The sequence below is a fragment of the Mauremys mutica genome, chromosome 14 (assembly GCF_020497125.1).
Source record: "Mauremys mutica isolate MM-2020 ecotype Southern chromosome 14, ASM2049712v1, whole genome shotgun sequence".
In the NCBI taxonomy this organism is placed as follows: Eukaryota; Metazoa; Chordata; order Testudines; family Geoemydidae; genus Mauremys; species Mauremys mutica.
Genome location: NC_059085.1, coordinates 1,979,186 through 2,049,895, shown reverse-complemented (window position 1 = coordinate 2,049,895; position 70,710 = coordinate 1,979,186). Strand labels below are relative to the sequence as shown.

Here is a 70,710-nt window from a genome sequence, read left to right as displayed (position 1 = left end):
AGGAGTGTGTGTGTGTGTGTGTGTACAGTGCTAAAGCTAAATCTGAAGCTGTCTCTCAGCTGTTGCCTGAGGATAAACTTAAAGATTGGTACAGCAGAGAAACTATTGCAAACTGGGTCTGTTGTACAAGAGGGGAAACTGACCCGCGAGTGGGGTAATTCACTATCTGACTATAGAACAAAATAAAGACAGCCTGGAGGTAATTCTTCTGTTTTTCCTGCAATTAGCAAGCAAATTTGTAAAAGGAAGTGGTATTATTATTATTAAGCACTAATCTGTCCCCACCGGGGGTGTGTGTGGAAATTGTTTCTTTTGTTTTTCAGACACTCTACAAGCAAGCTGGTGCCAGCAAAAGACTAACCCAGAATACCATGAATCTATGTTTTGCGTTGTTTGTCTGTGGTGTTTGTCTTGTTGTTAGCATTGTTGTGTTTCAGTGAACAGAAAACCTCATGACATGAGTGGGGATGGCTTCAAAAGGCTGACCTGGGGGAAGATGTGTATGGAAATTAAAAATGCTCGACTAGGAGGCCAGCACCTGTATAACAGCTACTGTGGTATCTGGAAGTGAATCGGCAGCTAAGGTGGCCCCACAAGCCCTATGGGAATAATGAGAAGGGGATTTGCTCACTGGGAATCAATGGAGGGGTGTGTAAAATGATGTAAATCCAGAGAAGATGTTTGAATGTGCCCTTCCCTGATGGCCGTGGAGGAGCACACCCAATGGCCCGTGGCAAGGGGTGGACAATTGGGTGTACTGTGTATGAGGTGTTTTGCTGGAAATGTACATATTACTGGGGGCACAATTACACCAGCCCCTAACCAAATTCCACACTACACACTGCTCTCTGGGCTTTGGCGCACAGATAGATCTGTGACTCTTACTGCTGTGAATAATCGAACCAGCGCATACAGCCTGATTCCACACCACGTGGTTAAGTTGGTTTGAACAATAACCCATTTCTCTGTGGACATTCAATGGACTTATGATATGGACAAAAGCACAAAAACCTGCAGCTGCAGCGTATTGCAACTGCCAGCAACTGGACATGTTAAGAGCTTGACCCCGTTGAAGGAGGAGAGGAGGTGTTTCGGTGGTGGCCAGGATGTTGGACCATGCTGGAGTGCTCAGGTCTCTCGGTGTTGCTGTGGATTATTACAGCGGCTGGTGTATTGCTAAGTATACTTGTGTTACGTTGCCTAAGGAAATAACCTAGAAGTAATGGAGTAAGCCCCTCCCCCCTGTACTAGACAACCTGGACCCAACCTTCCCAGGCCCACTATAGTGGGAAGTCTGGAACACTAATTGGAACCGGTGTGGCACGCCCGTACGAGAGAAGGTGCAGGGCACTGCACTACGCAAGGGGCAGTGGGACAAATGGAATATCAACACCTTCCACCTTGATGCCTGGCCCTATCAGGAAATGTGTCACCATATGTCCTATGTCTTGCTAAGAGGGTGAATGGGAACAGGGACACAGGCAAGGCTCTGTGGCGTCAGGGCTGGGATGGGGACACTGAGGAAGGAAACTGGAATCATTGCTTGCTGGAAGTTCAATCCAATAAACATCTAATTGTTTGCACCTTTGGGTATTGCTGCGCTGTGTGTACGCAAGAAGGACCCAGTAATGGGAGGGTGAAGGGATAAACCCTCTAACACTAACTAACATTTCAACCTCTTCTTTTCACACCGTTGCTCATTCTCAGGGGCTGCTTTGTCTCCAGACAGATCCATTCTCTTTCAGAACAGCCTTGCTCTTTCCATCTGTTTCACTCACTGAGGTGTGGTAGTAAACACTCCCCTTCCCTCTAGTCTCAGACAAACACTAGCATTAATTGTTTGCTACTGAGGGGTTTAGAAAGCATTTGTCAAGGTGCCATTTCTGGGGCATTTTTCCCAAGATCCAATATTTTGTGTTCAAACATCTCCCAGCTTCCTTGGTGAAAATAAGGCCAAGGCTTCCTTGCAATATAGAGGCAGTTTTTCACCCCAGATGGGACTTGAACCCACAATCTCTGACTTAGAAAGCCATTGCCTTGCCCATTAGGCCACTGGGGCCCTGTGAAAGAAGGGAAATTCAATCTCCTAAATGCATATTTCTCATATTAACTTGGAAGCCAAATACCCTCTTTCTGCACCTTACAGAAATGTCTGCATCCCCTGGCAGCAAGGCTACTGGGCAGGTCGCTTACAGAGCTGAGCACCACCTTTCTGCCAGCCATCTTTAGAGAAGAAGGGTCTTTTCCCTGACAGCCACCCAGGGCTACCTAGTGCCCCGAGAGCCTCCCTTGTGTTCTCCCGCAGCAGCCGCCTGCCGGTGTGGGTGGGAAAAGGGGACCAGGAAGCACTGCAGCCTCATTCCGGGACAGGAGGCCCTCGCCACGCCCAGGCCTGCCTCTTGCCTTCAGCCCAGGCAGCCAGAGGTGCCGGGGAGCTCCCTGGCAGGCCGCCGCCTCACCCAGGAAAAAAGGAAAAGGGGATGAATGAAGAAGTCAGGAAATAACAAGGAAATGAAGAGGTTTGTTGAACGGGTTTCTGCCCGATTTACCATCTTCTCAGCTACCGCTCAAAGTTAAAGACCTAAAGTCGACCTATCGGCATAAGTACAGATGGTTAGGTGGGAATTAAAAGGAGCTGCTGTCACAAGTGTTAGGTGCCTGCAAGCAGCATGCAGACCGTTTAAAAACACTGCAATTAGAGGCTCAGATGAAACATTTGCCCTAAATCAGAAACGACAATAGGAGGACCAGCAGAACGCCACTCTAGGTACATGGCAGAGTAATGGAGGCCGTTAGAGGCAAAAAGTCATTCCTCAAAATTTGGAAATCAGATGCTAGTGAGGATAATAGGAAGGTGCACAAACTCTGGCCTGTTAAGTGTCAAAGTGTAACAAGTCAGGCTAAGAAAGAATCTGAGAAGCAACATGCTAAAGACACAAAAGCTAAGCATAAATCCAGTCAATGCGAGTCCTGGTCTGTCCCCGCAGAAAGGTGAACCCCCTCTGTGGCTGGAGTGAGCTCCTCTAAGCCGACCTCACTACAGACCCTGCGCCAGGTAGTGCTCATTGTAAAAACGTTTCCTCTGACGGTTGGGAAAACGGAACCAGCGGTCCTCAGGCCGGCTGACACAATTAAAATCCCCCCCAACAACAAACATCATGCAGTCCAGAGCAAGGGAGCCTTTGATCTTCCCTCTCATGCCTTAACTGGGGACCATACACACTAATATAGCAGTAACCAGTGCCACAGAGCACAAAGCCCACCAGTAATGCCCTCCCTGGTCGGAGCTCCACCACCTTCTGTACTCGCACCGCGAATGTGAAAAACAAAACTCCAACCCCATCATTCTTCCCTGGCCAGGAGGCCCTTCCACCAATCACCCTCTGCCTATTGAGCTACCCTAGAGTTGTTAATGTGCATTTCCTGAACACCCACCATGGCCAAGTCCAGCTGCTCCAAGGCACTGAACATCAAGCACCTCCTCCTGGGCCCTGAATTCCTTCCACCTTCCACACGGCCACTTTTACAGACACCCCTTCCCTGGTACTGCCCTCGCTTAGCTGCACAGAGGAGTTTTCACCCCCAGTCTCTGCCTGTCACTGCCCAGCAGCCCTCTGGCACCATTCCTGAGGGTCACCGTGCCTCACTCTCTTCCTGCCATGTTGGGAAAGACAGCTCCCATCTCTCCTTGGTAAAAGTCAGGTGGGCCAACTAGGGGCAGAAGCCCATTTTATGTTTTCCTACTGCAGAGCCCAAGCTCAGGGACTCACCTTCAGTGCCACCCAGAGGGGAGGCAAGCAGGGCAATTTGTCCCAGGCCCCACAGGGGCCCCATGAGACTACAGCATTGCAACTTTTTTTTAATGGAAGGGGCTCCCAAAATTGCTTTGCTCCAGACCCCCTAAATCCTCTAGGGCAGCCCTGCTCATCTTGGGTGCAGACACCACTGTGCTCCCAGAGAACAAGCTGCCCCTGCACAAAGAGGGATGAAAAGACCTGCTAAAGTCTGGGATTAAACCAGGGACCTTTAGATCTTCAGTCTAACGCTCTCCCAACTGAGCTACTTTGGCAGCTGCATGGGAGTATTTTGGCCTGTTGCTTCTCTGTCGGGAATGTTTTTGCAGCAGTTGCACACAAAAAGGACGTCATTGGGAGCGGCCCATGAAGACAAGACTCACTTTTGCCTGCCTTGCTCAGCTTGACTTGCTGCTTCACCCCGTTCCTGCTCTAGTGCCCGGGTTGACCTGGCGGTGGAAGGGGACTGGGGGCCAGTGGCACGGGGAGGAGGTTGAGCTGGACCCTGAGCTAGACTAGACCCTGGCAGTGAGACTCTGGCCACCACTTGCCACCCCCCCCCGTTGTCCTGGCTTCCCCCACTGGGCGTCATGTCGGGAGGGACGTGGGGCTTCTGCCTCCCCTCCCCGATTTTCACACTGCAGAGGAGTGTGAACAGGAAAACGAACGGCTGCTCCACACCCCCACCGGAGGAACCCGACATAACCTCAGGATTAAGACCCAAGGACTCAGGCTGAGAACTGATATAACTCCACTCATCTGGGATTTAACAACCTTTCTTCCACGGAGCAGGGCCAGATCCAGTGTTATTCCTGCCCCAAGCGGCAAAAAAAAAAAATTAAAAAAAAAAAATCCACAATTGATGGCAGCTCTACCGTTTTTGGCAGCAAGTTCTTCCCTTCGAGAGGGACTGAGTGGGTCAAATTGCCGCTGAAGAGCTGGACGTGCCTCCCCTCTCCGTTGGCTGCCCCAAGCACCTCCTTGCTGCGCTGGCAGCACCAGATGATGTAGCAGGCGATAGCTAACCCAGGTGGGGCACATGACCCCACACGCCCTCTGCAAGTCTTGCCTCTGAAATTAGGAGAATTGGTGAGTTCAGGGCACAGCTGCACACCCAGGAGAAAGCCCAGCATGACACGCCCAGGGTGAGGGGGGTGCTAAAGCCTGGCATCAAACCAGAAACATTTAGATCTTCAATCTAATGCACTCCCAGCTGAGCTACTTTGGCAACAACCAGGCCCACCAGGAAGGCTTAATACACGAGCCGCAGCACATGCTGGGAAGATTTAAACCTGGATGTCACAACACAGGAGACAAACAGTGGACTTGGCCCCGGGGGGGCAGGCTGGGGCTCCCTATATCCCAGTCACTCAAGCCAGCACCTGCCCCCTCAAGCTGTCACTGGCGCCCCCAGGTCTGGGAGACAAGAGCAGCAGTTCTCACTGGAACAACTCCACCCACAGCTCGCAGGCTCCTCCCAAGCCTAAACCGGGAAACCATCTTGCCAGAAAGCCGCCCACTAGGACTCACCATTGCTCCTTTTCCTTCCACCCAGAACCCCACTTCTTCTTCTCCTGGGCTGCAAGTAGCCACCCCTGGGAAGCCAAGAGGCAGGCACAGGATTCTACCTCCCAGCAGCCAACCGCACCTCCCCAGGCTTTGTAGAACAAATGGTGGCGCTCTACTAACCCCACACGTAGGCCAACCTCCCAGGGCAGAGGAGGCCAAGCCACAAGCATTCAAAAGGCGACTGGCCTAATTCCTCGAGCTTCCCCAGGCTGACGCCAAGGTACTTTGTCCACTGATGTCCCCACCCTCCATCGTGCGGGGGTTGGGGTTATCCCAGGGACAGGCCTGTGGCAGAAGGAGGAGCGCCTTGCTGGACAGCATGGGGAGCTGGGAAAAGGAAGCCAGCATGTTGCTGCCCAGTTTTGGGCTGAGGCCCTTCTGCATGTCAGGCAAACGTGAGAACCACTACACTACAGAAACTCCATCACCGTGCGCTGCCCTGCCCCGCCCTCAAATTCCCTGCACTTTGGTGGTGCTCACCCTGGCACACACCGAGGGGCGAACCTGGAGAACATGGCCGCAGCTCTTCAATGGGTCAGCTGGAAGAGCAGAGGACTGGAGCCGGGGCTCAGGAAGTCGTCCTTACGTCACCCTTGTGACTCCAGCTTGAGGGAGAGCTGCTTTTTCTTCCCTTGCTGAGAAAGAGCAAGAGAAGAAAGAACAGTCAGGTGGGCCAACTGGGTGCAGAAGCCAATGCTGCCTTTTCCTGCAGCTAAGCCTGAAATGAGGGACTTGCATTGGGTAAAGGAACTGCTGTGTTTCCAGGAAACAGCCCACTGCTGCAGAAAAAGGGATGAAAGAGTCCGCTAAAGCCTGGAATTGAACCAGGGACCTTTAGCTCTTCAGTCTAATGCTCTCCCAACTGAACTACTTCAGCACCTGCAGGGGCCCTTTTTGGGCTGCTGCTTCTCACCTTGAAGCTTATTCTCAATAAACCATCACTCCAGTCAATAATGGCCAATGCAAGACGGACATCGCTTGCTATTTTAGCACTCGGAAATGTCATTAACTAGTCTTTGGATCTCCCGAATGCTGCGCTTCAGTTCATGGGGGAAAGGCGAGAGAAGCGACCTTTGAACAAAAGGCCTGGGGTTAACATCCTAACGCTGTCTCTGACTGTAACACTATTTAATAGCGGCCCACCCTGTGCTGGTGACAGTTCCATTGCTAGGTGTTAGTACATTTCAGTTACTGTTAAAATTAAAAGTTTCTATGTGCTTAAAGGAAATGATTTTTTTTATTTGCTTATATATGGCATGAATAAATACAGGTTTACACATCCTAGCATGAAAATGTATTTTATATGACAGAGAAAATCATGCATCCAAACTGTGCATCAAAATCATGCGATGAGCTACAAATGCAATAAGAAATAAGGTATTCAATGGTTTAACATATGGAGCGGGGGTGGGGGGGCACCGAAGACACTTCTTGCCTGGGACGTCACTTGGTCTAGGGGAGGCCCTGTCAGGGAGAGCAGGAGTTAGTCTCACACGCCTATTTCCAGGCTGTTATCTGTGGGCGCCCTGCTCTGGGGGAGGGATCGCGGCAGCCCAGACTCAGGGCTGGAACAGACCCTGGATTGAGGGGGTGGCTGCAGGGTTTGCAGCGCTCTGATGTCTCAGACAATGTGTCTCCCCAAAGCCTCGGATCTGCGTCCCCAGACGGCTCCTGCGCTGCCTCCGCTCCTCTCACAGTCTATAGCAAGGAGCAGCAGCAAGGGTCAGGGATGAGCCTTAGGGCACTAGGTGGGGGGCAGAGGCTTCAGGACTAAACCCAGCACCCAGAGCAGACGGGGATATGAGGCTTTTTCTCTCTCCTTAGCCATGTGCTATAGCTCCGAGAGCTCTTTGAAATGCCTCCACGCCCACAGCCTGGGGAAGGGGAAGGAGTCTCAGGTTCTAGCTCGATTTGGATGAGGATCGCTGGACCCTAGAACCATTCACTGCCCTTTCCCAGAGAAACCTGTGATGCACAGAATGGGGCTGAGATAAATGCTGACAGGAGCCAGGAATTGCTCCCCTGGAATAGCAGCAGGATTGGGCAGCTGGAAATCTCCCCAAAGGAGCTGAAGCCTTGGTGGGTCAGACATAGCTGCCCCAGGTACTGCATGGGAGGTTTAGGTTTGTTTCTGGACAATAGCAGTGAGAGTTTTATTGCCTCAACATTTCAGTAGAAAAATTCAGACCCAAACTGTGTGTGGCGGGGAGGTCGATAGCGGTTTCTTTGGGTTTGATTTAGTTTGTTTTCTCCTTCTCATTGTAAAAGACTTTGATGATTTTGATGGGAACAATGTTGGCACAAGGCCAAGGAAAAATAAGAAAAGTTAAAAATCTGCATTGGGGTGAGGGGGTCTGTGTGTGCCAGGGCAGGGGTGGAGATTTTCATGGGGAGGGGGTTAAGGGATGAATGAGAGGCTTTTGTGGGAACACAGGGGGATGTTTTGCAGTTTAATTTTTCCAAAGGGAAACCTCCCCCCTTTCCCTGTGCTGCTGCCCAGCTCAGACCCCACTGACACCCCTGTGACGAAGTGGGAATTTTCGGAATGTTTTGCATATTGTCTATGCCTCAGTTTCCCCTAGTTGTTGCATGATTATCTAGGTCAGAGGTTCAAAACGCAGGGTGCATCCCACCAGGTGGAATGAAGTAACATTCAGGGGAATGGACCTGGGGCCCAGGCCAGCCCCCAGAATGTGTGGGGAGGGAGCACCCTCCAGCTCCGCTCCTGGCTGTAGCCCCAGCTGCTGGCCCTGGCTGCTGGCCTGGCTCCCAGAGCTCCACTCCCAGCCCTACACCTGTGGCTCTGCTGCTGGTCTCTGCCCCCACCCCCAGCTCTGGCCCCTGCCTCAGCCCCCTGACCCCTGGCTGCGTCCCTTCCCCCACAGCTGTGGCCCCATTCCCAGGTGTGGCTCATGGGGGCACGGAGAAGGGTAAGGGGGGGCGTGACCCTCAAAAAGTTTTGGGACAACTGATCTCAGTGCTGCAACAAGGGTGTTTACTCTGCGGAGACCCCCAAAGGGCAGGTGTGGCTGCTGTCTGGCTGCCTGGGCCCAGACAATGGCCACTAATTCTGTCTCCTAGCAACCGCTGGCCGGGGCGCACCTGCTGCAAGACACCAGCTGGCTGGGACGAGTTGGAGAACAAAGAACGCGGTGGAGGCCAGGTGAGCAAGTTGCCAGGGAAACAGAACAAAGGACAGAAGAGGGGCAAACGGGCCTGGCTGAGCTGGGCTGTTGGGAGCAAGGAGTCTGCTGGTTTGGGGACTCGACGGGACAGCCCAGGCTCTGAGTTCGGGGTCTCCCCAAGATGGACGTTGCTGAATCTTCCTGCTTCCTGTGCGAACACAGAACTTTCCCAGGCTGGATCCCAGACCCCTAATAAACCTTCTGTTGTACAGCGCTCACTGAGAGTCACTGGTGACTATGGAAGTTGGGGGTGCAGGACTCCCCTTCGGGGGGGGGGGGGTTAGGGCTTTCCCAGGTGTCCTATTCAGATGGACTCACAACAGGAAGGTTTTGGGGTGGGACAGGGGGGCTGAAAGGTCCAAGGTCGGTCTGAGGACTTGCTGAAGCCGAGGAGGCTTCCCCCAGTGACAGCATGTGGGAGGAAAGACTTGGACCTGCCAACTTTGTGACCCTGTGAATGTGAAGTGACCAAGTGGTGAGTTAACAATGATACTGTTGCACAGGATCTGACTGGAACTAGGAAACAAAAAGCCCTTACAGTGGAACTCTTGGGTGACTAGAAAGATCTGATTTGTGTTCAACCTTGGAAGGCAATAGATTGTTACATCGGTCAGAACAGCCTGGTTTGGTTTGGTTGGTTGGTTCATGGGTTGGCTGCTTTCCCTGGTAAATTGCAGAGGGTTCAGAGAAGAGCCACGGGAATGATTAAAGGCTTGAGCAGGAAAAGGAGTTTAAAAAAATCCTGCAGCCCAGGAGAACCTCCCACTGCTGGCAATGGGAATTGAGCCTTTTTAACTAGCTGCTGGTACCTGCGGTCTCAGCTATGGATTAAACTGGTGGCAAACACAGCTTCAGCCAAAGAAGTGAAGGATGTAAGTGAAAGAGCAAAGCCGGCCATCCGGGGAGCTGCTGCAGTCCCATCACCACAGCTGGAAGGGAGAAAAGGAAAAACTCCCTGAAGTGCTGGGAGCAGCACCGAGAAAAGGAAGTTTGGCCATGAGATCAGTAGCAATAACTATGAAATGAAGGAGTGCTTTCTCCTCTGTGCCGACAGGTTTGAATTGTGTCACTTTACTACAGGACAAAACTTTAAAATATCCTGCTCTAATTTCAGGATGGGTCTGTAAACATAATCGGTCTCTGTGGGAAGTGGGACATTCAAAATTCCCAAGGAATTTAAGGGGTGGGGTTCACGGTTGGTCACCTGAGGGCAGTGCAGTTCAAACTGATGACCAGAGAGGAGAGAGCAGGGATTGTGGGACACCTACCCGAGGCCAGTTGCAGCGCTGTAATCGACCAGGGTGTCTACACTGGTACCGCGGCGCTGTAGCCCCGGTGCAGAAAGCTGTACACCTCTCGTCAGGGTGTTTTTTTTACAGCGCTGCAACTGTGCAGTTTCTGTGCATTAAGTGGCTTAGCAGTGTGCACACCTCAGGAGTTACACCGCAGAAAGCTGCTTTACTGTGCAGAAACTTGCCAGTGTAGACAAGGCCGTAGATGGCTTAACTAAGAACCCAAGACTGGTCATACTGGGTCAGACCAATGGTCAATCCAGCCCAGTGTGCTGCTGAGAGTGACCAGTGCCAGATGCTTCAGAGGGAATGAACAGAACAGGCTTGTTGACCAGCAAGATGAGGGTTTTTCACCATTGCCTTTAACTTCATTGTTGTTGATTCCTACTTATCCTATCTCACCACACCTCCCCCGAGGCCTCTGGGCAAATCAGGTGTGAACCACTCCTGTGATACAGGCCTGTCCCAATCCAGCTGAATTGAGACAGACTTTGGGCCAATGTCCGTTTGGAAAAGGCCCACTTAACCCAGCGGGTTTCTCAAAGTATCTGTTGCTGTGAACAGCATGTGGTGTGGACGTGTGCAGGGGCAGCAGGTTATATGGGCTCGTGGTGCCCGAGCACCAGGAATATTCAAGGCTGGGGGCTGTGCTCCACCAATATTTGGAGCTGGGTTTCTCCCCTGATCCTGCCTGGAGCGGGCCCTGCCAGCACCCCCCCTTCCCCATCCCGGAGCATCCCCCCCCCGCCTCAGAGCTTCCCTGCCCGAAAAAAAACAGCCGGTGCCTCCATCCCTTGCTTGTGCTGCCGGCTGCCTGCTGCTGCTTCTGCCTAAGGCTATAGAGAGCAGTGACCGGCAGACTGTTGGAGCAGCTCAGGAGGCGAAGGGGAAGGGGGAGAGAGGAGTGGGGAGGAGGCACAGAGGTGCTTGGGAGCCCTCTCTCCCGTCCCCAGCACCCACTGGAGGAGACGCCAAGGGCACTTCCGGCCAGGAGATGGACATCTGGAGTGGACCTCACTCACCGGAGCAGCTGCTGGGGCTTTGGTGAGGCTTGACCCTGTGATCCGCCCCCTCCCCCCGCAGCCCCCACTCCTGTCCAATGCTGGGCAAGGGGCAGCCCCATCCCCAGTGAGGCTATGGTGAGGGGCAGCAGCAGGGGAGGGCACATGTGATGGCAACAACCCCCCCCACCCCCCGGTACCCACCGTAGGGGAGGCGAGTGGGCTTTCTGGACCTAAGAGAGGCCCTAGGAGCATGTGCAGTGACCGTGGTGCAGAGTGAGTGTGCTGCCGGGGGGGGGGTCCTCTCTGGCCCTAGCCCTGGGGTAGCCTGTCTGCACCCCAAGTTCCTTATCCCCAGCCCTTCCCTACCCCAGAGCCTGCACCCCAGCACCCCAACCCTGAGCACCCTCTTGCACTGTGAACCCCTCATCCCCAGCCCCATCCCAGAGCCCTCACCTGAGGGGAAAACCGTGCAACTTAAATTTGGTGGTCAGTTTGGTGTATCATTGTGTTTAGCACAATACTTGATTATTTTACACCCTTTAAAGTGTATAACTAGTTGTATACAGGTGTTACTAAGTGAGAATGTTCTTAATGTTTTCTCTGAATCCTGTGTGGGAGCCTCAGTTTCCCCTATGCATTTCTCAAGGATCTAGATGGTGGGATAAGAGGGTGTGACTGTTGTAGAGGCCTAGAGGGCCAGTGTGATGCCATCTGCACAGAGAATGGCCGATACCCTGTCTCCGGGCAACTGATGGTCTGGGCCGCTCTCCTGCAAGGTGCCAACTGAAGGTGTTGGAGAACAAAGAGATCAGGTGGCCTCCTAATGCCTGGAAAAGAGACAAAGGCCAGAGGAGGGAGTGTCAGTGCCTGTGCGGACTTCCAAGAAGCGCATGGTGTGGAAGGGGACGCTGGGATGCTTTGGAACAACTCCATACAAAGCCAGTCAGGACTCTGGGGGAGCCTCCTCTCTCTGAGCAGACTGTCTCCAGGGCAAGAAGCTTACACCTTCCTGGGTCTGACCTCGGAGCATTCAGCCTTCCACACCGTGCGCTTTCCGCAGCGAGTGTGCCCAGGCAGGTCCTGGGGCAACCAGAGGTCCCTGCACCCCAACTCTGCAGTCAGACGTGACCCTCAGCCAGCCAGTAAAACAGAAAGTTTATTAGACGACAGGAACACAGTCTAAAACAGAGCATGTAGGTACAGAAAACAGGACCCCTCAGTCAGGTCCATCTTCTGGGGGTGGGGAGCCCAGAACCAAGTTCTGGGCCTCTCCCCATTTCCCCATCCAGCTCCTTGTCTCTTCTGGACAAGGAGGCCACCTGATCTCTTTGTCCCCAACACCTTCAGTTGGCACCTTGCAGGGGAAACTGAGGCACCCACACAGTATTCAGAGAAAACATTAAGAACATTCCCACTTTGTCACAACAGGTGCAACAAAATTTAATAACGTATATTGAAGCAGGCAAGTGCTGCTTCTGACTTTCCACTTTTAATTGACCCTTGTAATCTTGTGGTGCCGACGTGTTGTAGCTTCATTTTATATCGGCTTCCAGGGCGGGAGTGCGGGGGCACCACCAAAAGTTACACAAACCTGCTGCCTATGCTCCCAGAGAACAAGCCCCCTCCTGCACAAAGGGGATGAAAGGACCTGCCAAAGCCCGGGATTGAACCAGGGACCTTTAGATTTTCAATCTAATGCTCTCCCAACTGAGCTACTTTGGCAGCTGTATGATAGCACTTTGACCTGTTGCTTCTCTGTCTGGGATGTTGTTGTCAGCAGTTGCACACAAAAAGGACAGGAAAACGAACGGCTGCTCCACACCCCCACCGGAGGAACCCGACACCCTTAGCTGTGGGGAGTAAGAAGTGGCTGTTGGCTGACAGGGCCTGTCCCCGAGCAGCTGGAACAGCAGCTGCCACCTCCCCCTCAGCTCCAGGCTGTGGGAAATGCTCATTGCCTGGCTGCATGGGCGGATGCTGCTCCCTGCTCTGGAGAGCGTCTGTATTGCTCTGTCAACCCCCCGTCTTCACTGAGCCAGTCTGGTAAGGTCCCAAGTGCCCCCTCCGGCCTGGCAGCTGAGAGTCTGTGCAGACATCGGCCCCCCTGCCAGCCCCACAGGCAGCAGCAGCGCCAGCCCCCCAGCACCACAGGGGCACTCAATGCACTTCCTGTGGGGAAATGGCTCCTTGGCATCCAGCTGCTAGAGTGAGAGCCAGGAGAGAGCAGTGTCTGGCTCACCTTGGGGGAGAGAAGAGACCTGGTGAGTGCGGATCTCCCTCAGCCTCCCCCGCAAGGCTGGTCAGTTGTATTGTCACTGTGATAGTCGGTGCTTCCCTTCAGGGCCACCCGCAACAACTCCTCCCCTTCCTTCCAAGGCCCTGCCCCCACTCCACCCCTTCCCCCAAGCTCCCACCCTTGTCCCCTCCTGCCCCATTCCTCTCCCTCCCCCACCTCTTCCTGTCTCTAGCTCCTCCCTCTCCCCGCCCAGCACCTCCTGCACCCCACTGAACAGCTGATCACTGGCAGGTGGGAGGTGCTGAAGGGGAAGAGGAGGAGCTTGTCGGCAAGGCCTGTAGTGGGGCGGGGGGAGCTGGCTGCCAGTGGGCCCTGAGCACCTATTTTTCCTCTGTTGGTTCTGCAGCCCCGTAGCTCCTATGGATTTGCTGACTCAGCTCCTTTCGCACCCTAGAGAGAGGAGCAGAACCAGGGCTATGGCTCATCTATGGGGCACCAGGTGAGTGGCAGAGGCTTCAGGCGCTAAGAGTTTGCCTGACCCCTCAGGGACACAGTGTGAGGTGGTGTCCCAGGGATCTCTAGGAAAGGAGCAGAACAGGATTTACTTGGGCTGGGGAGAGAATTGAGAGTGTCTCAGGGGGTTGTACAGAGGTATTGCCTGGGTGAGCGACTGGCTAAAACACAGGCCTCGCTGTGAGCAGGATTTGATCCTGTGCAGGGGAACCCTATTGGATTTCAACTCCAACAGCTTAACCACTCGGCCATCACAGCTGTGAGCACAAAGCTGCCCCCATGCCAGAGAAACTGGTAAAGAATCCCACTGTCCAGGCTTGAAGTCATCTAACTACAGAATTCCCACCACAAACCTGGCTCCCAAAGCACAGGGGGGATTGGGGGTTTGTTCTGTTTGCTTAGCCATGTGCAGTAGCTCATGCTCCAATACGTCTGTTAGTCTATAAGGTGCCACAGGACTCTTTGCTGCTTTTACAGATCCAGACTAACACGGCTACCCCTCTGATACTCTTAGTGACACTCTCCGATGGATCCCCATCCTCCAGTCACCGTGAGGTAGGTAGGAGTGGATCATTATTATCCCTACTTGAAAGAGGGAGAAGCTAAGGCTGAGAAAGGAGAATTGACTTGTCTTAGGTCACACAGCCAGCCAGTGGCAGAGTTGGGAATAGGACCCAAGAGCCCTGATTTTCAAACTAACCATCAGATCTTGAATTTCAGACACTGAATGACTTGAGTAAAGTGCTCTCAGATGAGCTCCAGACCAACAACAGTGCACAGTAATTATTCAGCAAACCTTGAGGAGGCTCTTACCTTCTAAACAGGGATGGTTGTTTTCTAGTAAAATCAGGAAAAGGGAAGGAGGAAAACTCAAAAGAGGTTCCTCCTGGCGCTCACGTCCGTGAACCCGAATACTCTCTCAGTCCTCAAAGAGAGACCTCGAGAAGGAGACTTGCTGAAGCAAAGCCGCAGGGGTCTCTGAGGTTTCCCTGGCCCCTTGCCCCTGTCCTGGCTGCCTGGCTGATGTCAGCATCTCTCTGTGAGGTCACCACCTCCCCACCACCTTTGACCAATAGTCTGAGGTCCTGCAAAAGGCCTTTGTGATGTCACTGCCACACCCCTCCCTTGCTGTGCTAATGTCCTGCCCCGGGCCAGGCACTTTGGAGGTTTGAGCTACTCCCTGTGGATCACCCCATTCAAGGAGCATTCGTTCTAGGAAGCAAGCCGGCTAGACAGGAAAACATCAGATGCTGCTCCCAATGCTACACTCAGTTTTTCAGAAATTAGTCAACTTTATGGCCAGAAGAGACCATTAGAGCATCTAACCTGACCCCCTGCATATCACAGGCCTCCTGTATGACACAAGATCTACTTTTGGGGCAAACACATTCCAGAAAGTCATCTAGTCTTCATTAAATGACATCAGGAGATGATGAATCCACCACTTTCCTTGGTAGCTTCTTCCTGTGGTGAATCATCCTCGCTGTTGAATATTTGCGTCTTATTTGTAATATGAATTTGTCTTTTTTCACCTTCCAGCCACTGGGTCTTGTTATGCCTTTCTCTGCTAGATTCAAGAGCCCTTTCATACCCAATCTTTTCTCTCCATTAAGGCCCTTCAACACTTCAATGAAGTCACCTTTCAATCTTCTTTTGATAAGCTAAACAGGTTGAGCTTGTTCAATAGCTCACTAGAAGGCATTTTTCTCCAGCCCTCAGAACATTTATTGGATCTTTGGTTATCAGACTCCTGAACTGCAGCTGGATGTGGTTCTTGTTCTTCTGCACAGCACAGCTCCTGGAGAAGAGGGATCTGCAAATGTACATTCATATGATACCTTTGTTTAATTGATGAAAACATAAATTGACACTTAGAGGATTGGAACTGATTTCAGCTGATGAACAGCTTTGCTAGGTTTTTATGCATTTGGACAGTGAAATGTTGAGTGTTTACATACATATCAAGGACCCCAGTATAGCGGAGCTCCTGAACATAATGGAGAATGGAAATGTACCCTTAGAGTCCATCTCTCCTGGGATAAAGATGGCAGCAGGGCTGGCCTGGGTCATCTGACTTGGGCTCATGGAGTTAAAGCTGAGGGGCTAAAAACTGTGGGGCAGATATTTGTGTTCACACTGAAGCCTGGGTTCAGAAACCCTCATGGGGCCTCAGAGGTTGGGTTCAAGCCCATATGTCTGCACTGTAATTTTATAGAGGTTGGGAGGGAGTTTAGTAAGTGGAAATGGTAAAACCGCATTGAGGGAAGTGGACCACTGACCTATCAGCTCTTAACACCCAAACTTTCAGTAACTCTCTTATCAGTGCCTGTGAGTGTAATTTAAACCATAGGTCCATCTAGCTCTGAATCTTGTCTTCTGACAGTAGCCAATACCAGGTGCCCCAAAAGCCACTAACCACAGCACCACTGGGAGTTGAACCCAGAATCTCCTGTTTACAGGACAGGTGTTTTAATTAGCTAAGCCACAATGCTTGTTGTTACTTAAAGCATCGTGTCTGCCCACACCTGACTCTCTGCCAATCCCCACTGGGCCCTGACAAGTGTTTCTCGTGTTTGGATTCTGTAAAGCAGAGGAGCAGGTGACGTTTTGCTCCCCAGGTGTGTGTGTGATTCTTTGGACAGGTCTGCACTACGAAATTAGATTGGAGTAATTACATTACTTAGGCTGACAATGCAGTTATATGAACCTAATCCTGGTGTACATAGCAACTCAGCTGTCAGAACTTTCTGGAGCTATGAAAGGGGAGGGACCCAACCTCTGTAACAGGAATGCAAGGCAGATGAGTTCATGGCAGGCATGGTGGGATACTGGTGGAGGCCCGTTATGGTGATATAATGACCAGCAGCATTTAAACTGACAATTTGTCACTTTAAGTTTGCTGAACAAAGCTCTAGGCCTCTCATCAAGGTGGTTTTATTTTGTCACCAAAACAGGGCAGTTTTGTCACCAGACGTGGCATTGCAGTGTGTACACCAGCCACAAGCTGCCGACCGAGGGAGTGTTGTGTGTTTTTCACACACCTGAGCAATATAATGATGCTGAAATAACTTTGCAGTGCAGACCTGGCCAAAGATTCTCTCTCTCTCTCTCTCTCTCTCTCTCTCTCTCTCTCTCTCTCACACACACACACACACACACACACACACACACACACACACACACACACACACACACACACACACACACACACACACACACACACACACACACACACACACACACGCCCCTACCTTGCAAGGAAAACCTCACCTGCTCCTCTGCTTTGCAGAATCCAAACACAAGCAAAGCTTTTCAGGCCCCAGTGGGGATGGCAGGGAGTCAGGTGTGGGCAGACACTGTATTTTAGCTACTCATAGGCACCATGGCTTAGCTGACTAAAGCACCTGCTTTGTAAACAGAAGATCCTGGGTTCAACTCCTCGTTGTGCCTTGTTGAGTAACTGTTGGGGTACCTGGTATTGGCTACTGTGGGAGGACAAAACACAGAGCTAGATGGGCCTTTGGTTCAGCCCAGTATGGCTGTTTAAATTATACTCACAAGGCACTGATAACAGAATTACTGAAATGTTGAGAATTAAGAGCTGATAGGTCAGTGGCCCAGCCTGTCACAGACGACTCCCCCTCCTCTGGGACAGGGGCAGGTCTGGGCTCTCACACCAAATGGCTCATTGTGGCTGCCAGAACCTGTGGGCAGCTCATCCAGTTTACACGGAGGGTTGAGTTCTGCTTTGTGCACCGTGTGTGAGAATGAAAATCCTAAACCGCCCTTTGAAATAACGAAAACAGCAGGACGTGTTATTGTCCCTGCCCCAAAGCAGACAGACCAATGGAGAAATGCCATTGAGTCCAGGGTAATACTCCACTGCCATTTTACCTTGTTTGCTTGCTAAACTCCCTGCCAACCTTGAGGGGTCCCAGAGCCCGATATTGAACTTGAGCTGAGATGTCTACACTGCAAATTTACCACCCCACAGCCCTAGCCTGGGAGCCTGCACTGGCACGGGACAGCCGTGGGTGTTTCATTGCAGTGTGGACACAGCCTAGCATTATGTCTACACTGCCATTAACACACCCAAGCCACTATTCTCAAACCCTGGGTCAGTTGATTCAGGCTTGTGGGGCTTGTGCTGCAGGGATATAAAATTACAGTGTAGACACTTGGGCTTCAGCCCAGCCTCCAAGACCCCACGAGGGGTGAGGGTCTCCGAGCCTGGGCTCCAGTCTGAGCCCCAGGAGCCCAAATCAGATCATCCAGGCCAGCCGGGCCAGCGGGATTTTATCACAGTATAGATGCCCTCTCAGGGTATGTCTACACTGCAATGTAAGCCCAGGGTTAGCAGAAGTCATGTCAGCAGCCCCAACACATAAACATAAACCACGAGAGAAAGACCCACCCCCTAAATAAGCTGGGCAGTGTCCTTCTCCCTACGGTTCGTAAGTCCAGCAACCAAACGTCCTTTAACATGAGCCATCCCCGCTCTGCACCCCACTCACAGCTGTTGTCTTTAGTCAGTGCAAGCCCAGAGGTGCCTCTGTAGAGTTCACCTGCCAGCTTGGGTGGAAAAGGGGGAAAATAAGAAGGCACCATACTCACTATGCTGTCTAGGGACTCACTCATCCCTCCACAGCCACCCTGTCCTAACGTTGGTCTAACACCTAAATTTTAGTGTTGAGACCCAAACCCCAGCCCAGTTGGCTTTGGAACCCCTGTCCCCTGCCTAGCAAGTGCTATTGAATTGAGGGTGAGTCCCTCCATCGGGGTCTGCCAAGCCCAGTTGTGCTGCCCTCGATTCACACAGCAAGGATAACAACCCTTTATTTCTCCTGCCCCTATAACATGGAGACTGGGAATCCAACACCAGCCACAAGTGATCACTTCGGCCAGCAACCCAGCATATTTCCAACATACTGTAAAATCCACATGCAGACTAACTGTCTTGTCCAGGCTACACTGCAGGGGCTATTCATAGGCGCGACCCCACTACTGATCAGCACGGGAGTTTTGACCTGCTCCGTTTCCAACCTGGGCTGGTTCACCCCTCCTTAGGCAACCTGGGGACCCCAAGCTTCCCCGGGATCACCATATTGATGCTGAACTTAGTGCAGACACCTGATCGGCACAGCCCCCTGCAGCCCAGAACTCCTGAGCTCAAGCGATCTGCCAGCCTCAGCCTCCCCAGGAGCTGGGATCACAGGCACCAGCCACGGGGCCCGGCTGGTTACAGAGTCTCCCGCTTCCAACTTCAGGCTCAGCCTGGGAGCTCTGCGCTCTGAGCGGGTAGAAGTGGAGCCTGGAACTGAGCTGAGGCGCTGAGGGTTATTTGCACTGCGCGCTTCACATGGAGGTGAAAACACGGGGCACAGGTCTTTGAGCACAACCCTCGTCCTGAGGAATGGGGGGGGGCTGCATAAAGAGAGACCGGCTCTCCCTGGCGGGGCTGCAGCGGCTCTTCACAGGGGCAGTCCCACTGCCAATTGGTACCAGAGTTTTGCCATCCTCCCTTCCTGGGCTGACCTGGTTCCCCTCTCCCTAGGGGGACTGGCGACCCCAAACTTCCCAGAAACCATCACAGCGAGGCCAACCTGAGCACAGGCACCTGCTCAGCACCCCGGGGTGCAGCCCTGAACTCCGGCAATCAGCTACGCTCAGCTGCCACCCAACAAGCGTTACACGCAGGAGCCTTCGTGCCCCGCGTGTTCAGGTCCCTCCCAGCGCCAGCTTTAAACTCCGCTGCTCAGTTCTAAGCTTTGGCCACACGGGGGCAGCCTGGAGCTCAGCCAACGCTTCCCGGTGCTGGTTGCGTTTCCCGCTCCTCGTGGCAGGTTCACACCACGCAGGCAGATCTCTGAACCGGAGCCGAACCGTTCCCCAAATCCAGCGCTTTAGCAGCAGCTTTGCTAGGAAAGCGCTGACGTCCCCAAGTAACGTAAGAGCCAGAGCGCTGTGTCCAGGATCTTCTATTGGGCCCCTCACCGTGGTGTCTGTCAGGCGCAAGGAGAAACCAGGGAAATGTTTTCATGGCGTTTAAGGGCAGAAGGGGCCATTAGCTCAGCTAGTCTGACCCCCGAATAACACAGAATTACACCATGACACACATTGATCCCACAGACCTTAGACAGATCATAGTGTTTCAGCCCTCAGGAAGGAGGCTAAACTGGGTGCCAGAGGCAGCGAACAAGGGTCCCCCAAGGCAATGGCAGGGAGCTGACGAGGTGAAATATGCCCAGATGATCCCAGCAGGCGACCCAACCCCATGCTACAGAGGTGGGAGTCCCTGTTCCTCCTGCCCTTAACAATCCCTGGTGGTAAGTGGGTCCCCCCAGTTCCCCAGATAAGAATCCTCCATGTGATTTCCCTGGCTTCACCTCCAGATAAGAACATTGTGTGGAGGGAGTGGGAGGAAGGCTGTCTGGCAGATCTGTAAAGGGGGACTGTGTCTCCCTGTCTGGCCCAGGCTCCTTGGAGGAAGTGATCTCAGTGTGTCTGGCTGTCTCCATTCCTCCCACCCATAAGAATCCCTGGTGTGTGGGTGCACCCTAGACCATTAAGGATCTCTGGTGGGTGGGTGTCTCTCTCCCCCTAGTCAGGATCTCTGGGACGTGGCTATATAAAAAGAGACTTTGACTCACCCAGGCTGGGCTGCCATCATGGAACAGACTGGGTCCTTTTGTGGAGGGTTTGCGTTCCTCCAAGGCCGTGATCTCAGTGTGTGTGGGTGTCCCTGTTCCTTCAACCCTTAACAATCCCTGGTGCGTGGGTGCGCTGGGCCCCATTACAATCCCCTCTGTCTTACCCCCCATGAGGGATCCGGTGGCTGTGGGGGTTCTCCACACTACTGGGGGTGTCTGGTGCCCCTGTCCCTGCTGGTTAATAGTGGAGTGTGCGGGTGTCCCCCCGCCCGTTAAGGATCCGTGTTGTGCGGATGCCCCCATTCTTCTCATTAAGAATGGTGCAATGGAGCATACGGGTGTGTCCCCCACCCCATGAACTAGCTCCCGTGTGTGGTTCCCCTGCCCCCATCCAGGCTGTGTGGTGTGTGGGTGTCTCTGTTCCTCTTTTCAAGATCCGTGTTGCAGGGGGGCGTCCCTCCCCCCACGTCAGAATCCCCAGTGTGTGGGTGCTCCCATCCCCCCAGCCAGGCTCTGCGGGGGGGCGGGGTGTCTGTATAAAAAGAGACCGTGTCTCACTGTCTTGCCCAGGCTACGCTGCAGGGGCTATTCACAGGTGTGATCCCACTACTGATCGGCACGGGAGATTTGACCTGCTCCGTTTCCGACCTGGGCCGGTTCACCCCTCCTTAGGCAACCTGGGGACCCCAAGCTTCCCCGGGATCACCATATTGATGCCGAGCCCGCCCCCCGAGTATATAGCCTCATTCAAAGATCCAGGGTCACTATATTACTGCACACAGCAGTCAATCAATGCAGTTGTAGATAAATCTCTGCATTATGCATTTTTGTATAACGTTTACATGACTTTGTATTGAACCTTGGTAATATGTTATAGCAGGCCCCTAAGGTAGTATAATTAAGGTAAAAGAAAAATGTCTTTTTGCTAGAAGTAGAATAAGATCTTCCCCCCACTTTGTAATCTGTTGCCCTGTTGAATGAATGAGGTGTGACTGAGGAAGGTGTGGAAGGCAGCACCTCCAGACACCTGCAACCCTTGGAGAGGGGCTGGGAGCCAGACCGAGGAGCTTTGCCCAGGGCTGAGTGGGACGGAGTTTGGGTGCTGGGTGCAGGCTCCGGACTGGGGTGCAGGATAGGTGGAGGGGTGCAGGCTCTGGGAGGGAGTGCGGAGGGCTGGGTGCAGGCTCTGGGACAGAGTTTGGGGGCTGGAGGGTGGTGCTGGGGGGAAGGGACTGCCATGTGGCTTCCTTCCTCCCTTGCTGCCCCTCATCATAGCCTCAGTGGGGGATGGAGCTGCCCCTTGCCCAGTGTTTGCAGGAGTGGTGGCTGGGGGGAAACCCAGTCAAACTCTGGTTTTACTCTTTCGCTGATGGCTCACTTAAACCCCTTACAAACTCCTTCCTGCCTCTCTCACTCCCCTTTTCTATTGGGCTTGTTTGATCTTTTCGGTGAAGCCAGATGAAAACCACAAACCCCAGTGAGAGCATCAGGCTGGAAGACTAGACTGAACCCACCACCCAGCCTAGTCCATCCCAGAGCCCAGGACTGAGGGCAAATGTCCCCCCACCCCCAGGGCACCTGTTTCCACTCCTGGCCTCTCCCAGCGCTGCAAGTGATTCTGTGTGGCTGCATCGGGTGGGATTTCAAGTGGACCCCCTCGACCCCCCGCTAAATTCACCCCTGTTTTGCAACCACTCTGCACCAAGAGCACCTTCCTTCCCTGCCCTAGAGCTGCTGGATGGCTAGAAAGCTGAGCTGGGCATTTGATTGATCTGGAATATTATCATGCCCCCCCTCAAAAAAACCTTAATATCCACAAAGCTCTGGGGGGGGGTATTCCCCCCCCCAAGCCGGTCTATTTCATTGTTGCAGGGCAAATGAAGGAGCCATGGTTTAATGGAAATATTCAGCCCCTACAGCGGTCTTGCAGCAGGGAAAGCAGAGTTGATGGGAAGGGAACTGGTTTGGATAGGAGCCCCCATCCTCCTCCTTTGCAAATAATTTGGAGAAGGGAATCTGATCACTCAGTGCCTCAGTTTCCCCTCCTGCGGGGCGGGGGGGAGATAAAAGTCTCAGCCTGCCGTGTTGCAGACCTTTTGCATTCTCCCCTCTTGATGTATTTGATTTCCTCCTCCAAACCTCCCTCTCTCTCACCTGGAGTTCACAGCACTAAGTACCAGCTCGGGGCTTTTTTCCTGGGTTACATGATCCCAACTTTAGTTTTGAACCAGACACAGGCAGCCACAAACTCACCCTCAAACAGCAACACCACGAAAACCACAAACCAACCCAATATTACAAACCTGCAGGGAATCACGGGGTCAAACACTCACGGCTGGAAGCCCCAGCAGCTGTCTGAGATTCCTGTCTCCCACCAGACCAGAAGCTCCCTCGGTGTCTCCTCCAGGTGAGGGGGGGGGGAGGGGAAGGAAGGCTTCTCCCCCTCCCCACTTCCCTCTCATGACCTGCAAGTACAGCCAGGCCTGCCTCAGCCAGCCAGCGTCTCTCGTTGCCTAGCAACAACAGATGCTGCTTCCGGGATAGGTAGAGTTTGCTTCCAGGAGAGACGCTGCCAGTGCAGGGCCCCATTCCGGGAAATCTGGCAAATCGGCCTAAGGCAGGCCCTGATCGGGGACAGGCCAGTAGGAGCTGGGGAAAGAAAGCCAGCATGTTTCTGTCTGGTTTCAAACCAGGGACCTTTTGCGCGTTAGGCAAACGTGATAACCACTACACTACAGAAACTCTGTTGCAGGGCTGTGCCCCTCCCTTCATAAGAACATAAGAATGGCCATACTGGGTCAGACCAAAGGTCCATCCAACCCCGCATCCTATTTACCATCAGTGGCCAATGCCAGGTGCCCCAGAGGGACTGAACCTAGCAGGTAATGATCAAATGATCTCTCTCCTGCCATCCATCTCCACCCTCTGACAAACAGAGGCTAGGGACACCATTCCTTACCCATCCTGGCTAATAGCCATTAATGGACTTAACCTCCATTCATTTATCTGCAAAAAGAAAGAGGAGTACTTGTGGCACCTTAGAAACTAACAAATTTATTTAAGCATAAGCTTTTGTGGGCTAAAACCCACTTCATTGGATGCACGCAGTGGAAAAAGCAGCAGGAAGATATATATATATACACACAGAGAACATGAAAAAATGGGTGTTGTCATACACACTATAACGAGAGTGAGCAGTTAAGGTGAGCTATTATCAGCAGGAGAAAAAACCTTTTGTAGTGATAATCAGGATGGCCCATTTCCAACAGTTGACAGGAAGGTGTGAGTAACAGTAGGGGGACAAATAAACATGAGGAAATAGTTTGACTTTGTGTAATGACCCATCCACTCCCAGTCTTTATTCAAGCCTAATTTAATGGTGTCCACTTTGCAAATTAATTCCAATTCAGCAGTCTCTTGTGGGAGTCTGTTTTTGAAGGTTATTTGTTGTAATATTGCAACTTTTAGGTCTGTAAATGAGTGACCAGAGAAACTGAAGTGTTCTCCACTGGTTTTTGAATGTTATAATTCTTGACATGTGATTTGTGTCCATTTATTATTTTACATAGAGACTGTCTGGTTTGGCCAATGTACATGGCAGAGGGACATTGATGGCACATAATAGCATATATCACATTGGTAGATATGCAGGTGAATGAGATGGCGTGGCTGATGTGATTAGGTCCTATGATGGTGTCCCCTGAATAGATATGTGGACAGAGTTGGCATCGGGCTTTGTTGCAAGGACAGGTTCCTGGGTTAGTGTTTTTGTTGTGTGGTTGCTGGTAAATATTTGCTTCAGGTTGGGGGGCTGTCTGTAAGCAAGGACTGGCCTGTCTCCCAAGATCTGTGAGAGTGAGGGATAGGTTGTAGATCCTTGATGATGCACTGGAGAGGTTTCAGTTGGGGGCTGAAGGTGATGGCTAGTGGGGTTCTGTTACTTTCTTTGTTGGGCTTGTCCTGTAGTAGGTGACTTCTGGGTACTCTTCTGGCTCTGTCAATCTGTTTCTTCACTTCAGCAGGTGGGTATTGTAGTTGTAAGAACACTTGATAGAGATCTTGTAGGTGTTTGTCTCTGTCTGAGCGGTTGGAGCAAATGCAGTTGTATCTTAGAGCTTGGCTGTAGACAATGGATTGTGTGGTGTGCTCTGGTGAAAGCTGGAGGCATGTAGGTAAGTATCATGGTCAGTAGGTTTACGGTATAGGGTGGTGTTTATGTGACCATCGCTTATTAGCACTGTAGTGTCCAGGAAGTGGATTTCTTGTGTGGACTCGTCCAGGCTGAGATTGATGGTGGGATGGAAATTGTTGAAATCATGGTGGAATTCCTCAAGGGCTTCTTTTCCATGGGTCCAGATGATGAAGATGTCATCAGTGTAGCGCAAGTAGAGTAGGGGCATCAGGGGATGAGAGCTGAGGAAGCGTTGTTCTAAGTCAGCCATAAAAATGTTGGCATACTGTGGGGCCATGCGGGTACCCATCGCACTGCCACTGACTTGAAGGTATACATTGTCCCCAAATCTGAAATAGTTATGGGTGAGGACAAAGTCACAAAGTTCAGCCACCAGGTTTGCCGTGACATTATCGGGGATACTGTTCCTGATGGTTTGTAGTCCATCTTTGTGTGGAAAGCTGGTGTAGAGGGCTTTTTTTGCCTGCTGCTTCTCTGTCTGGGAGGTTTTTGTCAGCCCTGGCACACAAAAAGGGCATCATTGCGAGCGCTCAAGAAGGTGAGATTAATTTTTGCCTGCCTTGCTCAGCTTCACTTGCTTCCTCACCCCATTCCTGCCTTAGATCCTGGGTTGCCTGGTGGCTGAAGATGGTCCATTGTCTCAAGTAGTGCCAGAGCCTGACACAGTGCCCTGGGCCGCCTTTGCTCTGCACATGCCGGCCGTGCACATTTGCAAATACTTTAAAGCTCCTGTCAGTAGATTCTGGGGACAGTTGCTCACCTTCAGAGGAAGCTCCCTAAAATTGGCCTGTCTCACCCAGTGGTACATTGACCTCTGTTCAGACTGAGCCAAAGGGGGGGCCTCGCTGCTGTGGCCGCCGCTGCTGTGAGGGTGGCCACTGTTGCGGATGAAGCCATCCTGCAAGCACCTTCCGCCTAGCCACCCACTGAAAATCATGTAGGGTGTAAGGTGGGGGTAGAAGAACACTAGAGGGGGGGGCCTCCCCCTTCTGCCACCATTGGCCATCCCATACCCGGTGCTGCACCCAGTGGGGTAAAAAGAAAATACGGCCATATCGGAAGAGTCTGTTGTGTTCTTTGCGGTTGCCCCACCATTCCCCTCAGGCCTGACCTGCCCTCCAGCTCAGCCACCCTCTGAAAATTGAAACACAAAACAGTAGAGCTGTACAAGGCTTCAAAGCCCACCAGGCCCAACCCCCCTTCTAACACGGCAGAAAAGCCGCACTTCTCCTGACTAGGTAGGGACAGCCTATTGCCCCACAAAAAGTGGAAGGTCATCGTGTTTGGTCTCAGCAGGACTCATGCAGCAGGGGGAAATACATAGAATCATAGAATCATAGAATCTCAGGGTTGGAAGGGACCTCAGGAGGTATCTAGTCCAACCCCCTGCTCAAAGCAGGACCAAACCCAACTAAATCATCCCAGCCAGGGCTTTGTCAAGCCTGACCGTAAAAACCTCTAAGGAAGGAGATTCCACCACCTCCCTAGGTAACCCATTCCAGTTCTTCACCACCCTACTAGTGAAAAAGTTTTTCCTAATATCCAGCCTAAACCTCCCCCATGGCTGAGGAAATTCCCCACAGATGGGTCTTGAGCATCACAACCTTGTAGGTAATGACAAGGTCCACTTACGCCACCGGCTGAGCCATTCCTCATAGGCCAGCAACCATTTCTCCCAGTTCGCGTTCCCCACCTCGTCCCCAACCGAACGCTAGAAGGCCCAGCCATCAACCTGCCCACTCTTGGAGCCCTCCTCTTCCGCCCTGACTGATGGGGGGAGTATTGAGCCTCCCTCCCTTAGGCCCTTCAGCATCCGTGGGGAACACCAACACCGCCCAAGTGACTTTGGGCCAGTAGGTCAACCAATAGGGCTGCCTCCTAGGCCACGCTGCAGCCCAGCTTCAGGACTCAGAGAAAATGGAGCTCGCATCCCTACCTACAGGCCTCCAGGCACGGCCAGGCTTCTGGATCAAACGTCCCCTCTTGTGCTCAAGTCACAACAGCTAGCGGGCGAAAGACAGGCTTTCATGGCCTTTGAGAAAGCAAGATAGAGCCTTGGAAGACCCAGCAGGGTTTGTGGCACAGGAATTGTCCTCAGATCCCACCAAGACTTCAGCTCAGATTGCAGGATTCAAAGTCCCGAGTGCTGCCCTTAGACCCTGGGACCAATAGGGAACCCCCAGACCTCTGCTGAGCTCTGGTGTGGATGACCCTGTGGGGGCAGCCCTACCTTTGCTCACCAAGTTGGCATGCAGCAGTTTGCTGCAGCTCCCAGAGGCCTTTCTTACTCCAGACTGAGAGGCCAGTGGGCATGTGAGGAAGTTGCCCCTTCAGTCCCAGGCAGTACATGGCCCTTCCTAGTGAAAAGCCAAGTCCTGGGGAAAAAGGTCAAATAACACCCTGGAGAGATGCCTTCTTCCATTTTGAGGGGAATGGTTCCTGCTTTACCTGACCAGGGACTTGAACCCTAGACCCTCAGATTAAAAGTCTGATGCTCAACCAACTGAGCTAGCCAGGCTCACATGTAAGCAAAGCAAATTTCATGCAGAAGAGAAACTAGTCATGAAAATGAAGGCAGGAAACAATACAGAAAACCTGCTACTCTCGCTCTCTTAGCAGTCCTAGCCCCAGCCTGCTCCTCCATCCGGCGCCCTGAGGCCTTATTCTTTTTTTAGTTAACTATCAAATCCAGGAGAAAACACAGTTATACGAAGCAAAACGAAATCACAAACAGAAATGTCATTGGAAATACAAAACTAAAAAAGGAAAATGCAATTCCCATCGCTTTATCGTGTCTGGGCCATTCCTGTATCGAGAGCACCCGCCAAGGTCCCTGTGTGCTTACGAGAAACCTGGAGGAACTCATACCACAGCCTGAACATGAAACTCAACTGCTCCCAGGTGCTGCAGTAAAACCCTTTCCCTGCTGTGACCTTGCACTCCATAGGGTTTTATGAAAATATGCTAATTAGTGTGAATATAATAGTAGTACTTCTGGCATCTGAAGAAGTGAGCTGTTACCCACGAAAGCTCATGCTGAAATAAATTTGTTAGTCTCTAAGGTGTCACAAGTTCTCCTGTTCTTTTTGCGGATACAGACTAACACGGCTGCTACTCTGAAACCTGTGAATATAATGTAACTGGAACATGCTTCATGCAAAAGGTCTCTTGTACAGTATCATTACAAAGCTTATTATCTATTGTGTGTGTTCATCCTATTTGTATGACTCGATCATTCTTGTATCTGAAACTAGAAATATGAACTATAACTCTGAGGTCCTGTTGTAATGATGCAAAGTGTGGGCCATTAGTAGTGGTTTGGACTCTTGATGGCTCCCATTAACCAGGACAATTGACTGGAGATGGCTCTGTCCTGCACCATCCGTGAGTCAGGCCAGGAAGAATGAAGGCTTGGGGGTCTCACAGGACTATGTCACCTGGTACAGGAATCCATCTTAAACCTGGGGCTCTTCCCCAGGAGAGAGACAAAAGATTCCTGCCTTGTACCAAAGCTATATAAGGGGGTGGAACAGAAGAAAGGTGGCTGCAGTCATGAGAAATCCCCTAGCTACCACGTGAGCTGGAACAAGGACTGTACTAGGTGAAAAGATTGGGCCCAGACAAGAAATAAGTCTAGTCTGCAAAAGAAGCTTATTGGAAGATCTCTGAGGGTGAGTTTTGATCTGTATTGAGTTTTGTACTGTATTAGGCTTAGACTTGCATGTTTTTGGTTTATTTTGCTCTATGGAGAATACAAACTGCACAGAGAAGGAAAAGTTAATTCCTTGGAAAAGTCTCTGTGTGTTAGATGGGTGGGAGGGTGTCTAAAAACCACTTTCCTCTACTTTCTTTTCTCTGAGTTCCTTCAGAAAATCCAAAGCAGGAAACAGAACCATTTCCTTCTCTGAGGCTTGAGCTCCGAGATCTTCAAATTATGAGACTGACATGCTGTCAACTGTGCTAAGAAGGCCCAGTGAAATGTTTAGGCTCAGTACATATAGGACCCTCCTACAGCAGTGACTGGGGCAGGGAAGGAGCCAGGGGTGTGCTGGAAAAATCAGGGAGATCTGGTGCCCACAGACCTGTCCTGGCGGCTTTCACAGGAGCAAATAAATCAATTCTCCCTGCCAGTGAATAATGTACTGGAGCTAATGGCAGCACAGGGGGGATGTTTCCAAGCTGTGCACCCACTGCCACATGTTAGAACTCAATCTCCTTTCCCTAGCAGGGCACTTTCCCTGTGCATTGGGCAAAGCAAGTTGGGGAAGCTACATGGGTAACAAAAACCAGTGCTTCAGGCCAGGCTTGAACTCGTAACCCCCACAATAGACCCTTTTAGACCAACCAGTTGCACTACTGCAGGTGTTTTTCAGAGGAAGCTTGGGAGCAGGCAGTTATCAGTCTCTGGGGTTCACACCTTTGCCTGGTAATTGAAAGGCTGATGCATCAAACCTAACTCAAGATGCGGCTTTTCAGTGATGAGACTCCAGGACATTTTAACAGGAAGAAAATCTCCTCGATTCTGGTTTAGTCCCATTTGACTCCTGCCCATCTTCTCCCCCCACCTCCCCGCCCCGCCCCACCCCACCCCGTCTCTTTCCTTCCCCACTGGGGCCGTGCAGAGAGGAGCCCCAGTCAGTCTCTGTCACAGAGAGTCTGTATCCCATAAAGGGAGGGAGGGGTCGCTCTAAAACACTGATAATGGGGAGCGGAGGGGTGTGTGTGGTTAGGGGGAGAAAGGATGGAGAACTAACAGTGGGACCCAGAGAGATTCCCCCAGATTGGGGAGATCCCCTGCTGCCCCCATCACCCAGCTGTGGGAAGAACAACTTGGGATTGCATGGGGAAGCCACCTTTAAAAACACAAGTGTAACATGCTAGTTACATTTTAATAAGACCAAAGCCTCCTCAAACCCAGGGTCACAATCACTGGAATGATTTTGCCTTGATATTTTAAACCAGCCGCAGACACAAAGCGAGTCAAATTACAGTTTCCGTTTGGAGTCAGTGCACACACAAGAATCCGGAGGCTTTTAATTCCTTAGGTTCTGCCGCCATTTCATTTCTGTCCTGTTCCAAGATTTATCGTTGTGCAGAGCAACGTTAGGCCCTTGGGAGTGTCCCTCTGGTCCTGCCTGCTGCCCCGGTCAAGTTAAAAGAGCCCGAGGACCCCTGCCACCTCCACCACCAGCACAAGGGGGCTAAGGCGGTTTCCTGCCCACCCTCGCTCCATGTGGCACGTCACTCCCGGGAGCGGCTGGCATGTCCCTGCAGCCCCTGGGGTGGGGGATGGGGTCTCCACGTGCTGCCCCTGCCCTGAGAGCCAACTCTGTCAACTGTGGCAATGGGAGCTGCAGGGGTGGAGTCTGCGGGCAGCCGTGCTCAAAGACGCCCCCTGCCTTCCCACTTAGGGGCTGCTGCCAGAGGGGGGTGCGGGTTGCTTTCGGGAGATGCCCGAGGTAAAGGTTGCACCCCCCCTCCTGCACCCCCAACCCAGACCCCACACCTGGGTCTCCAAGACCCTGCCCCCCACACACCCTGCTGCAGCACAACCCCCTGACTGAGCTCAGACCCTGCACCCAAACTCTCTCCCAGAGCCTAACACAGCTGTGGGGTGGGGCAGGACTTGGTCCCATTCTGGGCACCACCAAAAATTATACAAACCTGCCTCCCGTGTCCAGCCCAACCTTCTGCTGACGCACCTCAGCCCACACCCGTGCAGGGTTTGAAGCTTCCACTGCTTAAATTCCAGGACACCGAGGGATTTCAGCTCCCCTTTGCCCAGAGGGAACCTTCACCTCACTCCAGCCAGGTTCTTGTCCAAGGAATCACTGTAGGGGGGCTGGGTCCCACTGGGTCTTTTCTCTCTCTGTGACAGGCCAGGGTGCAATAACTGGGGCATCTGAGCACCCAGGACCTTCTGTGGGGCTGCCATTCCCCTTCCCCTTCTGTGGTCTCGTCTGTCATTGACTCCAGCCTTTTTTCTATCCATCGTCAGCACCATCCCAAGCAAGCTGCACTCGCCTCAAAAAGACAAAGAGTCCTGTGGCACCTTACAGACTAACAGACGTATTGGAGCATGAGCTTTCGTGGGTGAATCCCCACTTCGTCAGATGAATGTAGTGGAAATTTGCAGGGGCAGGTATAAATATGCAGGCAAGAATCAGTCTAGAGATAAGGAGGTTAGTTCAATCAGGGAGGATGAGGCCCTCTTCTAGCAGCTGAGGTGTGAACACCAAGGGAGGAGAAACTGCTTTTGTAGTTGGCTAGCCAGGCACAGAATTCCCACTCCATTCATCTGACGAAGTGGGGATTCACCCATGAAAGTTTATGCTCCTGTACGTCTGTTAGTCTATAAGGTGCCACAGGACTCTTTGTCGCTTTTTACAGATCCAGACTAACACAGCTGCCCCTGTGATACTCAAAAAGACAGTGTCCCCTGGTGGGTGTAAATCACTGACCTCTCTCCTCTCTGAGCACTGACTGTCCCTCTGTTTCCTTGCCTCTCAGTCTGTGCAGATGGGACCTTTCCCTCCAGTGCTGGAGGATTCGCCCTTCTCATCTACCATTGTCCCAAGCAGCACAGCGGGTGGGAATCTTACATGTACTGAGGTGACTTATGAGCAGAAACCCCCCCAGACCTTCCATGCAATTGGCACTTGCCCCTCACTGAGCAGGATTAAAACTCCTGCAGGTAGATTGCAGGGCCACATCCCCTCTGGGCATGAGCAAAGCAGCAGGGTGAAAAAAAAAGCCTGGAGATTGAACCCAGGATCTCATACATGCAAAGCATGTGCTCTACCACTGAGCTACATCCCCAGCTGGGCTGTAGATTACACTCAGAGCCCTCCTATTTCCAGAGCACCCAGTGGCCTAAGAGCAGCCTGGGGGACCATTCCCTGCTCTGAGGGCCAAACCTGCTGTCCTGGAGGTTGCTGGTTCTTAGGGTCAGTGGGAACTGATAGAACTCCACTCATCTGGGATTTAACAAATTGTCTTCCATGGAGCAGGGCCACTTCCAGTGTTTTTGCCACCCCAAGTGGGAAAAAAATAAAAAAGCTGCAGTTAACTGCAGCTCTACCTCTGCTGCTTTTGGCCTCAAGTCCTTCCCTCTGAGAGGGACGAATTGCTGCTGAAGCCTCCCCTTTCCATGGGCCACCCCAGGTACCTGCTTGCTGCGCTGGTGCCTGGAGCTGGCCCTGCCATGGAGACACTGGGAAGATGGGGAATCAGGAAAATACCAGGAATTTGTTTATGTTGTAAGTGAAGAATAACTGAAGCAGTTTTGATTTAAAGTCACTTTTCCCTGACTGGGAATTGAACCCAGGCCGTGGCAGTGAAAGGGCCAAATCCTAATCACTAGACACCAGGGAGCTGATGATACTGTTTTTCTTCTCACTTATGTTACACTTTCTTAGGCTAGTTTCTATCCAATTTCTGAAGCTGCTCCATTGTCCACTCCCTGAGGGGCTAGGAGCAGAGTCCAGGAACCCCTGTACTCAGGGTCACAACCTCAGCCCAACCCAAGCCACTGAAACAAACTCAAATCATGCTTCCTCCAGCAGGATCACAGAGCAACACAAAGAAAACCCATCAGGAACAATCCTCCTCTGCCTTCATTTACCCCATCGCAACCCTCTCAGCAGCCGACTCTTGTGGGAAGGACACTGAACTGATAGGAGCTCTGGCACAGAGACCAAGGGAGGGGAGTTGCACCCCCTGGGTGTGAGCTGATCACATTCTGACTCTGGAGGAGGAGGGAAAGGCGATGGCCACATGATGGGGCCAGTATGTACCACAACATGGTTCTTTTATGGGGGGTGACTCTGAACACTGACTGATCTCCACTCCCTTGGATTTGAAGAGATGTTTAGTTGTGCACTTGGGAACCTATAAGGCTGAAGCAATGTTATGGATGGTGACACTACGATTAAAGGGTTATTTAATGTTGTAGAAATTGTTAAAAACACTGAGCTTAAACTGGAACTGCCTGTTATTAAAGGCTGGTTTCCCCACATCAGTTCCATAAGCTCTGCTAGAAACACCCTGGGTTCTCTCCTGCCTCAGTGGGAACTGCAGGGAATCGTCCCCTGCTGCCCTTGGCTCCAGGCTGGTTTTTCTGGGGAGGGGACGTGGAATTGATTTGTTTGCTGTTGAGAAGGGAGCCGGGCCAGTTCTCAGGGAACGAGAACTCCCAGCATCTTCCCAGCCCAGCCCAGGCTGCTGCCCTGTCCCAGCCTCTGTTCCCCTGGGGGCCCTGCGTGTTTGACTCTAGAGCAGGCCGGGAGCAGCAGCTGAGGCAGAGGACAGCCTGGGCCGGGCAGATAAGAAGGAGTTTAGCCTGCAAAAAAGGTAAAATGGCAGGGGAGTATTACCTTGGACTCAACGGCATTTCTCCATTGGTCTCTGCTTTGGGGCAGGGACAATAACACGTCCTGCTGCATTCGTTATTTCAAAGGGCAGTTTAGGATTTTCATTCTCACACATGGTGCACAAAGCAGGACTCAACCTTTGGCATCAACTAAACAAGCTGCTCACAGATTCTGGCAGCCACAATGAGCATTTGGGTGAGAGCTCAGACCTGCCACTGTCCCAGAGGGAGACAGGGGTCATCTGTGTGGGGACTGGACCACTGACCTACCCACTCCTAACTCCCAAACTTTCAGTAACTCTATTATCAGTGCCTGTGAGTGTTATTTAACCCATAAGAAAAACCACACTGGGCTAGACCAAAGGCCCATCTAGCTCTGAACCTCATTTTCTGACAGCAGCCAATACCAGGTGCCCCAAAAGCCAATCCTCAAGGCATCACTGGAAGTTGAACCCAGGATCTTGTGTTTACAAAACAGGTGCTTTAGCCAGATAAGCCATGACGCCTACCTGTAGCATAAACACAGTGTCTGCCCACACCTGACTCCCTGCCATCGCCACTGGGGCCTGACAAGCTTTGCTTGTCTTTGGATTCTGCAAAGCAGAGGAGCAGGTGAGGTTTTCCTTGCAAGCTGTGTGTGTGTGAATCTTTGGCCAGGTCTGCACTACAAAGTTGTTTCAGCAGAATTATATTGCTCAGGTGTGTGAAAAACACACAACGCTACCTCGGTCGGCAGCTTGTGGCCGGTGTACACACCGTGCAATGCCACGTCTGGCGACAAAAGTGCCCTGTTTTGCTGACAAAATAAAACGACTTCGATGAGAGGTCTAGAGCTTTTTGCAGCAAACTTTAAGTGACAGAGTAGACGCTGCTGTTCATTATATCACCATAACTGGCCTCCTCCAGTATCCCACAATGCCCGCCGTGAACTCGCCTGCCCTGCATTCCTGCTACAGAGCCATGGGCCCCTCCCCTTTCATCGCTCTGGGAAGTTCTGACAGCTGAGCCTGCTGCTCTGCTCCGGCAGCCAGGAGCAAATCACTGCCGTGGATGCTGCTCTCTCCCGCCCTGCGAACACAGAGCAGGCGGCGGGAACTTCCTTACATGGGGGGAGGCACCGGCATCCGAACTGTGACACGCCCAGGACATCCCTTCCCTCGAGGAGGCTCTTACCTTCTAAACAGGGACGTCTGTTTTCTAGTAAAATCAGGAAAAGGGAAGGAGAAAACTCTAAAGAGGTTCCTCCTGGCGCTCACGTCCGTGAACCCGAATACTCTCTCAGTCCTCAAAGAGAGACCTGGAGAAGGAGACTTGCTGAAGCAAAGCCACAGGGGTCTCTGAGGTGTCCCTGGCCCCTCGCCCCTGTCCTGCCTGGCTGATGTCAGCATCTCCCTGTGAGGTCACCACCTCCCCACCACCTTTGACCAATAGTCTGAGGTCCTGCAAAAGGCCTTTGTGATGTCACTGCCACACCCCTCCCTTGCTGTGCTAATGTCCTGCCCCTGGCCAGGCACTGTGGAGGTTTGAGCTACTCCCTGTGGATCACCCCACTCAAGGAGCGTTCGTTCTAGGAAGCAAGCCGGCTAGACAGGGAAACATCAGACGCTGCTCCCAATGCTACACTCAGTTTTTCAGAAATTAGTCGACTTTATGGCCAGAAAAGACCACTAGAGCACCTTATTTGACCCCCTGCATATCACAGGCCTCCTGTATGACACAAGAGCTACTTTTGGGAAAACACATTCCAGAAAGGCATCTAGTCTTCATTAAATGATATCAAGAGATGGAGAATCCACCACTTTCCCTAGAAGACATTTTTCTCCTGCTCTCAGAACATTTGGTGGCTCTTTGCTATTGAACGAGCTCAACCTGTTTCGCTTATCAAAAGAAGATTGAAAGGTGATTTCACTGAAGTGTTGAAGGGCCTTAATGGAGAGAAAATATTGGGTTTGAAAGGGCTCTTTAATCTAGCAGAGAAAGGCATAACAAGACCCAATGGCTGGAAGGTGAAAAGAGACAAATTCATATTACAACTAAGGCACAAATATTCAACAGCGAGGATGATTCACGACAGGAACAAGCTCCCAAGGAAAGTGGTGGATTCTAATTCTAATTCCTTATGAATATTCTGTGTGTTTGTGTCTGCAGGGGAGGAACATGCTATATGCCCAGAGGACTTTATTCCTCCAGCCTGCAAGGACAGAGGGGATGTCAAGGAGTTGCTCCTTCAATCCCCCCCAAAGAAAGGCCCTTCTTAGGAAAGGCAAAATCCTGGAGAGAAAGAGTAACACTGAACAAGACTCCAGAAAGACAGATTTTTATAATCACAGTGAGAAGTTTTTCACCTGACCAGGGACTTGAACCCTGGACCCTCAGATTAAAAGTCTGATGCTCTGCCAACTGAGCTAGCCAGGCTCACATATGAAAAGCTCAAGTTAGTGCAGAGGTGAAGCTAGTCAAGAAAAAGAGAGGCAGCCACAATAGGGGAAACCTGCTGCTCTCTCTCTCTTCCCAGCCCTGGCCTGGCTGGGTATTAGTGCTGGTTAAAAAGACGGGAAAATATCGGCATCTACCAGCCATTCATAGCTGTACAAGACTCAGGCACAATACAGAGGTGCCCATCTGTAAGTGCCAAATGGTTGGATTGGCTAATGCAGCCTGTAGACGTCCAGGGCACTCTGGGATATACAGCCAAGTGTCCATCACCATCATTATTTCAAAGGGATAATGATAATGGTAGCAAGGTTCACAACTGACTCAGCAGTTGCATACAAAGGTGCATGTTTGGCAGTTACGTTGGCTCAGGTTGGCCACCCCAGTCTAGATATAGAAGTTACAACATTTAAACTTGAACGAGGGGCCAATTTCCCCATCATTTCCCACCTTTACATCCAAACACGATGAAGGTAGCAGATAGAGCCAGAGCAGGTTGTCTATGGGACCAAGTATATGCAGAGTATCCTCGACAGAGGTTTGTTCAACCTGTTCTTAAAAACTCTGAGGACAGAGACACCACAGACGCCTTTGGGAGCCTATTCCAGAGCTTAACTACACTCAGAGTCTGACATTGGTGAAGTAGGAGGCTGAGAAAAACAACACTGGCTATCAGAGACCAACAGCCTTCCCTGGTGCGTTAAGCAGTAGGTTCTGCTGTTTTAACAGCCATGGCCTGGGTTCAATTCCCCCTAAAAACCAGAAGTTTTTCAATAAAAATCTCCATTCATTTTGCATTTGAAATGGAAAGGAAAAGAGGGCTTCTTGTCCTTATCAACAAGGCAAAGAATGGCTTTTTTTCAGTAAATATTTTTAAAAGGCGCTGACTCGACCTGAAGATCTCATTTCATTTGTATTTACAATGGAATGATTCTCTCTAGGATAGACAGAAATTCTTCAGCTAGACTCGGATTCCACGGGAATACGAGAAGTGATTGTGTCTAACACCTGCCTTTTTTTGGACAACAGTGATGTCCAAGTTTTCCATGGACATTTCCCTTCCAGCACCTCAGGCCCCATCCAACAATACAAGAAACTGAAATGCACAGAAAGTTTCTCACCATAGGATTCACTGACCAGGCCGGGGGAAAAGTTTTGCCATTTGAAGATGTTTGAATTCCCTCCAACTTCTCTCCTACAAATGCTAAATAGTTGGTGGTGTAATGTTACAGGAGAGGTTGAAATTAGGCTATTTTGTCAGATAGAAGACAGTGATTGTGTCAGGAGTGGGATGTGAATGGAGCCTAGAGCAACAAATGACAGTGTTAGAGGGCTTATTCCTTCACTCTCTCACTTCCCTGGTCCTTCTCGCATGACCAGAGAGCAGCAATACCCGAAGTCCAAAGGCGCAAACAATTCGATGTTTATTGGGGTGAACGTCCAGCAAGCAATGATTCCAATTTCCTTCCTTAGTGTCCCCCTTCCCAGCTCTGACACCACAGAGCCTTGTCTGTGTCCCTGTTTCTGTTCCCATCCCCTGTTCCCATTTCCCCCTGTAGCAAAATATGATCCCAATTCCCCCATCCACAGTCCCTGGTCCCATTTCCCCCCACCCCCTTCCTGATTGACTGCAGACTATATAGTAAAACCTGAGTTTTGCTTAGCTATTCCTTAACCAATCATTTTACTGAAATTTAGCTAACCGATCCTAACATATTGTAGCATGGCTATTAACCAATTATATTCCACCACCTTCGTTGGTTTACACCCAACAAAATTAATTATACAGCAGACAGAAACAATCACAGAACCAGACAGAGACCATGCAAATAAACATACAAAACAATACAGAAGGGAGGATTTCACAACTACATCTATACAGACATAAGGGTTTTCCAGCTGTGTCTATTGATAAGTGAGTTCTTGCCAGACAGGATGCTACCAAACTAAGTTTCCCTTTCTCTGGAGGTGATGGAATATCAGGGCAGGACTGTATTCCTAACAGCCCAATCGCACCTTATTTCAATGTGACTAGTTGGAAATGTGTGAATGTGACCATACACTTCCCAGCTTATGGCTGCCTTTGCTGCTTAGCCGAAGAACCAGGCCTCAGCCTGTCACAGTAAGAGAAGGCCATTACACAGACAGACCGTGATTTTTTATTCTTTCTTTTATACCTTTATAACTAGCTAAGTGATAAAAATACACCTAAATTCTTAAAGTACAGGCCTTTGCAGACTGGCCTGAATCTCTGTATCCTAACAGTCCTCGAGGTCAGGCAGCCTCTGGGTAAGGGGGTGGGGACTCAGATCCTTCCACTGGCCAATTCCACCAGGGTCGTGTATAAACCAGGGAAGTTTGCCACAATAGCCAGACCAGATGCCCCCTTTACACTTGTGCTCTGTCCTCATTGCTTCTTGTTGTGTATTTGGTTGTCATGGTTTTTGCTGCTATGGCAACTGAGTTAGAGTATTATGGTCTGTAAATAAAATGGAGGTTTTGGTTAGCTGTCTGCTCTCTGGCCTCAAGTGATTGCTTCCTACTCCGGCTGCCCCAAGGATATAACACTTCTCTCTCTCCCTTCCCCCCATCTCTGCTGCTCCCCCTCTGGGCTTTCTCAGCACCTGGCCCCACAGCACTTCCTGGCAGCCAGAGACTGCGCTATCTGCACCTGCGGATGTGGCCTGTCTCCTGTTTGCTAAGGAAAGGAACCTTTCCAGGAAATGGCCACAGCTTCTGGGAATCTGCATGTGGCTGTGAACAGAGTTTGGCTCCTGGCACACAAGGCCACTTAAAAGCTGAGCACCTAGACAGGGGCTTGAATCCTGGACCCTCAGATTAAGAGCCTGATGCTCTACCAACTGAGCTACCTGGGCTTGTTAAGAAACAGCTTCACCATACACCACAAAAGTGAGCAGGCAGGCAAAAAAGGCAAAAAAAGTCCCAGGAACCCCTCCTCTTTTTCTGCACAGCCACTGCCTGTCAGCAGGATTCCTCCTCCTCCTCCCTCCTGTGCCTCAGTGTGACTGAATCTCCGCACCTAGACAGCCAGTCCGTCTGCTGCACCCCAATCCCCCATGCCTGAGCCTCCCTGCCAAAGCCCTGCACCTGGCTCCATAGAATTAAGTCTCACGTCTCGCTGGGAACTCGACTTCTTGTGCCCAGAGAGTCTCAGCCCCACTCAGCAGATGACCTGAGAAACACAGTGTCCGGCTTTTCCAAAGAAGAGCTTAGACCCCCTCATCATGTGACCTAAAGGATAAGGCATCTCCCTGTGGATCGGATGATTCAGGAGTTGAGTCCCCTCGTGGTTGTGCTCACTTTGTGCTGCAAGTCCTGCTCCCTTCAGGGCTGGAACCTCTTCTTGGCCGCTCAGGCCAATGCTCTGGCTTCAGCTAGAGCCCCGGGAAGGAGTTGGGGGTGGGCGTCACAAAGGCTGGGGCATGAGCCCCAGGTGCTTCCAGTCTCGCCTTTGCCCTTCCTGACTTGCCAAAGAAACTTGGCGGCTCCACTGCCAAAGTGAGCACCTGGAGTGGGAACGGTCAGAGGCCCCACCAGGGGGGCTGGCCCTGCTTTCCTACCGTCTTCTGATGTTGGCCACAGAGCATCAGCAGCTGCCCCGCATGCTGGCCTCAGGGTGGCCTTCAGTGGGTGTTTGGCATAGCAGGGAGCAGGCTGGCCAGGTGTCTCTGTGGCTGTCTGCTGGCCACACGTAGGCATGGTTCTCCCCTCCTCTAGCCCTGACCTCAGTTGCTCTGTGGCTTTTAAACCTTCCCTCGGAGCTGTCAGCACCAGCCGCCTCTGCTCTAGGTGCCCAGAGGAGGAGAAGTGCTGGGCTCCTGCCTGCCCAGCCCTGACCCTACTTCCTTCAAGAGCCAGGTGGGCAAGAGGAAAAGCACACCAGCAAGTGCCAGATTTGTGAGCTCCAGGGCTTCACCACAAACCAAAGGTCCCACTAAGATTTGAACTCAGATTGCAAGATTCAGAGTCCTGAGTGCTGCCTGTTACACCATGGGACCAGCTTGTGTAGCCTTCTCCAGCCATTGGTGACTCTCACAGGGCCGGCTTGTGTAAGGGACTGTTGGCCGTTTACTAAAACTTAGTGGGGTTTTTGGTTGGCTCGTTCCCAGTCCCAATAGAAGGGGGAAGGGCCAATGGGAAATCAGGACCCTGAGACTGACAGGCCCCTGGGGCAATGGTCACCAACTGGTAGGGAACAAGTGAGAATAAACAAAAACCCAACCCACACAGCACACAGAGGCATATACACATAAGGGAAAGCCACATAAAAGATAGAAAGAACAAATCCACACCAAAAAATACAGCAAAAGCCCACAACAAGAAAGCACAAAAAACACATATCAAAAGAATACTAAGCAAAAAAACCAATCTGCATGCAAAAGTCATACACACACCCATGCACACAAAACTATGCCAGGCATCCACCAAAATCACACAGGACCCACATGCACATCAATACGACAGACAACAAAAACCCAACATACAGAAAGCCAGGCAGGGTGTGAGTCTCACAGCGAAGAGGGTGAGCACACAAGTGGTTTGGGGAGCAAAGACTGAGGGGGAGTCGGGGGCAGTGCTCTGGGCTCTGCTCGACCCCTCCTGACACAGGCGGCTGGTGGAGAGCAGAGCCTGGTAGATCTGTGGAATCTGCCCTGCTCTCTGTAAAGCAAGGGGACCTCGGTGTCTTCTGAGCTGCAATTGTATTTTCTGCAGGACAAAATGATTGGCAGAAGCCATTTGCTTAAAGAAAAAAGCTAGTGCTCCAGGTGAGGTTTGAACTCACAACCTCAGCATGACTCCACTCAGCACTGCTACTAGAAGTACTGTGTGCTAACCACTGATAAGCTGCCAAAAAATTAACAACCAGTTCCCTCCTCCTCACTCCACAAGGGGGTTGTGCCCCCCAGGACTCCTGCCCCATCCAATCTCCCACATTCTTTGATGCCCCCCCAGGATCCCTACCCCATCCACTCTCCTTCCTTGCCCCCTGCCAGCCCATCCAACCTCTCCTCTCATTCCTGATGGCCCCCTGGGACCCTTGCCCTCATTCAATCCCCGTTCCCTGCCCTCTGACCACCCTGACCCCTATCCACCCCCCCGAACTCCCCTGCCCTCTTCCAACACCCCCTCCCTGCTCCCTGCCCCCTTACCATACTGGAGGCCAGGCCGGGGCTGAGCCGGAGCCGCTTGGCAGGGCCTGGGCAAAGGGGGGAAAAGTTTGGCTGGAGCCAGGCTTGGCAAGGTTAGCTGGGGTGGGGGAGTGAGGACGGTTCCAGGGAGGCATGGCAGGGCCCAGCCCAGTCCTGCTCCGGCCAAGCGCCCCGGCTCCGGCCGAGTGCCTCCGGCCCTGGCCCTATCTGAGTGGCTCTTGGCCAGGGCCAGTGCCGCTCAGCCAGGCCCAGGGCTGCTCAGCCAAAGCAGGACTGGGCTGGGCCCTGCCATGCCTCCCTGGAGCCGTCCTCGCTTCCCTGCCCCAGCTTACCTTGCCAAGCTGCTTCTTTTTTCTGAGTCCTCCCGAGTCCCAGGCTTCCCGCGCGAACATCTGATTCGCGGGAAGCAGGGGAGGGGGAGGAGAAGGGAGGGGAGGAGCCCAGGAAGCAGAGGTGAGCTGGGGCCGGGGGTGAGACGGCCCTTTTAGAACCATTTGTCCTGGGACAACTGGTTCTAAAATGGCTTCTAAATTTAACAACCGGTTCCTGCGAACCGGGGAGAACCGGCTCCAGCTCAGCACTGCGCTGACCCATTGCACCACTGGAGCCCAGCTCAGGAATTGTCTCTTTGTTTCATGGATGGATTAGAGGGGTGGGTGAGGGGGTTGCATTAGCTAAAACAAATCCACATTAAAGGCTGCAGGATGGCAGCAGCAGAGGTGGGGAGACTCCTTCTGTGTGATAGAGCTGGTTCCCCCTTCTGTTGCTCAGGGGAAGGTTGGTGCTTTGAGCCAACCCGGTGCTGGAACGTCCCATGGGTGAGATTAACGGGACTCTTGGGAAGGGAAGGGAGGGGAGGGGAAGTATTTTCTATCCCTGCCTAGCTCCATTGGTCTCCTGTGGCCCTTTCGGCTCCCTGCTCCCCTGTTGGGGAGATGCAGAGATAAGCCCCCATCTGGGAGAGTCACCGAGAGGCTGTGTCCCATGGCGTGTGGCGGGAGAGGGGTAGGGGTGGGATGGGGCTCAAGGGGAGAAGGTTCTGTGTGACAGTGTGTAGGGGAGGGGGATAGAAATGATGGAAAACACAGGGGCAGTGACAGTGAAGCCCCGTGTCTGAGTGTTATGACCCTGTGTGGTGCTGCCGTTCACCTTCCCCTCCTATGGGCTCAGCTTTCATTGAATCCAGCATTTTTTCACCTGTCCTCACCACAGAGGTGTCCCACATGCCTCAGCTACCGAGTGTCCCTCCTAGAGACGCCGAGGGCTGGAACTGATTTCAGCTGCTGGACAGCTCTGCTAGGTCTTTATTCATTTGCACAGGAAAATGCTGAGTGTTTAAATTCATTTCAAGCCCCCTGCCCCCATTCAGAGAACTCCTGAACATACTGGAGATGGGTCTGGAAATCGATTTTCATTCGAAAAAGTTTTTAAAGGGAATCACTTGGATTGGAGCTACAAACCTATTATCCTACAGGGAAACATTCACCCACTGACCTACCCTCACAACAGAGAGTGTCAGGTATAGCCCAGAGCAGGAACAGTTTATAACCTGGGTGTTAGTAAACTTTATCTCTGTACAAACACCACAGCTTACAAACTCCCCACCCCCGCTCTGTGTCACCAGAGCACAACTCTCCTTGGAGCACACACAGCTCCCCAGCTCCCTGCCCGTCAGTCTCTCCAGCATTGCTCCAATCCCTTAAAGCAGGGTCTCAACCACAATTTACCTTAGGGCCAGGGCCAGTCCTCCAGTCCTCCCAGTGGATCAATAATGTCACTCATACCGCCCAGAACCCATCCCCCAAAACTCTGCCCCTCACCTGCCTAAGGCTCTGGGAGGGAGTTTGGGTGGGGGGAGGAGGTCTAGGGTGCAGGCCCTGGGTTGGGCCTGGGGATTGGGATGCAGGAGGGGTGCAGGCTCTGGGGGGAGTTTGGGGGGGAGGAGGGGGTATGTGGGGAGGGGGTGGTGGTGCAGGCTCTGGGAGGGGTCAGGGATTCAGCACTTACCTGGGGCTCCAAGGCAGGGCGGGCTGGGGGGCCTCCGCATGCTGCTGCCCCCAGGCATCACCCCCACAGCATCCCATTGGCTGCAGGGGCTCGGGGCCGGGGCAGCGCGTGGAGGCAAAGACCCACCCTGCCCTGCCATGGGGAGGGGCCGGCAGCCTCTGGAGCGAGCAGACAGATGCTGCTCAGCTCCGCTGCACTGACGGGGCCCCAGGGGGGGGAAGTGCCTGCGGGCATCAGGTGGGGCCAAGGGAGTGACCTGGTCCCAAAACTGCTGGCGCCCCATGGGCGAGACCTGGGGACCAGGACTGCCAGCCAGACAAACACCTTTAAGAGGAGGCGTCCCTCTCCCTGTCAAAAACTGATCTTCCTCCTTCAGTTCAGTGACAGCCTGAATTGTTCCTTATCCCGCCAGAGCCAGAGGACTGAAAGCAGCAACATCAAACCCCCGTGTAGCTCACAGGAATGGACATAAACACTCCCTGGTATCTGAGGAGATGTTCAGCTTTGCCCTTGGTCAACTACAAGGCTAAAGGGAAAGGAGGTGGCGCCAGGTATAAAGAGTGAAACATGACACATCATAGTTATGCCCACGGTGGCTGCAAAATCTTTTGATGTACTTCTTCTTATCAGCAGTGTATTGTTTTGTCTGGAGCCTAGGCCTTGACCAAGAAATTTGTACCTTGATAAAATAATCGACTGCCCCTGGTGAAGGCAATGGACTTGACACCCACTGGGGTGTCCCAACACAGGTACAAGTACTAACAACAGTGGCTGCCTTTTAGCCATAGATTTTAATTGGGGCAATGAATTGAAACAAACCCCTATTAAATCATTTCTCAGCCAGAGTCCTTCACCCACATTCCTTAAGTCACTGGGCCACCATGTGGATGTTTCACTTCCTGCCTCAATTTCACACAGAGACACAATTTCTTTTGCACAGATCCATGAACAGCAAAACCTCCCTGTGTCTCTTTTCTGAGCCAGGGCATTCGATTCCAGTGAACCCTTCACTCCTGCAATGGCGATGGTCAGACAGAGGGGACGTGACACCTGCATCCCTGCCAGGGAGATACTGGCTCAGCTCTTTCTTTCTGCTGCTGTTCATAGTCCATGAAACATCAAGGGTGGAATGCAAGGCTGAGTTCATGCACCAGCCCCCTGAAATATTTCAGTGCCCCAGAGAAATCCTGCCCTCTGCTATTGGAACAATGTGCTGGAGATTTGACTAGGAAAGGGACTGTCTGAATTGTCAGAGTGGGGAATGAACAACAATCTACAGCAAAGTTGTTCACACAAACACATTCTAATCCTGCTCCAACCGGAAGGGAAATGGGCAGGAATTCTCACTGTTCAGCCATGGACACACTTACACTAATGCACATCCATGAGTGTGCTGGGGGAGCTGGTCTGAGCAATTTGAAGTGACAATTCAGTGAGAACAGAATCATCATGTAGTGAAACAAATGTACATCAAGTAGTTGTGGCTGACTGGTTAAGGCGATGGACTAGAAAACCTTTGGGGTCACCCCACACAGGTTCAAATCTTGCCAACTATGAAAGCAGTGGACAGCTATTATTACTGTAGTCTTAGTACCTCAGCATCCACAGTGTGAACTGGAGCCAGATCTAGTCTCACTCTGTCTACACTTAAATTGCTGCTGTGGCTCTGCTATAGCACTTTGGAGTAGACAGTGACTAGAGGGGTTTTCCCATCCCTGTAATAGCTAGATGGACAGAACAATTCTTCCTTTTCTTTAGCACTATCTAACCAGGGCTTAGGTCACCTTAACTCTATGGGTTGCGGGGGGTGTCTGCCTCAGGCTAAGGGCATTGGAATTTTCTTTACATTTGCCAGACCAACCTAACACACACCTAACCCACATTTGACCCCCTTCTTTTCACATTGTTGCTCATTCTCAGGTTCTGCTTTGTCTCCAGACAGATCCATTCTCTTTCAGGACGGCCTTGCTCTTTCTGTTTTGTTCATGGACGTGTCGGAGTAAACAGTCCCCTTCACTCTATTCTCAGACAAGCACTAGTTGTAAGCCAGTCCGGTCCGGTCCGGCATACCGGCAAGAGCCAGTACACCATGCCGGACCGCACCGGCTTCCGCGGGGGGGGGGGGTGTTAAAGGGCTCTGGGCTCCCCGCAGCTGCAGACAGCCCAGAGCCCTTTGAATCCCGCCCGCGGCTCGGGCGGCCAGAGCTGTGGTGGGGATTTAAAGGGCCCGGAGCCCCGGCCCTTTAATTTGCCCCTGAGCCCCAGGGGTTCCCAGCCACCTCTGCAGCTGGGAGCCCTGGGTTGATTTAAAGGCCCTGAGGCTCCCATCCACAGCTGGAGCACCAGGGCCTTTAAATCTTGAGAGGCCCCACCACTTCCGGTTGAGACCACGCCGCCTCAGGACTCCAGCAATATCTGTAAGTCCTGTAAGTTACTTTCACCCCTGGCTGAGAGAGAAGGAAACATTTGCAGCAGCTGCATGAGAGGGTCCAGGAGTCCAGTAAAAAGTCAGGAAATGCACCAGCACATGCCCGTCCGATTCAGATCTCGATTGGGTGCTGTCAAGGGCCCTCAGCAAAGAGCCCGTCATGCCACATGCCATTTAGCTGAGCCCTGGCGGGATCCTTAGCAGGCAGGAGAACTAGGTGATGCTGCAGCTGGGAACAGGGAAGATCCTGCCAATGTCCCTAAAGGCCAGGATGTGACCTCACATCAGATCAGGAGGACCAGGTTGGAGAAGATAGCAGTGAAAACCCTGGAGAGGGGGATGTGCCTGACCAGACACTGGAAATCCAGGCTGGTTACTGCAACTCTCTAACCCCTCCCCCCCCCATTGTTTTCTAGAGACATTGTACTTTCAACACTGAGGACTTTGTAAGTTATGGCCAAATAATGTCCTGTCCTGGCTAATATGCCAATGCCCTGCATTGCTGGGTGTGTGTCTGTGGGGTAGTGCAGACGCCTCAACATTTTCATGGCCTCCTCTCCCTTCCCCTCCCCTCCACCAGCCTCTGCTGGGCACAATCCCAAGTGGATGCAGAGCACTGGGGGGAAAGGTTTGGGAAAAGCCAGCTTTGCTGTTTATCCAAAAGTTCAGAGTATGGGCTGTAGGGCTTGTGCTGAAGCTCACGGTCTGCAGCACGTTCACAGGTAGAAATCAGTGCCCCTCTGTCCGTTTCACCGCAGGCAGGCAGGTGGGGGTGGAGGGGTTCAAACACCGCTTGGATCAATGCTCTCCATCCTAGCTCAGGCTTTGGTTGGTTTTCTTCATTTCTTCCCCAGTCCTGGTAGCTTCTTCTGGGAAGTTCCTCAGGCAGCAGGAATTCTCCATGGTCTTTCAGGAGAACTGGGAGTGCAAACCTGCTCGGGCCGCCATAATAGCCAGGTCCCTACCAAATTCAGGGCTCACTTTGACTAATTTAAAAAAAACCCTGCTTTGAAATTGACCAATGTCACCATTTCGATGTTTCTATCTGCAGTGTCCTGGTATTGTAACCATGGGGGTCCCAACCAAACTGGGAGACTAGGGGAGTTCAGAGGTTGTTGTAGGGGGGATCACAGCATTGTCGCCCTCACTTGTGTGCTGCCTTCAGACCTGGCTCCAAGGGTAGCAGCCAGCAACCTTTCTGAAGCTAGAGAAGGTTCTCAGCTGTGCAGGTGGATCCCTGTTGTTGGGAGCACCTCAGCTCCTACCTACTACCTGGGAGCACCTCGGCTCCTGCCTGCTAGTCCCTGTCAGATTAATACAAGGGCCGTGGCTATTTTCGGGGCACCCAGAGCCCCAGAAGGAACTGCAAGGGAAGCCCCGAGCCCCAGCTGCAGATGCCAGGCAGAAGTCCCGAGCCCAGGCCCCCAGAGCGCGGGCAGGAGTGGGGAGGGGCATGAAAGTCCTGAGCCCAGTGCCCCAGCACTGGCTGCAGCCACAGGGGGCCAGAAGCTCTGAGTCCGGGCACCCAGAGACATGACTGGAGCAGAAGCTGCCAAGGCCAAAGCGCAGAGCCCAACACCGAGCTGATGCAGCACACTCACTTCTGCATTGCCTCTGCAGGTGCGTCTGATATCCCCACGGAGAGGAAGTCCTGTCCCCAGCCAGCTAGGAGGCCCCTCCTGGGTTCTCCTGGCTGGGGGGATCCCAGCAGGACAGGGAGATCAGATTTCATGGGTCAGGACTAGTTCGATCTAGTCAAGAAAGGCACAACAAGAACCAAGGGCTGTCAGCTGAAGCCAGAGAAATTCAAAAGAGAAGCAAGGCACACGTTTTTTGATAATGAGGGTGACTAGCCACTGGAACAAACTACCCAGGGGAGAGGTGGAGTCTCTGTTTCCTGGTGTCCTCCCATCACAACTGCCTGTCATTCTGGAAGGTGCCTTTTAGTGAATTACAAGCAATTGGGCTTAATATGGTGCAAAGTGTGTGAAATTTCCTAGCCCGTGAAATAGAGGCCAGATTAGGAGATCGAATTGTTTCACAACCGATGCCTCTATGAAAAACTCCGTGTGGGGTGAGGAACAGACTCTGCTGTGTTACTGGGTGGCCTGCTTGCTCCTCACAATCAATAATGAGCAAGGGGGTGACCCAGGGTGCAGCTCAAACATCCAACCAGGCTGGCCAGGGGCAGACATCAGGCCTGCCAGGGAAAGGTGGGTGCGGCAGTGACTTCACAAAGGCCTTTGGCAGGAACTCAGCCTATTGGGCAAAGACGATGAGGCAGCTGTGACCTCACAGAGCTCCCTTGCCAACGGCCAGGCAGGACAGGGATGCGGGGCAGGGGGAACCTCGGAGAGCCCTGTAGCTTTGCTGCAGCAAGTCTCCATCTCGTGGCCTCTCTGTGAGGACCAAGAGGCGGTTGGTGTGGAGGAGATTCCTTAGCAGGTTTTTTCATTTCTGCGTGGATTATTTTGCAAGAAATCGTCATCTGTGTAGAAGGTAAGAAAAAATATCGGCTCTAAGTACAAGCTAGGGGACTCTATCCTAGCAGATTCAAAGGTATCGCCACCCTCCTAGTGAAAAAGCTTTTCCTGATATCCAAGCCTTCCACACTGATGGCTCCACACTGATCGGCCGAGTGTGGGGCTATTGCTGAGTTCATAGGGAGGAGACTCAGCCACTCTTGGCTGAGTGCAGTGAGGCCTAAGGCTCAGTTCAGTGGCATTTCTTTGTCTCTTAGGCAGGGGTCGGCAACCTATGGCACGCGTGCCAAAGACGGCACACGAGCCAATTTTTAATGGCACGCTGGGGCCTTCCTGGACTCCAGTGTGCCATTAAAAACCCTGCTGGCACGGCAAGCCACAGGGTCTGCTCTCCCAGGCCGAAGCGTCCGGCCGAGCGCAGCAAGCCGCCAGCCCCTCCCCCGCCTTCCCCCGGAGCCCTGCCACCGCGCGCGCAGCGCTCTGGGGGCTGGGGCTGCGCGCTCCCGCGGGGCAGTGTTTGGCTCCGTGGGGAGGGAAAGACGCTCCCCGCTCATCCGTAACCCTGCCGCCGTGCGTGCAGCCCCGCCCCTCTGAATGCTGTGCGCGTGGCGGCAGTGCTCCGGATGAGCGGGGAGCCTCATAGTAAGGGGTCCGGGGCCAGGGTGAGAGTTGGATAAGGGGTGGGGGCAGGGTGTGTTGGATGGGGAGGGATCCTGGGGGGGGATCTCTGGAGGGGGCAGTCAGGGAGCGGGGGAGGGGGTTGGGTGGGGCATGGGAGTCCCAGGGTCTGTTAGGGGGTGGGGTGTAGATAGGGGTCAGGGCAGTCAGGGGCCAGGGAGCAAGGAGGGGCCGGGGGGCAGTTGGGGGGGGTCTCTGGAGGGAGTGGTCAGGGGACAAGGAGCTGGGGGTTGGATGAGTCGAGAGTTCGGGGGGGGGACGACTGTCAGGAAGTAGGGGTGTGGAGAGGGGTTGGGGCAGGCAGGGAGCAGGGGGGGGGGTTGTATGGGTCCAGAGTTCTGGGGGTCCTGTCAGGGGGCGGGGAGCGGTTAGATAGGCATGGGAGTCCGGGGGGTTCTGTCTGGGTGTGGGGGTGTGGATAAGGGTTGGGGCAGTCAGGGGACAGGTAGGGGGTAGGATCCTAGGGGAGCAGTCAGGGGACAAGGAGCAGGGAGGCTTAGATAGGGGGTGGGTTCTGGGGGGCAGTTGGGGCAGGGGTCCCAGGAGGGGGTAGTCAGGGGACAAGGAGCGGGGGGGGTAGAGGGTTCTGAGGGGGGCAGTCACCCAGCCCTCTGCCCTGAGCCCTGAACCTCTCAACACGCACACAGCCCTCTGCCCTGAGCCCTGCACCCCCACAGCCACCCCCCAGGCCCCTACCCTGAGCCCTGTACCACCCAGCCCTCTGTTAACTCCTTCACCACCCCCACGACTCCAGCCCTGACTCTGGCACCCCCACACATACCCAACCCCCCCTGCCCTGACACCTGCACCTCCCTCACATGCCCCCAGCCCTGACTCTTGCATCCCCCACATTCCCAGCCCCCCCACACCCCATGCACCCCGCACATCCCCACCCCCACCCTGAGCACCAAACAGGAGCTCCTGCACCCCCCACCCACATTCCCACCTGCACCCCTCACACCAAATGGGAGCTGCCCGGGTAAGTGCCCCCACACCCAAACCTCCTGCCCCAACCCTGAGCCCCCTCCCTCATTCTAGCTCCTGGCCAGACCCTTCACCCCCAGCCCTGTGCTCGGTCCACTCCCACCCTCAGCTCAGTGCAGAGAGAGGAAGAGAATGGGCCAGAACCAGGGAGAAGGTAGGTACCCGCTGTATGTGGGCAGGGCCGGGACCCCAGACCGGCATTGGGCTGAGTGGTTCTGGCAATCAGGATCCCAGCTGGCAGGAGCCGGAGGATGGAACCCCTGAGCAGCAGTGGGGTCCCAGCAGCCGGCCCCGCACACCCCGCTACCGGTCTGGGGTTCTGGCTGCTGGACCCTTCCCAACTGGGGTCCCGGTCGCAGGCCCCACTCAGCCCACTGCTGGCCTAGGTGAACAGAACCCCAGACCAGCAGCGGGCTGAGCGGGCCAGCAGCGTAAGATCAACATGTTAATTTAATTTTAAATGAAGCTTCTTAAACATTTTGAAAACCTCGTTTATTTTACAGTACACTAGTTTAGTTATATAATATATAGACTTGCAGAGAGACCTTCTAAAAACATTAAAATGTATGACCGGCAAGCGAGACCTTAAATGAGAGTGAATAAATGAAGATTCGGCACAGCACTGCTGCAAGGCTGCCAACCCCTGCACTAGTACCATGTAGGGGCGCCGCGTTTCCACTATGCTGGGGGGCTGCCCCCCCTCTGGCTCCTCCCAGGCCCCGCCCCCACCTCACCCCCCCTTTCCCCAAGGCCCCACTCCCGCACTCAGCTCCTCTCCCTCCCCCCCCTGTCAGCGGGCGGGAGGCGCTGGGGGAGGGCGAGGAGGTGACGGGGGCGGGGGCTGCTGCTGGGCACTAATGACCCATCTGGTTCCCCCCCCCCCCGGGATGCTCCAGTCTCGGAAGTCTCTAGTGCCGAGGGACCGGAGAGAACCAGCTGCAGTCCCGGGCGGGCAGAGCTGCGCCGGGCCGGGCTCCGCCTGCGGGGACACGGGCCGGCACCGGCACGTGGCAGAGCAGAGCCGGTGAGAGGCGGGGCCGGTTCGGGCAGTAACAGCAGGAGGGTTTGATTGGTCGGTAGGAGCTCCGCATGCTAATCAGGAGGCGTGTTTCTCTAAATAGCGACATAAACCTCTTCTAATGGCCAGTGCGCTAAAGCTGCCTCGAATGTGCGTCATGGCATGGGGGCCTGGCTTTAGATTTGTGTCCTTTAGTTCGCTGGGGGTGAAACCCGCTGTATGAAAACACTCACCGTGGGGATTAAACGTCTGCGCCTTAGCCTGGCTGTGTAGCCGAGTACAGTTTTGTTAAGGGATCGTTTTTATAGTTTGTAACAAGGAATGAGTGGTTGAAAGTGTCTAATCTTGCTAATTACTAGGAGAAGTTAGTGTCTCTTTTGAATACAAAGGGAGCAGACAGTGTTGCCTTAATGCAGCTGTAATCTGCTATTGATAACGGTTCTTGCTTTCTTTTTGGAAAACCAGGAGGAAGAGAACGTGGACTGAGTGATTAAACCTTGCAAAACAATTTAAAGAAAATGGTTTGGGGTTTTTCTGTTACATTAATCTGTTTACAGTATTTGCTGGTAGTCTGTGTAATGGCAAAACTTAATCTATTTTGATAGGATGTGGAAGAGAAGTAACTGTAGTGTGACAATGGTGTTTTAAAGGTTTTTAATTCAGTACTTACTGAAATGTTTTTAAAATTTCTCTATGCTGCTGTATCTTTTTCTCTTGTAATCTATGTCAGAATTTAGGTAGGGTCCTGTGTCTGCACGTGCTCTTCCTTTCCCACTTTCTTTTCTGCTTTTCTTTTCTTCCCTTCCCATTTTTTGGGAACCCCTATTTTTACTCGTACTGCTCTGGCAGGGGGTACAGTTTTCTCTTGGCCCCAAGCACATCAGACAATCCACCCCAGATCTGAGAGTTGCTGTCTCCTGGCCGTATAGTGGGTAGAGGGTGGAGTGGGGAGAAAAGCGGCTCACACAGAGCCCCTGCCATTGGGGAGAATGGGGGACCTTGCTATGGGTGGAATCAAACACACACAACCCCTGCCATGGAGAAAGACTGGGGAACCCTGCAATGGGTGGGGGAGACAATGAAGGGCATGGGGGGAGGGGTTTACATGAGGGATTTGCATCTGTCAACATCTCCCATGCCCCACTGGGTGTTTTCCTTCCCATCTTATTTCTTCTCTTTTCTGTTACTCTTTTTTTCTGTCTGAGGTGAATGAAAAATCCACACCCCTGAGAGACGGAGCTGAGCTGACCTAAACCCTCCTACAGTAATGCCTCACTTAAAGTCATCCTGGTTAACGTTTCGTTATGTTGCTGATCAATTAGGGAAAATGCTTATTTAAAGTTGTGCAATGCTCCCTTCTAATGTTGTTTGGCAGCCGCCTGCTTTGTCTCCTGCTTGCAGGAAGAGCAGCCCCTTGCAGCTAGCTGGGGGGGGGGATTCAAACCAGGATGGGCCGGCAGCCCCCTATCAGCTCCCCACTTCCCTGTGCAGCAGCTGCCTGCAATTCAGCTGTGTCCCTCCCCCCACTGCCATGTGCTGCTCCTGCCCTCTGCCTTGGAGCTGCTCCCCGAGACTCCTGCTTGATGTGCCGGGGGGAGGGAAGGAAGAGGGGGGGCTAATGTCAGGGTGTCCCCCTGCTCCTGCACCCCACTTACCCCATCTTCCATAGAGCAGGGCTCAGGAGGGAGCGAGCTTGCAGCAGCTGGGGTCTCAGCAAGCTGATATAATTAACAAGGCAGTGTACTTAAGGGAAATGTGCATATCTCCCTCCATTCCTGCTGCCTTGCAGAGTGAGAGAGTTAACCCTTGAGGGCTCAGCCAATTGCTAGTTCATCATTTAGCAGTAAGGGAAATATCCCACCCTCTGACTCCTCTACCTCAACCAAGCTTCACAATCATCATCACTGTGTATCAGTATTAAATTGTTTGGTTAAAACTTATACTGTGTGTGTATATATACACACACACACACACAGTCTTTTGTCTGGTGAAAAAAATTTCCCTGGAACCTAACCCCCTCATTTACATTAATTCTTATGGGGAAATTGGATTTGCTTAACATTGTTTCACTTAAAGTCACATTTTTCAGGAACATGACTACAAGGTTAAGTGAGGAGTTACTGTATAGACTGCTAGTTGGAAAAGCGAGAGGAGAGAGCACAGACTGAGTGGTTAGGCTTTATTGGTTATACCGAATAAAAGGAGGGGTTTTTTAGTGTACCAGAAATCTAGTTATGAGGAAGGTTAGATATAATAGCTTTATTTAGAAACTTGCATAACGCTTAGGTGCAGCTAGTCTGGTTTTCTTTCTGCTGGGGTGGGTTTTGAGTAAATCATGAGTCTGCTTGGTTTCTTTCCTAATCTGAAGTGGATTGAGCATCTAAATTCTTCTACTCCTCCCCCCTTCCCCCAAATGTGAAGGGGAACAGCCTCAACCTTTTGTCTTATTCTGCTTTGTAGGAGAAAGATGCTCTATGTAAATAGTCATGATCCATTTAGGTTAATTCTTATGCTGAATGGCGGGTAGGAGAGGGTATAAATCATTGGAGATTCTTGCCCCACTCCCTGTGTGGCCTGTGTTTTTCTTTGTTTTAAAATGAGACTGTCTAGTTTTTATGTAAATATATTTGGGTGGTTTCACTCATATGTATATTGCTATGAATTTCATGTGCTCTTGTCTCACAGCAGACAGGAGGGAAAAGCCTGTGGTAATGGACTTTGCAAAATTATAGACTAGTGATTCTCAGCCTGTGGCCCAATCAGCAGCTGCGGCCGATGTGGCATCCTCAGGGCCATACAGGTAGTATATATTGTGTGGATTCTGCTCACATAACACAGAGAAAGTTGCCTGTGCAGCTCACAATGGTAAATAGGGTCAGACCAGAAGAGATCTTCTTTCCAAGAGGGAATTGTGCAGGGACGAACAACAGACCTAGTGCAGCTGTATTGCCACTGTCTACTAGCACTGAAATGGTTCAGAATGGCTTGGGTCAAGTGGCACCAGTTCTAAAAGTAAGGGTGATTTAGTGCTGTGGTTCTCAAACAGGGGTATCCAATGGTCTTCCAGGGGGTACATCAACTCCTCTAGATATTTGCCTAGTTTTACAACAGGCTACATAGAAAGCACTAGCAAATTTGTAACAAATTAAAATTCATACATTGGTTTGTTTATACTGTTCTCTATACACTGAAATATAAGTACAATATATTCAAGTGATTTATTTTTATAAATATTGCATCTGATTTTGTAAGCAAGTAGTTTTTAAGTGAGGTAAAACTTGGGGGTATGCAAGAGAAATCAGACTCCTGAAAGGGGTACAGGTGTCTCTAAAGGTTGAGAGCCAGTGATTTAGTGCAGGTACCACCGGTAACATAGTACCCTGCAAAAACTTCTAGTGCAGATGAATTTGAGAGCAAGCCAGAGAGAAACAGCTGCGGAGCATGCTAAAAAGGGCTGACCTGTCTGCATTGTCTGTGCCTGACAAGCTGTCATGTGACACAGAGGAGCCTGTGAGAGGTATCGCAAAGCAAGAGGGTTTGATTAATTGCTAGGAGCTCCACATGCTAATCAAGAGGTGTGTGTCTGTAAATAGCGACATAAACATTTTCTAATGGCCAGTGTTCTAAAACTGTCTCAATTGTGCTTTAATAAAATAGGAACCTGGTTTTAGATTTTTGTTCTTTAATTCGCTGGGGGTGAAACCCGTTGTATGAAAACATTCACCGTGGGAAGAAAGCTTGCGCACATTAGCCTGGGTGTGTAGCTGAGCACAGCTTTGTTAAGACTATACTTTCAGGGATCATTTCTATAGTTTGTAACTAGAGAAGTGTGGTTGAAAGTGTCTGACTTTGCTAACCACGATGAGGAGTTAAAGTGTTCTTTTCTGAGCATGAAGTGGGTGGACAGTGGTGCTTTAATGTATCTGCTGTCTGCTATTGATGAGTGTTCTTGCTTTCCTTTTGGGAAGTGGAGAGGAAGAGAATGCAGACTGAGTGGTTAGTCCTTATAAAACAAGTTTTTAAAAATAAATGTTTAGGTTTTCTTTTCTGTTATCTGAATTTGTTTAAAGCTTTTGTACAGTTCTGTTTAGTGGCAAGTCTTAATTTGATTTGGTAGAATTTGGAAGAGAAGTAAAGTTGTGAACATGGTGTTTTAAAGGTTTCTAGTTCAGTACTTACTAAAAGATTTTTAAAGTTTCTTTATGCTGCTCTCTCTCTTTTTTTCTTGTAATCTATTTAAGAATTTAGGTAGGGTCCTGTGTCTGCACGTTCTCTTCCTTTTCCACTTGCCTCTCTGCTTCTCTCTTCTTCCCTTCCCATTTTTCAGGAAGCCCCTATTTTTTTACTTCTCCTGCTCTGGCAGGGGGTACGCAGTTTGCTCTTGGCCCCAAGCCCATCAGACAATCCACACAGGATCTGAGAGTTGCTGTCTCTTGGCTGTATAGTGGGTAGAGGGTTCTAAAGCTGTCTCAGGGTATGTCTACACTATGGGATTATTCCGATTTTACAGAAACCGGTTTTTGGAAACAGATTATATAAAGTCAAGTGAACGCGGCCACACTAAGCACATTAATTTGGCGGTGTGCGTCCATGTACCGAGGCTAGTATCGATTTCCAGAGCATTGCACTGTGGGTAGCTATCCCATACCTATCCCATAGTTCCTGCAGTCTCCCCCACCCATTGGAATTCTGGGATGAGATCCCAATGCATGATGGGGCAAAAACAGTGTAGTGGGTGATTCTGGGTAAATGTCATCACTCAATCCTCCCTCCGTGAGATCGGCCAGAGATGCATGGACAAAATGGGAATGATTCCCCAGGTCATTCTGTTCTTTAAGTTTTGTCTAAAGGGAGAGTCAGTCCTGTCTAGATTATCAAGCAAGCCTACTAAAGAACCAGAGAGGTAAATGGCTGCTCTGGGTCAGAGCCCCAGACATCCCCCAGAAATGATGGGCTATATGCCATTCCAGGGGGTGCCCCTGCAACAATACCACCTGTTGCTTCCCTCCTCCCCCCCCTCTCCTGGGCTACCGTGGCAGTTATCCCCCATTTGTGTGATGAAGTAATAAAGAATGCAGGAATTTGAAACAACACTGACTTTATTGCCTCTGCAAGTAGAGCTCCTAGGAGTCATGCCCCACATTTTGGGGACCACTGAACCCTACTGGCTAAGCAGGGGCTAGTGATGCCAAAGCCCAGGGAAAGGGAGAACAAGGGCAGCGGCCCTGGCACCAGAACCTGGCCCCAAACACTCTTCTGCCTGCGGCCCTGCCCTTTTTCATCCCTTCCACGCCTGCCACCCACGGCTCCATCCACTGGGCACCTCTGCTTCACCCCTTCCCCACTGGCCGCACCCTGCTCACTCATTTACTCCTCCCCCTCGCTGCAGCCCTGAGACCAGAGAAGCTCTGTGTCCCTGCTGCAGCCCCTGGGCCATAGCGGGGAGTGGGAGCTCCTCCAGCCCTCGGGCCGACATGGGGGAGTCTTTTCCAGGGGCCCCAAATCAGCCGGGGCACTCGGTGATCAAAGGGGCACCCTGCGGCAGTGCGAAGGTGCACACTGCCAGTGTAGTGTCAGCCATGGCTTCCTGGGGGGCTCCCACATTTCGCGCTGCTTGGACCCGGTGGAGGAACATTGTGGGGGGAGGGGCAAGTGATGACACAAAGATGCAGCTCACCCGCCCCCGGCGTCCCTCCGTGGCCCCAGAGAGGGCTGGGGGGAGCGAGGAGCAACACTATGTGCTCCATGCGTCCTGGTCACTGTCCCCACCTGGGCTGGGCTGTGAGGGGAGCATCAGAAGCTGCTGCTCTCTGCCCTCCCCTGATGCAGCCTGGCTGAGGAAAGTGACCTGGATGCAGGGAGCTCGGATGTGCTGGAGATATGTTGGGAAAGGGACTGTCTGAATTCCCAAGGCAGGAAACGAACAATCTACAGCAACATCATTAACCACAAACACACTCTAGCCATGCTCCAGCCAGTAGGGAAACGGGCAGGAATTCTTGCTGCTCAGCCATGGCCACACGTACAGAGCTGCACAGCAGTGAGTGTGCTGGTCTGAGCAAACAATTGGAAATGACCCTTCAGTGAGAACCGAACCAGAGTGTAGAAAGGCCCCTGTGTTAAGTGGTTCTGGCTGAGGGCTTAGGGAGCTGGGCTATGACACCATAGGGGTCGTTCTGTGGAGGTTTGAGTCTTGCCAGCTATGGAAGCCTGATGTGTGGTGTCTCGATGACTGTACTTTCAGTGATGCAGGTTTCTCTCTCCTATTGGGCATCCTACTAGATTGCCAGCTGCCTTTCAACTGCAGGGTGGAGATTGTTTGTGTGTGGGGAGAGACAATGTGTGTGCTGGGGAAGAGTGAGTGTGTTGAGAGGTAGGTAGGAGTGGAGCATTATTCTCCCTACTTGAAAGAGGGAGAAGCTAAGGCTGGGAAAGTAGAATTGACTTCTCTTAGGTCACACAGCCAGTCAGTGGCAGAGTTGGGAATAGGATCCAAGAGCCCTGATTTTCAAACTAACCATCAGATCTTGAATTTCAGACACTGAATGACTTGAGTAAAGTGCTCTCAGATGAGCTCCAGACCAACAACAGTGCACAGTAATTATTCAGCAAGTATTTTAGGAGAACTGCAATGTTAGAGAGAATCCTGAACTGCTCAGAGACCATTAATGCAGAGAAGCAGCAAAAATCATGAAACATATAAGTGGTTATGACTTATTTCCTTGGTCTTAAAAGAGAACAGGAAGGACCCGAGTCTCCTCCCTGTCAATAACCCCCTGCTCAGCCAATCAGGGTAGAGACTGATGATGGGATGCTGAGGGTTCCCACCAGAGAGCCCAAAGGATGGCCCAGGTCACCAGTGGGGATCACTGCCCGAGCACTATTTCAGCCCCACATTTTTAGGTGGACCTCCAAGAGTGGGAGCTGCCAAGCACTCCCCCGCAAAACACACACACACACACACACACACACACACACACACACACACACACCCCCACCCCCACCCTGTTGGGAGAGGAACAGGAGGAAGGACAAAAGAAGCAAGAGACGAAGAGAAAGGAGGGATGGATGGAGGAGGAGGTGAAACAAAAAGGACAAACCCTAATGTCCCCAGTGATTCTCTGGGACAAAATCTCAGATGTGGAATAAAATTCTGCCTCCTTAAGCTCGTGTTTTCCATGCCTAGAATTCAACTGTCACCAGATGGATCAGACTGAACAGGTTTCAAACCTCGAGGAGGCTCTTACCTTCTAAACAGGGACGGCTGTTTTCTAGTAAAATCAGGAAAAGGGAAGGAGAAAACTCGAAAGAGGTTCCTCCTGGCGCTCCCGTACGTGAACCCGAATACTCTCTCAGTCCTCAAAGAGAGACCTGGAGAAGGAGACTTGCTGAAGCAAAGCCACAGGGGTCTCTGAGGTTTCCCTGGCCCCTCGCCCCTGTCCTGCCTGGCTGATGTCAGCATCTCTCTGTGAGGTCACCACCTCCCCACCACCTTTGACCAATAGCCTGAGGTCCTGCAAAAGGCCTTTGTGATGTCACTGCCACACCCCTCCCTTGCTGGGCTAATGTCCTGCCCCGGCCAGGCACTGTGGAGGTTTGAGCTACTCCCTGTGGATCACCCCACTCAAGGAGCGTTCGTTCTAGGCAGCAAGCTGGCTAGACAGTAAAACATCAGACGCTGCTCCCAATGCTGTCTTTACAAGCTTTCAGTAGCGAATTCACTGCTATGCTTCCTGGATAAAAATCATAAAAATCAGTGTATTAGCTGTGGTGAGTTTGTTAGGACTGAGACAGGCGTTGCTTGTGAATAACAGTGACCCCTTTGCTAATTGAGACCAATGAGCTTTTGTCACACATGCACTAAGCTATACTGACCTAAACAGTCACACCCTGATACAACAGAAAGGCCAGCACAAAAAATAGAGAACGAAACAATAAGATACTTAAATGACAATGGTTGGAACTCTCCTTTTCCCGGAGATTGATGGTTGACAATTGCAGCTTTCCTACCTGCTGGACACATCCTATGACCGATGTCAGGCCTTTCCTTTGCAAATTAGAGACATGGGGAACTCAATGACCGTTACAGTCTTAGTGGGTAAAAAATTATACAAATTGTCTCCTCGAGTAGTTTTCCTTTTAATAGAAATTGATTTTTAAGCTAAGCAAAATAAGTTCTATTTGAAATACAAAAAATTTAAGTCTATACTTCCCAATATTCTCTTATTCACTCTTTCTCTCACACATTCTCCCACCCCAACCTTTGGAGTGAGGTTTTCTACCAAAACTCCTTACACTACCGGGGGTAAATTCAATCAATTTAACTTTTCCAGATTAGCCATCATTTTCTGTAGGGCTAACAAAACAAAAAACAAGACAACTTTCAGTTTTCCAAAATAATTCTGATCACACAATTAGTCTCTTACTCTTTAACCAATAACTTCACCTATAATTTCATTTTCATTGGAAACAACACCATATTCAAAAATCACAAATTCTTGTCGTGTGTTAGTTTTATTTTAATCCCCACTGCCAACAACTGAACCTTGGCTCAAGTTGTGGTTTGTCCCAATGTAGGTCCCAACCCTTCTGTGAGTTCATATATTTCTGGTTCTTCTGCCATGTGTGTTGGTGGAAGGGGTCTCCTATATGGGCGTGTTTGCATCATGAGGAAAAATACCTCTCTCGTCACACTTTTTAATCTTTCAAAGTAGAAGGAGGTAGAGGAGAAGTGAGGTAAATGCATAAAACCAAGATAAAACTGTCTGGTCTACACTTAAAACATTTATCAGTAAAAATCCACACCACTGAGCAATGTAGTTACACTGCCCTAACCCCTTGTGTAGATAGCGCTACATTAGCAGGAGAGCTTCTCCTGCCAACATAGCCACCGCCTGTAGGACCTGGACTAATAAAGTCCGATGGGAGAGATCTCTACCATTGGCTTGGAGCATCTGTAATAGCACCGCTACAGCAGTGCAGTTACCAACATCAGCTTAATTGTGCAGCCATAACATCAGACACAAAACCATGGAATCAGGACTCAACATGCATGTATCCGGAAGTCTGAAACTGGAGCCTGACACATTCATTGCCTCATTGGTTACCATCATTTCTACAGCCTGAAAGTCCTTGTTACCCAATCAGGCAGCCAGTTTGGGATCCACGGGGAAGGAACGTCCTCTGAAGCACTCTTTCTTTGGATCCAAACAGTGAAGGATGATTGTTCTCAAACTAACCCTGGTATCCTCTGGAACTGTAATCAATGACACTGCACTAGGAAGTGGAGTTGTACAAACAACTTTCCTTGGGTCACTGGTCACCATAGCTTCCTTTACTGGGGTGGAAACCAAGAACTGAGTGTGTGCTCTTTCCACCCCAGTTCTTTCCAAATCCTTGGTTAGGGTAAATTTACAGTTCTCTGAAGTAGAATCCTTTACAAAACCACTTCAAATCTCAGCAGTGTTAGTGAGGAATGGCTTCCTGAAACATGCCCAGCTTTTTTTAATTTGGTGGCACAGTTCCAGTCAAGGGACTGGATAGAGGCCTGGAACAGAATCCCTGTTACAAGTTACAAGAGCTGGAGTTTCTATTAAAAAATAGCTATTTATCTGCAGCTATTAGATTTCCAACACTGATTCAATTTTATACACATTTTTACCAACTACAAAGGATAAATTCAACAAAAAAACTCCACTTCTATTTCCTCAACATCTGCGTCTTGAAGGGCAGCATCTCCCATAACACAGGATTAGCCAGGAGAGATCTTCTGTGGGGCCTGGGTTATAAATGCTTTGGGAACCAAACACATGGACATTTTGCCTAGTTCAAAACCACTTACAGTGGAATTCTCTCTCCAGAACATCTGGGACAATATTGACTTAAACAATTGAACTACACTGTGATCATATGCGCTTCCTTCAGTTAGTTGGGGTTCTGCTGTTGTTCACCATTTCCGAGTGGAGATTTTATATCACCACTGTTTCTTTGTTAGCATGTCCAGTAAATTAGAAAGTTCTCTCCTGTTGACAGAACTGCACTTGAACTTTCTCCATGTCATCATCGAGGGGTGGGGAAAATCAAAGCTGAAGTGAAAAATTATGACCTTAGCAAATGGTCATTTCCTCCTAATGTCTCCAATAAATCTGAGCTACATCCTATCCAACTGTACTAATATCCAACTGAGTGTCCAAAGAGCCTTCAAGAAAGATAGAAACCCACATCACAGAGAGATACAATACATAACAATGAAAGTGTGGCGTGAAACTCCAGAGCAGTTTATACCTGATTACACTGGTCTACAATTTTTGAGAAGTCGTCTGCTTCAGAGATAAAATGTGCTATTTATTATGTATTTTGATGTGCTGAATTCAAATATGACAATTAAAACAACTGATTGGCTACTGTTTCTAAGATATTTAAGTTTTTACATTTTATGTCTATGTGTATTGTGTAGATAGAGTTTTAATCACAAATTGTAAACCTAGCTCTTTTCATGTGTTTATGGTTGCTTTACATGATAATATTTCACCTCTCCTGTTTATGTCACACATTAAAAATCAGCAAAAGCGTTATATAAATAAAATTTATTATGAAACAAAAGGCAAAAAACTATTCTGTACATAGTTTAGTCCTATTCAGTGACTACTCGGCGCTTCTTGGCTTGTCTCTTGTATTCATTAAATGGAGCATCTCTTGTCACTGTCCAGCAATAGTCTGCCAGCATTGATGGGCTCCATTTGCCCTGATAGCGTTTCTCCATTGTTGCAATGTCCTGGTGAAATCGCTTGCTGTGCTCGTCGCTCACTGCTCCGCAGTTGGGTGGAAAAAAATCTAGATGAGTGCAAAAAATGTATCTTTAGTGACATGTTGCAACCAAGGCTTTTGTATGCCTTGAGGATGTTTTCCACCAACAACCTGTAGTTATCTGCCTTGTTGTTTCCGAGAAAATTTATTGCCACTAACTGGAAGGCTTTCCATGCCGTCTTTTCCTTGCCACGCAGTGCATGGTCAAATGCATCATCTCGAAGACGTTCACGAATCTGAGGACCAACAAAGACACCTTCCTTTACCTTAGCTTCACTTAACCTTGGAAATTTTCCATGGAGGTACTTGAAAGCTGCTTGTGTTTTGTCAATGGCCTTGACAAAGTTCTTCATCAGACCCAGCTTGATGTGTAAGGGTGGTAACAAAATCTTCCTTGATTCAACAAGTGGTGGATGCTGAACACTTTTCCTCCCAGGCTCCAATGACTGTCGGAGTGGCCAGTCTTTCTTGATGTAGTGGGAATCTCTTGCATGACTATCCCATTCACAGAGAAAACAGCATTACTTTGTGTATCCAGTCTGCAGACCAAGCAAGAGAGCAACAACCTTCAAATCGCCACAAAGCTGCCACTGATGTTGGTCATAGTTTATGCACCTCAAAAGTTGTTTCATGTTGTCATAGATTTTCTTCATATGGACTGCATGACCAACTGGAATTGATGGCAAAACATTGCCATTATGCAGTAAAACAGCTTTAAGACTCGTCTTCGATGAATCAATGAACAGTCTCCACTCATCTGGATCGTGAACGATGTTGAGGGCTGCCATCACACCATCAATGTTGTTGCAGGCTACAAGATCACCTTCCATGAAGAAGAATGGGACAAGCTCCTTTTGACGGTCACGGAACATGGAAACCCTAACATCACCTGCCAGGAGATTCCACTGCTGTAGTCTGGAGCCCAACAGCTCTGCCTTACTCTTGGGTAGTTCCAAATCCCTGACAAGGTCATTCAGTTCACCTTGTGTTATGAGGTGTGGTTCAGAGGAGGAGGATGGGAGAAAATGTGGGTCCTGTAACATTGATGGTTCAGGACCAGAAGTTTCATCCTCTTCCTCTTCCTCATCTGACTCAAGTGAGAATGATTCTGGTGCATCAGGAACCGGCAGTCCTTCTCCGTGGGGTACTGGGCGTATAGCTGATGGAATGTTTGGATAATGCACAGTCCACTTTTTCTTCTTTGACACACCTTTCCCAACTGGAGGCACCATGCAGAAGTAACAATTGCTGGTATGATCTGTTGGCTCTCTCCAAATCATTGGCACTGCAAAAGGCATAGATTTCCTTTTCCTGTTCAATCACTGGCGAAGATTTGTTACACAAGTGTTGCAGCATATGTGTGGGGCCCACCTCTTGTCCTGATCTCCAATTTTGCAGCCAAAATAAAGGTGATAGGCTTTCTTAACCATAGTGGCTATACTGCGCTTTTATGATGCAAAAATCACTTCACCACAAACATAGCAGAAGTTATCTGCACTGTTCACACAAGTACGAGGTGTCTCTGCTCACTTTGGCTGAACAGAAATGTGTCCCTTTGCAAAATCAAACACTGACAAATAAGAGAGCACGACACTGTATGATTTCTAGAGCTGATATAGGGCAATTTGTTCAGCAGAGTGATGTAAGCTTCGTTATGATTGCATCATCCATGAATTCTAGGAATAACATGATGCAATTCATATCATGTATGACGCAATACCAGCTTCAGATTGCATCATTCATTGTTTTGCCTAAAAAGCAAGTACTGTCCAAACCCAGTTATAGATTTATTCATAGATCCAGTCAAAGATGTATTTTAGTCATTTCTGGTTTAAATTGAGATCCCTTCCCTTTATAACTAACGTATCCTCCGCTATTCCCAAGTCAAGGGTTGTATATACAGACCCAATAGCATATCTTGAAAACTAGAGCCAATCAACAATTTTAAGCATCATTTTCGTTCTCAGTGACTCAGAATTAGTAAAGTTTGACTACATTTATTTCAGAAGCATTTTGGCTGTAGAGCAGTCCGCTATTCAGAATCAGGACAAGAGATTTCTCCTGATCACTTTTTCCTCTGAATTTGAATTCATTTGAATTCCCCTTTCAGGCCTTTGATACTTTCATCTCCAGTCATAGCGACTCTGGTATAGTATTAAAGAAGTCAAAGCATCATCTCCAAGCACAGACAACGAAGAATGCTTAATTACATGACACATTGAGAAGTGGATGGATAGAATGTGATCAGTGATGAGCTGCCAAAATCTTAGGAACCAGTTCCCTACTAGGTCTTTGGTGGCACGGCTCCGGCGGGTGAAGGACCCGCTGCTGAAGACCCAGTAGGGAACCACCCGGTGAGTACACCTCCCACCCATGTCCTGACCCCGAATACCCACTTCAGAAACTGCAACCCATAACCTCCCCCCACTCCTTGTCCCCTGACCACTCCTTCCCGAGACCCCCAACCCTAACTGCCCCCCAAGACTCCACCCCCTACCCAACTTGCCTCGCTCTCTATCCCCTGACTGCCCCGACCCCATCCATCAACACCCCAACAGACCCCCAGAACTCTCCCCTCCCCATCCCCTGACCACCCCCCAAGAGCCTCTGCCCCATCCACTGTCCCTGCCTTATCCAACCCTCTAACCCCGGCCTCTTACCCCTGCCGGGGCCAGGCCAGAGCCGCGCAGCCAGAGTCAGGGCCTGGGATGGGGCCCAGGCTGGAGCTTTTTTAAAATAAATAATAATTGGAGAGATACCAATCTCCTAGAACTGGAAGGGACCTTGAAAGGTCATTGAGTCCAGCCCCCTGCCTTCACTAGCAGGACCAATTTTTGCCCTAGATCCCTAAGTGGCCCCCTCAAGGATTGAACTCACAACCCTGGGTTTAGCAGGCCAATGCTCAAACCGCTGAGCTATCCCTCCCCCCTGTGCCACCTGGCTGCAGTCGGGGCCTGGCCCAAGCTGTGCGACCAGAGTCGGGCCCAGAGCCAGAGTCAGGGCCTTGGCCCGGCCTGGAGCTGTGCCGCGCGGCCCGCCTGGTGCCCTCCTTGCGCCCCATTCCCGCCCCAGTTCACCTGCAGGAAGCCCTGCTTCTGATTCGCGGGAAGCAGGGGAGGAGAAGCCGGGGGGAGCATCAGGGGAGGAGGCAGAGGTAGGTGAGCTGGGGCCAGGGGCAGGGCAGGGAGCTGCCACAGATTTTGTTAAATTTAAAAGCCTTTTTAGAACCAGGACAACCGGTTCTAAAAGGGCTTCAACATTTAACAACCGGTTCCCATGAACCGGTGGGAACCGGCTCCAGCTCACCACTGAATTGATGAAGATTAACTCTGCATAGCTCAGAAAAAAGGTAACAGTTCTGCAGTGATGGGGAAGGAGGGAATCCCTGAGTCACCCCATCTCCTTCCAGTGTCACAGAGGCTGAAATGACACTTTTTCCCCTGCCCTGCTGCTCTTCGTTTAAATATAATTTGAAAAGGTACCAATATAACTGCTCTTCAGCAAAACCCAGAGCAATGTGAGAACAACTGGCAATGATACAATCTGTATTGTTGGTTACTCTCACAATAATTTTGTAATAGGAGAAACGGTATAAATGTGATGCTCCTTGGCTCCTGATAGGAAGGCCACATTCGAATTACTCATGGAACAATGGAGTTGATAGAAAGGAGATGAAAGTATCAAAGGCCTGAAAGGGCAATTCAAATGGGTCACTCTTCTGGAGAAGCTGAGGGATAATGGTGCTGCAAATTGTTCAAACAGCTTTAAAAGTTACTATGTGGGAATCAGAAAAAGTATTAAAGAAAAAGGGGTATTGATAGCCCTAGAGATTTTTATGGTCTTGATTTCCCTCACAGATTCTCTGGTGCCTAACATGGGCTGAGTGCTAAAACAAGGTATTCCCACACTCACTGCTTTCATAAGTTCTCTCACTTGTGTGGATTTTTGTATGGTGAAAAAGGCCTGATCTTTGAGTGAAGGCTTTCCCGCACTCACTGCATTCTTAGGGCCTCTCTCCCGTGTGGATTCTCTGATGCCTAATAAGGTGCGAGCTGCGATTGAAGGTTTTCCGGCACTCACTGCATTCATAGGACCTCTCCCCTGTGTGGATTCTCTCATGTTCAGAAAGGGTTGATCTCTGAGTGAAGCATTTTCCACACTCACTGCATTCATAGGGCCTGTCCCCTGTGTGGATTCTCTGATGTCTAATAAGGTCTGATCTTTGAGTGAAGTTTTTCCCACACTCAGTGCATGTATTTTTTCGCTTTTCCCTGAGGATTTCCTGATGTGTTCTGGATTCCTTAAGGCCCTTCTGAGTTTGCTGACAGGCAATAAATTTACCCATTTTCTCCCCTGGCTGGTTTCCTTGCTCTCTTTCTGGTCTGTGCTGAATCTCACAGGATCTTCCCTGCTCATGACTGCTGGACACATTCCTTTTCGATCTTTGTGATAATGCTCTGTGTTTATCCACTTGCTCAACATTTCCCTGCTGAGAATTCTGCTCCTCTTTCTCACATACCATTGCGTCACCTGCTGTGATAGAGACAGAAACCTCAGACAGGGATGGAAAGGGGAAGGCCAAACCAATACAAGTACTGGAGAGAGGTCAAATAAAAATCAGGAACTGAACTCCCCCAAGTTCTTCCCCAAACAGGAGAGAGGAGGGGATCAATTCAGCCTTCACATCCCATCCAAACTCACAGGGGGAAGGGAGGAAGCTACTGCCTGGTGTCTGCTAGGATCTATAGGAAGCCATGAGCTATATTTACTCCGAGGATACGACCTCTGCTAGGGACAATAATGAAACAAGAGAGCTCCCAAGGGCTTTGTAGGGCATCCCAGATGTTTCCTTCAGGCACTTACAGATTCTGAGTTGGTTTAATGTTTCCTCACCTGTGCAGGGAGCTCTCAGGATCTCTCTTTCCTCTGAACCCTGGAGGTCTGGGACCCATGGCTCTTCCCCTTGTTCCAGCTGGGAGATCACATCAGGTTGGGAAACTGGAAACCCTGCTCAGATGAAAGAAAACAAAGGAGTTCAGTTGATTTCATAAAACCTGATCATAAAAAACAAACATTCTATTAATTGATCTTCAGTGCTTAGTGTGAGCTGGTGCGCCTGGAGCAGTCCTCTCTGAAAATGCCAGGGTCAGGGCAGGCTGAAAAAGGGTGAGCAGATGCTCCCAAAACTGGTGGTTAACACTGAAGTTAAACTCACTGACCAGTCAGAAACTGTGCTTCTGATCCCCCACACTGGTTAACGAGACGCTGAAAAAAGAAATCACACGGCCCCCTTTATTGCATCCCAGATCTCTGACTCCCAATCAGCACTTAGGTCCAGTCATTGAGAGGTTATTTAAAAACTCTGCTCACTGTGATACAGCAAGGCCAGAGGGCAGCAGGAGAGTGAGCCTATTTGGATCCAGGAAGTGGGCGGGTGGAAGGGTCAGCCACATTACCGGGTCACTGTAGGTTTGGATCTTACCCAAAATACCACGCCGCCAGCCAAGCCTTTAGCATCTAAACTAAATGTTTAGAAGAAAGAACATATGAATGAAAGAATGAAGTTAAATGGGAAAGCAGGCAGATACATTCCATAATCTATATATAGGTTTCTTAGATGTACTGGTGAGTTGCTGGTGTGAAAGTCCGTCTGGAACACATCCACAGGTTGGATGGGTCATTCAGTCCTTTGTTCAAGGCTTCAATTTGTAGAGAAGTTGCTCCAGAGGTAGGAAGAGGGATTGAAGAGAAAATGGAGATGATGCAGCTGCCCTTTATATTCCCTTTGCCATGTGGCTTTTACTTCCTGTGTCCCAAACACAAGCTTCATAGCACATGGCATGGAAAAGCCTTGGAGTTCTCAGTAGACAGACATACACGTGCATGTCTTGCTGACTCAATAGGTGTATCCCCTTGTTCCTTTCCATGGGATCATTGAGAAGGTAGCAGATTTTTTAGCCAAAGGAAATGCAGTGGATCTAATTTACCTCAATTTCAGTAAGGCATTTGATACGATGCCACATGGGGAATTATTAGTTAAATTGGAAAAGATGGGGATCAATATGAAAATTGAAAGGTGGACAAGGAACTGGTTAAAGGGGAGACTACAACCGGTCGCACTGAAAGGTGAACTGTCAGGCTGGAAGGAGGTTACTAGTGGAGTTCCTCGGGGATCAGTTTTCGGACCAATCTTATTTAATCTTTTTATTACTGACCTTGGCATAAAAAGCGGGAATGTGCTAATAAAGTTTGCGGATGACACAAAGCTGGGAGGTATTGCTAACACAGGGTACGTCTACACTACGGGATTATTCCGAATTTACATAAACCGGTTTAACAAAACAGATTGTATAAAATCGAGTGTGCGCGGCCACACTAAACACATTAAATCGGTGGTGTGCGTCCACGATCCGAGGCTAGCGTCGATTTCTGGAGCATTGCACTGTGGGTAGCTATTCCGTAGCTATCCCATAGTTCCCACAGCCTCCCCCACCCCTTGGAATTTCCGGGTTGAGATCCCAGTGCCTGATGCGGCAAAAATCATTGTCGCGGGTGGTTCTGGGTAAATGTCGTCAGTCACTCCTTCCGCTGGGAAAGCAAGGGCAGACAAGCATTTCGTGCCTTTTTTCCCTGGATTGCCCTGGCAGATGCCATAGCATGGCAATCATGGAGCCTGTTTAGCCTTTTGTGACTGTCACCGTATGTGTACTAGATGCCGCTCACAGAGGCGATTCAGCAGCGCTACACAGCAGCATGCTTTTGCTTTTGCATGATAGCAGAGATGGTTACCAGCCATATTGTACCATCTACCATACCATAAATTGGTAATAAGATGATTGTGGCTACCAATCTTTTTGCACTGCACCATTTGCTGCTGTCATGAGTGCCCCTGGCTGAGATCAGCCAGGGGCACAAAAGCCAAAATTGGGAATCACTCCCTGAGTCAATTCCTCCTTTTTGGTATCTAAAAATAGAATCAGTCCTGCCTAGAATATGGGCAAGTGTACTAGAGAACCACTGTATCATAGAACCAGAGAGCACAGCTGCTCTGTGTCAGATCCTGCAGAAATTATGAGCTGTATGCTATTCACAGGGGGTGCTCCTGCAACAACCCCACCTGTTAATTCCGTTCTTCCCCCAGCCTTCCTGGGCTACCATAGCATTGTCCCCCCACTTGTGTGATGAAGTAAAAAAGAATGCAGGAATAAGACACTTGACTTGTTAGTGAGATATGAGTGGAAGGCAGCCTCCAGCTGCTATGATAGTCCAGACAGGACAGTAAGGAGTGTGGAGGAGAGGAGCCCAGCATCCCTCTGCTAGTCCAGGGGCAATTGAATCTTTTCTTTACACATGAAGGGTGGGGGCTGATGGAGCTCAGCCCCCTGTTGCTATGATGACAATGGTTATCAGCCATACTGTACCATCTACCACGAAAAATTAGGACCAGGTACCTTTGATTGACCTTACCAATGCTAGTCAGCATGGTTACCAGTCCTTTTGCACTGCCCCATGTGCCAATAGGCTGATGATGAGGATGGATACCAGTCATATTGTACCATCAACCATCCATGGCGTGGGGGGAGCAAGGATGTTGGTGTTGAGTGCTGCACCATCGCGTCTATCTGCAGCATTCAGTAAAGATAGGGTGACATGTAAAAGAGTCAAGAGAGGATTGTTTTCCCTTTCACTTCTGGGAGTGGGTGGGGGGGGGTGCGTAAATTGCCGAGCTATGCCCTGACCCACCGCGGACACTGTGTTTGACCCTAGAAGCATTTGGAGCTCAGCCAAGAATGCAAATGCTTTTCAGAGACTGCAGGAACTGTGGGATAGCTTGAGTCCTCCTGTCCATGAGCATCCATTTGATTCTTTGGCTTTCCGTTACGCTTATCACGCAGCAGTGCGCTGAGCCCCTGCTATGGCGTCTGTCTGGAGATTTTTTAAAAATGATTTTGAATTTCGTCTTCTGTAACGGAGCGCTGATAGAACAGATTTGCCTGCCCTTACAGCGATCACGTCCGCATCGTCCATGCGGGAGCTCTTTCTTTATTTTGATTTTTAACTGCATCACCACACGTGCTGATCGGAGCTCCATGCTGGGCAAACAGGAAATATTCAAAAGTTCGCGGGGCTTTTCCTGTCTACCTGGCCACTGCATCCGAGTTCAGATTGCTGTCCAGAGCGGTCAGTGGTGCACTGTGGGATACCGCCCGGAGGCCAATACCGTTGATCTGCGGCCACACTAACCCTAATCCGATATTGTAATACTGATCTTAGCGCTACTCCTCTCGTTAGGGAGGAGTACAGAAACCGGTTTAAAGAGCCCTTTATACTGATATAAAGGGCCTCTTAGTATGGACGGGTGTGGCGTTAAATCGGTTTTACACTCCTAAAACCGGTTTAAACGCCTAGTGTAGACCAGGCCACAGAGAAGGACCGGGATATCATACAGGAAGATCTGAATGACCTTGTAAACTGGAGTAATAGTAATAGGATGAAATTTAATAAACATGGGAAAATTTAATAGTGAAAAGTGCAAGGTCATGCATTTAGGGATTAATAAGAATTTTAGTTATAAATTGGGGACACATCCGTTGGAAGTAACAGTGGAGGAGAAGGATCTCGGAGTATTGGTTAATCACAGGATGACTATGAGCTGCCAATGTGATATGGGCCGTTAAAAAAGCTAATGCAGTTTTAGGATGCATCAGGCGAGGTATTTCCAGTAAAGATAAGGAGGTTTAGTACCGTTATAGAAGGCACTGGTGAGACCTCATCTGGAATACTGTGTGCAGTTCTGGTCTCCCATGTTTAAGAAGGATGAATTCAAACTGGAACAGGTACAGAGAAGGGCTACTAGGATGATCCGAGGAATGGAGACTCAAAGAGCTTGGCTTGTTTAGTCTAACCAAAAGAAGGCTGAGGGAGGATATGATTGCTCTTTATAAATATAGCAGAGGAATACATTTAGGGAGGGAGAGGAATTATTTAAGCTTAGTACCAATGTGGACACAAGAACAAATGGATATAAACTGGACACTAGGAAGTTTAGACTTGAAATTAGACGAAGGTTTCTAACCATTAGAGGAGTGAAGTTCTGGAACAGCCTTCCAAAGGGGAGTAGTGGGGGCAAAAGACATATATGGCTTTAAGACTAAGCTTGATAAGTTTATGGAGGGGATGGTATGATGGGATAGCCTAATTTTGGCAATTAATTTGGAAATTGATCTTTGATTATCAGCAGGTAAGTATGCCCAGTGGTCTGTGATGGGATGTTAGATGGGGTGGGATCTGAGTCACTACAGAGAATTCTTTCCTGGGTGCTCATTGGTGAGTCTTGCCCACATGCTCAGGGTTTAACTGATCGCCATATTCGGGGTCAGGAAGGAATTTTCCTCCAGGGCAGACTGGCAGAAGCCCTTGAGGTTTTTCGCCTTCCTCTGCAGCATGGGGCACGGGTCACTTGCTGGAGGAGTCTCTGCAGCTTGAGGTCTTCAAACCACAATATGAGGACTTCAATAACTCAGACATAGGTTAGGGGTTTGTTACAGGAGTGGATGGGTGAGATTCTGTGGCCTGCATTGTGCAGGAGGTCAGACTAGATGATCATAATGGTCCCTTCTGACCTTAAATTCTATGAGTCTATAGACCCTGGATGGGCCAGCAAACAGGCTAGGCAGTGCTGATGCCAATATGTCTGGGGGTGTCACCCAGAAACACTACACATGACTGGAAAGAAAGATATACCCTACATATCTATAACTTACAAGACAAAGGTGATACAAACTGAAACAAAATGATCATACTTGGAAAATCATAACATTTTCCCTGACACCTTACATGGCATATCTAGTATGAGTGATTGCAATTTTATCATATTGGTATTAATAATAAAATAA

At 50.7% G+C, this 70,710-nt stretch overlaps 8 non-coding genes across 8 annotated transcripts; 2 read left to right on the top strand and 6 right to left on the bottom strand.

Annotated features, from left to right (window-relative positions):
- Window positions 1-1,986: 1,986 nt before the first annotated feature.
- TRNAR-UCU lies at window positions 1,987-2,059 on the bottom strand. Its single transcript has one exon. It is a non-coding gene; the product is annotated as a tRNA-Arg (tRNA).
- Window positions 2,060-12,493: 10,434 nt separating this feature from the next.
- On the bottom strand, window positions 12,494-12,566 carry TRNAF-GAA. The gene has a single exon. It is a non-coding gene; the product is annotated as a tRNA-Phe (tRNA).
- Window positions 12,567-13,769: 1,203 nt separating this feature from the next.
- On the bottom strand, window positions 13,770-13,851 carry TRNAS-UGA. The gene has a single exon. It is a non-coding gene; the product is annotated as a tRNA-Ser (tRNA).
- Window positions 13,852-26,880: 13,029 nt separating this feature from the next.
- On the bottom strand, window positions 26,881-26,953 carry TRNAK-UUU. Its single transcript has one exon. It is a non-coding gene; the product is annotated as a tRNA-Lys (tRNA).
- An 8,195-nt stretch (window positions 26,954-35,148) lies between these two features.
- TRNAK-UUU lies at window positions 35,149-35,221 on the bottom strand. The gene has a single exon. It is a non-coding gene; the product is annotated as a tRNA-Lys (tRNA).
- A 2,821-nt stretch (window positions 35,222-38,042) lies between these two features.
- Window positions 38,043-38,115, bottom strand: TRNAK-CUU. The gene has a single exon. It is a non-coding gene; the product is annotated as a tRNA-Lys (tRNA).
- Window positions 38,116-50,283: 12,168 nt separating this feature from the next.
- LOC123349670 lies at window positions 50,284-50,499 on the top strand. Its single transcript, XR_006573614.1, has one exon. It is a non-coding gene; the product is annotated as a small nucleolar RNA U3 (small nucleolar RNA).
- A 3,290-nt stretch (window positions 50,500-53,789) lies between these two features.
- On the top strand, window positions 53,790-54,006 carry LOC123349685. Its single transcript, XR_006573628.1, has one exon. It is a non-coding gene; the product is annotated as a small nucleolar RNA U3 (small nucleolar RNA).
- The last annotated feature ends 16,704 nt before the right edge of the window (window positions 54,007-70,710 follow it).